We start from the raw sequence: 72,089 nt of genomic DNA, 5'->3' as shown, positions 1-72,089 counted from the left end.
TATTGTTCTTTATTAATCATAGTGATTTTGATCTGTTGCTTTCATTTTCTTACCTAGTTATGAAGAATTTCCATGTGTTTTCTACTATTAATAATTTGATATTTTTATAGGTTCTAAAGATTTTCAAAATATTAGTTTGCAATTCTTTTTCCCCTAGAATTTACTCAATCAGTGTAAGTTTTCCCTGATTCCAAAAGACTTGCTATCAGTGACTTACTTCACTGTAACGTCTATGTATAAACAAGCGTATACTGGAGGCCAAATTCCAAAAGACCTGCTCTCAGTTTGTGGCCACTTACACTGAGAGAAAGTCTTTTGGAAATAGGCCCTTTATTTTGCTTTTCATTTGTATACTGGTGTATATTGTGTGTGTGTGTGTGTGTGTGTGTGTGTGTATATATATATATATATATATATATATATATGTATGTATATATTGCCATTTAAAACATACATTGGTGCTATATGTAAGTTCAAAAATTTGACTACCACCATAATGGAGAAGAATTGTGAAGTCATATTATTCATCAATTTTCAACAAATCCTTCTCCTTATTAATCTTGCCATCTGCATAATTCATGGTTTACTCTTACCTATATAGTTGGAGAAATGTTGATACTATTCTGGTCTCACATTAAAGTTGCCTAATATTAATGTTTTCCAGTTGTTTTGTTTTAATGATTTCATTTTATTAAACTGTCCGGGTCTTCCAGTACCTTTAAAGCTGATTCATCTGTAATTCTTTTTAGTAGAACATAAACATTTAACGTATGACAGTGAGCACAGAGGATTAGTCTGGTAGTTAGCACAGAATATTAAGCTTATGTGCTCTTACTAAGCTGCTCCCTGTAATCCATGTTTTAATCCTTTTACCTTCCATTTTTCTACTGTGTGGCTTAACCAGGTTAGAGTCCAAAAAAAGCCCATTTGCATCAGTGCTCCACCTCAGTTAACAAACAGAAATAAAATATATAATAATACAATAAGATAATTTTAACTTTTGGCCAGTGTCTATTAGTTCGATGAAGTTTGAAATTAGGATAGTGATTTATTTTTACTAGTACATCTGACCAAAGCATTTATCTTCCTTTAGTAGAATCTCATAATTTCCAAAAAAATTGAATTGCTAACCCTGCTTTTTTCTGCTACACAAGTTTCTTGAAAGCTAAGAATATCAAATTTCTTAATGTATTGTTAAATTTTAATTCAGCAATACTCCATGATAATGTTTGCATTGTTCGATCCTGTTCTAAATTATGTTCCAATATTTGCTAAACTTGTTTTAAATTTTACTGGCAATGCTTTGCTCAAGCTGTAACTGCACCATATATCTATTTGCTTAGCATCTTGTGCTATTTTCATCAAAAGTATTCATTTTTGTGTCTAATAGAATTGTAAAGAGAAACTTCAATGAGTTTTGCAACTTTCAGTGAGTTTCTGTAAACATTTTAGGTACATTCTACACAGAAATAGCTTTTATGCATACCATAATTTTTTTGTGCATGACATATTGCTAGCTTCTGCTTCCTTTCTATTTTTTATTAATGCAAACATTCATTATTTGCGACTTCTGATGTTTAACTTTCAGCCTTTCTTTATCTCTTCATTCCCTTTCATTATCTTTTTTGAAATATGTTATGTTTCTCTTCCTTCAATTTGTTAAAGTTTTCATATTCTTCTAAAACTCTAGCTGTCTCAAACTTAACACATTATATTTCTCATGTATTCTAAGTTGCTCATATATAAGCTTATTTGCTTTTGCTCTATCTCTTATAGTCATTATTATGTTTCTGACCAGGTCTCTCCTGGTTTTCCTTTTTGTTTTTTCTTTTATTTCATTGAAATTATTTTCACTTTTACCAACCCTTAAGGTATCACAACTATTTTTGATTCAAGTTTGACACCATGTATGGTTAGTATTACTTAAATTAAACCTTAGCTACTGTTTCATAAATAACTGCAATTTAAATTTTCCAGGGGGTTTTGGGGGATTCAAGATGATGACTAACCTGTAAGCACCATTTCCACACATCTCCATGCTTCTAAATAGTGCAAATACTTCAGTGCTAGAAAAGGAGCTCATTAAATTATAAAATTCAAATTCTAAGCCTTTTCCTTACTTTAAAATCATGAATCTATCATCTAAATATTTTGAATAGTGATTAAGGCTTGTTTATAGTCAATACACTTACCCCCGAGAAGCTGCCTGATTTGTATGGATCCAAGCTTGGATTTGGGGCTGAAGAGGTGAAAAAAGACCAAACGAGTTCAGAATACTAGATGACAAAGCTGCAGCCCTCAAGACTGTGCAAATGAAGCAGTTAAAAGGAAAAAATAAACTGAATAAAATTGTATATCATTTTGAAGTTTATCCTTCGATAATAGAAAATATTGGTTGAGGCAGATTGAATGGAGATGCAGACTTCCAAAGCCAAACTGTCAGCAATTTTAATGCCCCAGAAGGAAACTACTTCTAAGCATGCTATAACTTCAAAACAACAAGAGGACAATAGATCTTCCATTAAAACCAAACCAGACTAACTTTTGCTTTTGAGGACTTGACGGAATCACTCCAACCAGTACAACTGGCTGTCCAACAACTTACTGAGCAGGTAAAAACATCTGGTGTTACAATACAACAAATCACCAGTAGACTAGAAATAATGGAAGCAAAAACAATTGAAAAGAAAATTAAGATTGACAATCTTCAAAAAGACTGTCAGTCTAATATCCTTACAATTCAAGATAGTCAAGGTAAGCTGTTGGACCTAGAAGTAAGAAATAGGTGGAATAATATCCTTGTACATGGACTATCAGAGACGCATGAACAATCTAATCTGTTGGAAACCCTACAACAAATCTTTGGAGCCCTTTTGGACAACCAAACAGATGCTAACCAAAGCATTATTGCGAGAGCTCATTGTGCTATACAAACAGCTTCCATCTCAGACAGACCATGACAAATGTATGTGAAATTGTTAAACTATCAGGATGCTTTTAAGATCCTAGCTATAGATAAAAAGAAAACTGTCCTAAACTGGAATAACAATAAAATCACATTTGCTCAGGATCTACCTCCTTAAATCAAACAAGACCACCAGAAGTTGGTGCTATTTTGCTCATATCTAATTTCTAAAATAAATAAATAAATACAATTTCAAATGAAGTATCCAGCAACTCTGATTTTTAATCATAAAGGTACCAAATATGCTATTAGTTCACTTAAAGAAGCCATACAGATTTTTAATGATGATTTCAACTATTCGCCTACATGAGCATTTAAACTATTGAGGTTTAAACATGCTATCTCCACTTTAACAGGTAAATGCTAACCTGCTTTGTTTGATACCTTTCAACTTGAGGGGGAACTCTTGATGAATGTGTATTTGATGGTTTTGTACGTGTGTATCCTCTTGACCATTCTGGTCTGAGCTTGGGAGTCATTGGACTGTATATGGACTGTATTTTTTCTCTGATAGGATATTTTTCCATTTCTTTTTGTGGTGAATCTGGAGCCATTTTGTTCTTGTGCAGATTAGTCCCCTGGCCAGAGGTTTGGTCATGGATCATTCCTTGTTGGTTATCCAGGTTAGGACTCCTTAAGAAACTATGACTGTCAACAAAGGACATAATATATATTTGATTAAACCTTTATTTTGCTCATAAGTTGTGAAACTATATGTGGGTTTTAATACCTTTCATATTGAACTTGAAGGTTAACCATTGTTGCAATATACAGAACCTACTAATACTATGTTTAACAATATTGACATTTGATTATTAAACAAAGGCACTTGCTATTTTAATTTATAATATGAAAGAAATGTAATACAATAGCTGTGTGTTGGGGAAGTTAGTGATTTAGGGGAGTTTGTTCTTATTTATCACAAATATTTTAGTAGCTTTATACTGTATATGCTTTTATACTGTATATATATTCTGATATAAGGAGTACATAACAAAGCATTATTCTAAGCTACTTCTTACTCTGTACTCCTTGCTTGACTTAGCCTTTATCTCTTCCTGGTGTTTGATAGTTGTGGTTAGGTATGGCTTTGTGTCAGGAACAGGAAGTGTTAAATGCCACCTGCCTATACTGTTAAGTCTTATTGCAAAAATATCTTGATGCTATATAACAAATCTATTACAACCTAGGAATTACAAAATCTCTAAATGTGGTTAATTGACTCATGGAATGTTAAAGGTCTCCAAATAACTAAAAAGGTGAAGTTTTTTTTAGATTTATTTTATAAATCAAAAGCTGAAGTTATAATTAGTACAAGAGATACACATGACATCAAGTCAGTGGTCTCAAATTGCAAAGAAAGAATGGATTAATACCATTATAGAGTCAGAATATAAAAAACAAATAGTTCAGGAGTTATTGTAATTAAAAATATTTTAAAGATTCAGTAATTCACTATACTGCTGATTCTGATGGAAGATGGTGTTATTTAATTGTTAAAAACAAGTTTTGGATAAGCCTGTGTTATTATTAAACATTTACATCCCTGTAATGGCCAACAAACCTTTATCATGTGTCTATACAAAATACTAAGCCTTTTTCCCAATCATTATTACATTGTTGGTGGGAATAAGAATGCAGTGGCAGAAAAAAACATAGAACAAATAAGATTAAATCTTACAAATACCATATGGCAAAGTCCATTGCTGATCTAAAATCAGACTTTAATCTATTTGATCCTTTTAATCTTCAAAGTAATAATAGTTTAACTCAAAACTTTACTTATTATTCTTTGTGTCATAAATCTTGGTCCAGGATTGACTTCTTTTTGATATCTGAAGTTTTTTTAAATTTTGATTATAATTTCCATATAGAACCCTGATATTTCCCAGATCACTCAAAAATTTCCATCATTAATAATTTCTCGAGCTTTTCTCAAACCAAAAACAGAGTTAACAATTGGGCATTAAATCCTAACCTACTCCAAAAAGAAGATACCAAAAAGGAAATGTCTTATATTTTAGAGAATTTTTTACATAATGACTTAAATTCTAAAATTCCGCTTGACATTCAGTAGGCCACATTCAAATTACAAATTAGAGGCCTATTTATAAGTAAAGCCACTTATTATAGGAAATTATTTAATCTCAAAGAATCATAAATAAAAGAGGAAATCAATAAACTACCACATGATTTATAAAACTAATTTCACAGATGAAACCGTGAAACATAAAGCTGATGTCCAAAATAAACTTTATATGTTAAATATCATTTAATCCCAGAAATGTTCAAGATTTCTATACCCTTTACTGCCTTTGCTGATCATTTAAATTTCTATTTTACCTTGCTTACTATGGATTTGCCAAAAATTTTACATAATGTTGATATTTTTTTTCTAAATTCTCTAACTATACACTAAATGTACTTAAGTCCTCCATCTTCTCTGTTAATCCTAATTATAACTTGCTTGAGCTTATTCCTGAATCATCAGTTAAGATTAATATTTCACCAAAGTACCTGGGCATAATTTTCTATCATAATACTACTTCTCACTTTAAAAATAATTTGTCAAAAATATCAACAAGTATTAAATTTAAAGACCAGATGGCTTAGTGGTTAAGGTCTTCACCTCCAATGCACAAGGTACAGGGTTTGAGCCTGACCTCCGACTAATGCCTGTTTGGAGTTTGCATGTTCTCTCTGTGTCTCCGTGGGGTTTCTCCCATGTTCAAAAAACATGCTGAGTGTTTCCATCTCAAACTCGCTAATGAATGGAGCTGTGGGCAGCAGCACAGACTCTACATGGTGCCCAATGGGAGGAAGAGTTGTAAAAAGACCAACCGCTTTGGGCATCTATTGTGGTGCACAGTATCCTCAAGATAGGAGAACACAGATCACAAACTGCGCACCATGGCAGGGCTAGCCACTCAATGGTGTAAAATATGGCTCTAGGTGATTCGGTCATGTTGACTGTCGCCAAAAAAATGGGCATGGGTAGTTACCAGTGATAAGTGGGTTGAGGACCCGGCCTACTCTCTGACCCACGCCAGGGACCCATGCTAATGGTGGGAGGGGTATATGTGCCCCTATTGGCCAGTGTGTGCCTGCCATAAAAGCCAGCAGTCCTGGGTCAATAGGCTACTGGCTGGCCGGTGTCTAGTTGCCCAGCCTGGGTTACCTGGGATAGCTCTGTTGAGTGAAAGCTGGACATAAAACCAACCAACCTGCCAAACATGAACTAAGAATTGCTACACTTAATGTAGCTTCACTGACAGGATGCAGCTTAGAAGTGGATGACATGATGATACGGAGGAGGCTGGACATCCTATGTATCCAAGAGACGAGATGGAAGGGCAGTGTAACAAAGCCACTTGGCTTGGGATCCAGACTCTACTACTCAGGTGATGGACAGGCTAGAAATGGTGTAGAAATTGTGGTGAGACAGAGGCTTCAGAAGTCAGTGAGGTATATCATCAGAATTAATGACAGACTCATGACAATCAGACTCCAGTGTAATGATAGGACAGTATTCATAATCTCAGCCTATGCCCCACAGCAGGGTTGTGATAGTGAGGAAAAGAGTGCATTCAGACAGCAGTTGCAGGACCTGCTAGATAAAGCAGGACAACATGAATTGGTGTTGATAATGGGTGACGTAAATGCACATATCGGGACAGACAGAACAGGATATGAGGACTGCCTGGGTCCACATGGGTGGAGCAATAGGAATAAAGAAGGAGAAGCCATTCTAGACTTCTGTTTGGAAAATGGCTTGATAGTAGCCAACACATGGTTCAGAAAGAGAGACAGTCACAAGATCACATACAAGAGTAGCCAACATGCAACTCAGGTAGACTTCCTCCTAGTAAGGAAAAAGCACTGGGGTAGAATCCATGATTGCAAAGTCATCCCCAGTGAAACAGTCGGTTCACAGCATAAACCAGTAGTTGCCACAATCAGCTGCAAGCAGTGGTCAGAGAAGGCTCTAAGGTCAACAGAGACCAGGCTGAAGACCTGGACGTTGACTGGAGAGAAAGTACAGCAGTTCAAGGAATTATTCAGGGCTCTAGCACCCCAAGAAGAGGAGGAAATAGGTGGAGTTGAAGAAGAGTGGCAGCACCTAAAAACAGCATGTGTTAGGACTACAGAAAAGATATGTGGCCAAGCCAGGTATGGAAATAAGGTACATAAGGAAAGCTGGTGGTGGAATGCAGAAGTGCAGGAAGTAATCAAAAGAAAGAAGGAGTGCAGGAAGAAGTGGGAGATTGAAAAGACTGACCAAGCTAAGAAGGACTACTGGTTGGCTAACAAAGTAACTAAGAAAAAAGTTGCAATAGCAAAGAACAGGGCATCACAGGCACTTTATCAGCTTCTGGAAAGTGACTCAGTAAGGGGCACAAAGAAACTATACCAGGTTGCAAGGCAAAGACAGAAAGATAAAGAAGATAGTCAGACACCCTTCATAAGGGATTCCAGCAACAACCTGCTTACCAGCCCACAGGACATCAAAGGCAGATGGAAGGAGTATTTCCAGCAGCTTCTGAATGAAGAAAACCCCACAGAAGCAGTACTGCCCCAAAAGCAGCCTACAATGAGAGTAGAAGAGGAGCCCAGATTAGAAGAAGTAAGAGCAGCACTAAGGAAAATGAAGTCAGGGAAAGCAGCAGGCTCAGATGAGGTCACAGCAGATATGATAAAGATGCCGGGTGAGCTAGGGGAGAAATGGCTCCTGGGGATACTAATTGCAGTGTGGAGAGAAAGGCGTATTCCAGATGACTGGTGAATAAGCATGCCAGTGTACAAGAACAAAGGGGACATCCACAACTGTGGACAGTACAGAGGCATCAAACTCCTACCACATTGCATGAAAGTTCTGGAAAGGGTGATTGATAAATGGATATGCAGAATAGTAGAATGTAAGATGGGAGATGAACAGTTCGGATTCAGATCAGGATGCAGCACAATTGACCCTATGTTTGCACTGAGACAGATTCTTGAGAAGAAACTAGAGAAGAGGAGAGAGTCAAACTGGGCTTTCCTAGACTTGGAGAAAGCATATGACAAGGTCCCAAGAAAGCTGATCTGGGCAGTACTGCAGTGGTTTGAAGTCCCAGAAACATTGGTAGAATTAGTACAGGCTATGTACAAGGGCCCAGTGACTCAAGTACGAACAGTGTTTGGCCTCACTGAGGGGTTCCCAGTGGGAGTGGGTGTACACCAGGGTTCAGCTCTGAGCCCACTGCTGTTCATACTGGTAATGGACTACATCAGCAAACAGGTTGGAGGGGTCAGAGCAACAAAGCTGCTGTATGCAGACGATGTGGCAGTACAGGCAGACTCTGATCTAGAACTTCAGCAAAGGATAGGAGAATGGAATGCAAATCTGTAGGCACATGGGATGAAACTAAGCATGGATAAGACAGTGGTAATGGCAGCAGATTGGGGAAATCAGAAGAAGCTGAGAATAGAGATAGATGGGAAGATAGTGGAACAGGTAAACAGCTTCAAGTATCTGGGAGGGTGGTTGAGGAGAAGGGTAGTCTGAATGAAGAGGTCAAAGCTAGAATCAGAGGGGCTGCAGCCAACTGGCATAGAGTATTAGGTGTAGTATATGACAGAAGAATGCCAAAGAAGCTGAAAAGTAAGGTGTACAAGACAGCGGTGTGACCAGTACTACTGTATGGTACAGAAACCTGGGCAGTAAAGGCAGAACAGTTGAAGAAGCTAGAGGTGATGGAAATGAAGTGCCTCAGAAAGGTGGTAGGATGCACACTGCTGGACAGGCGAAGAAATGAGGACATAAGAGCAGAAGCCAAAGTAGCTCCAATTGCAGAAAAGATCAAAGAAAACAGATTACAATGGTATGGGCACATGTGTAGAAAATCAGAAGACAATCTGGTGAGGGAGATTTGGGACAGACAGGAAGAAGGTAAGAGGAAGTGAGGGTGTCCAGCAAAGAGGTGGATGGATTGTGTGAAAGAAGATCTGCGACAGTCAGGCATGAGTGTTGAAGAAGGCAGGAGAGTGGCACTGAATCAAGAGAGTTGGCAACAGTTAATACGATACCCCGACCCCATGTAAATGGGAAAAAGGGGATGATGATGATGATTGAAAATAATATTATAATTGGAATAAGCTAAATATTTCTTTGCTTTCCAAAGTGGCTATCACGATGATGACTATATTACCAAAACGATTGTTTCAATTTAGTTCGGTCAGTCTAACAATCAATTTTTTTTCATAATATCAGTACTAAACTTTATAAATTCATATGGCCCCCAAAATCGGTTAGGATTGGTTACAAAAGTTAATTTATCTTAAAAGCCTTGGTAGTTTGAGTCTGTTAGCTTTTAGCTCTCTCTCTTACTACTACCTACACATTTTTTCCGTCATATTCCATAGTAGTTAGCTCATGTTACACTTAATTCCCGTAATCCCTTACTACTGTTCTTTAATTTATTTATTAATCAAAGTTCAACACACTTTTGCATATTTATATTTACTTCATGCTTAGTACGTTGGTTCAGCAATGTATTGACCTTAGTCTTACTATATTTCTGCTTAGTTTCTTGCCATACTATGTGAAAATTTCCATATATGTATTGTATTGTATTTCCATCCATTCTATATATTCCTTTATTGCATGTTATGTAATTACTTCAGAAGTATGTATACTTAAAATGTGATATGTGTTTATCTTTGTTTTTGCTATTTGGTTATTTAATCTTTTTTTTGGAAGCTTTTCTCCTCGGGTCTCTGCTGAAAAAGGGCTTCTATGAACCCGGACAGAATAACCCGGTTAACAAATGTAAAAATAAATAAAAAATAAAATTCTAGTAAAGTAATTTAAATATCTGAATATAATCCTAAATAAACTCTGTGGAGCTCTACTTGGGTTAAAATACAGTACAACTTTGTATGTAAATCTGATTATAACCCAAAAGCTTTACGTTTTATTAAAAAAGAAAATTTCAAAAACATGAAACTGCATAATTTCCCAATACATAGAATAAAAACTCTTCAACTGTTCAAAATCTAATGGACTCAGTTGATCTAAAAAAAATTATATTATTACAACCACTTCATTTAAATCCTAACTTAAAGCTCAATCATAGAATCCTAAATCTTTCTAATTATCCTGTTCTCAAGGATAAGTCACTCATGGACTTTTTATAAATAGAAATCTTTCAAATAGTGACTTAAGAAAAAAATAACATTTTCCCAAAATGCTATACCATCATATTGACACAAATAAAAGAACTGATTTCAATATTTCTAAATGAATCTAATATAAATGAAGCTAATATACCATTATGCAATCAATTATGGAAATCCTTCATCTTGAGGAAAAAGTTATCAAATACATACAGACTATTTACATCACTAAAATATCAAACATCCATTATCTTTTCTAAATACTGGACCAATATAAATGCTGCAATCACACATAATCAACCAATTCAGTCTATTAACCTAACTTCTAAATTCTTACCTATGAAAAAAACGGTTCCTATTAATTTAATGAAGCTTTAGCTTGTCAAACTATAAAAGATCGACAGCTAAAGATCGAAAGAGCCAAACCGTGCACAGCCAGCTAAGCAAAATTTTTCTCAGGGAAAGAATTCACTTGGCTGTTAATGGGAATTTGCCCTTTCCCTGATGTGGAGAGATCTGAGTTAGTATATTTAGTTGGGGGGGTGTGGGGGCACAGTCCCCCACATGGGGGGTGTAGGGGGCAAAACCCTGCACTTAATTCAGGTTGAAAAGTTTTTGTTTTGTGTAATGGCCAAGCAAATTCTTTCCATAGGAAAAAGTTTGCTTAGCTGATCATTTGCGGTTTAGACGTTTCGATCTTTAGCTGTCAATCTTTTGTAGTTCAACAAGCTAAAGTTTCGTCAAATTAATAGGGACCCTAAACTCCTCTATACAGAGTTAATGATAATTAACAATGCTTATCTAACCCTAGTTATTCTTAATAAATTTTACACAAATTTGTCAGCAGACTGTTCCTTTTGTAAATTCCAAAAACTGAGTTGTATCACATCTTGTGGAGTTGTAAACTTTCATATAAATTATGGTGTTCTCTAAAAGCTAAACTAGGAAAATGGGTTTTGAGAACTCTGCACTATCTTGGGAATTTGTACTATTGCATATCCATCTGAATGGACTAAGACAAAAAGACATTCATATATTAATCACACTATTTTCACTGATTAAAGTATTTATTACCCAAAATTGGCTTGATAGATCCAAAATGACATGGGATGGTTTCAAACAAACTGCTGTCAAGTATATTATAACCCATAAATTATTTATAACTAATCCATCTAAATGTTCCTATTATGATAATTATTGGAATAGTGACTTAAGAAAAACTTAAAATTTTCCCAAAATGCTATACCGTCATATTGCACAAATAAGAGAATTGATGTCAATATTTCTAAATGGATCTAATATAAATGAAGCTAATATTGCATTATGCAATCAATTTTGGAAATCCTTCATCTTGAAGAAAAAGTTATCAAAAACATATAGACTATTTACATCATTAAATATCAAAAATCTATTATATTTTCTAAATACTGGACCAATATAAATGCTGCAATCATACATGATCAAGAAATTCAGTATATTAACCTAACTTCTAAATTCTTACCTCTGAAGAACTCCTGTATACACAGTTAACAATAATTAACAATGCTTATCTAACCCCAGTTATTCTTAATAAATTTAACACAAATTTGTCAGCGGACTGTTCCTTTTGTAAATTCCAAAAAATGAGTTGTATCACATCTTATGGAGTTGTAAACCGTTCTTAAATATGACTTAATCTTATCTTTTGGGCTTCTGGTATTTTATTGAATATATTGTAGATATACTATTTTGTGTATATAGTTTGTATTATTTTGTAAATATGTTATTGCCTAAACTAGCCTCCTTCTTCTACAAAATAGCTAAGTTTGCAACCCATCAACCTTATAAAATGCACCACTGCCTTGCATTAAAACAATTAAACTGGCTGGAGCTCCAAGACCAGTTGAAATACTCATAACTAATCATTGCTCACAACCTACTGTGCTCTCCAAATAAATGCCCAGCATTACAAAATATTATACTGTACTATTTAGCCACTAGTGATCTTCGCTCTAGCAATACATTTTTTCTATGCATCAGTAAGACATTCAACACTGCTGGAGACGCTTCCCTACTCTCATTATTTTTATTTATTTATTTTACATTTGTTGACTGGGAGTGTCCAACTGAGCCAAAGCCCTTTTTCAGTGGAGTCCCGGGGAGAAAAGCTCCATCAGTAGATACAAATCAGTAAAAAGGTTGAATACAATGGTACTTTAAATTCATACAGTAATCACAAAAACTTTACAAGTATAAAAAGCAAAAGTAGATAACAGGAATGTAATGGTGTTTTTAGAATACAGCTGCTTAGAAATTTACATAAGAAGCATGGTGAGTTTGATATATATATATATATATATATATTAAGTATTACATATTCCTTAGACAGCAGCAGTAAGTCAAATGGTGTTTGTAGATTTAGAAATAGGAAGGGAGGTTTAGAGGTAGTAAGGGGAGAAGGAAAACAGTAGAATGAGAAAGTGAGAGAAGGTAAATTGTGAGGGGAAAGAAAGGAGTAACAGATATAGATGGTTACTATATAAGATGGCTTTGGTCATGGAGGTTGAGGACAGTGGCAAGTCCAATGACTTTTAAAGTATTCTTTGGTGGCAGATTTAAATTGTTTGGGGTATGTGAGGGTCCTGATTTCAAGTGGAAGTTTATACCAAGCGATGGAGGGGTGGTATCTATATGTGTTACACCCATTTTTCGACTTGGGTTTGTAGGCTTTTAATAGGTCTTGGGATGAGCTCCGGAGATGCCTAGTAGGGGTATAGTGGGAGATGAGGGATGATAGTGCTGGACAAAAAGCAAGCTGATAAAGAATGGAGTGTATGATTTGGAGCTGGCATTGGCGAAGCAAGTGAGGTAGTTCAATCCAGTTTAGATATTTTAGGGAGAGACAGTGGTGGGATTTATAGGTTTGTTGTGCTGCAAATCTAGCTATCTTGTGATAGGTCGACTCTAGCTTGGTAAGTAATGTAGACTTGAGATTTGTAAGTATTTGGGAACAATATGTTAAGCAAGGTAGAAGATATGTGTGTGCAAGGGCAATTCTGGCTTTAGCGGTAAGGAAATTTTTATTTCTATATAGGAGTGTTAGTTTCTGATACAATTATTTATGTGTAGATCAAATTTTAGTTGATTGTTGATGGTCCTACCAAGTAGTTTTGTGCTGGATTTGACTATGATTGGAGTATTGTTAAGGGACATTATGGAGAAGGAAGATTTGATGTGGCTTATGTTTTTAGGAAGAAAGAGAAGCAACTTTTTTTAGGGTTAAAGATGAGCTGATTATTGGAGAGCTATGTCTTGATTGAGTTAAAGGATGACTGGGTTGTTGATAGGAGGTCAGAGGTTGAGTTTGCAATAGTGATGACTGTAGAGTCATCTGCATATTGGACAATGGTTGACTGAGGACAAGAGGAGTAGAGTAAGTTGGTGAAGATATTAAAAAGAATTGGACCAAGAATGAATCCCTAGGGGAACACCCATTCTTACTGGAAGGGGAGTAGATAGAGCTGAGTGCCATTTCACTGACTGGAGACAGTCAGTGAGGTAGCTAGAGAACCATGTTACTGTAGTATAGGAGAAATTAAGGTCTGTTAGTTTGTTTAGTAGGAGAGATTGAGAGTGTTGAAAGCCTTCGAGAAGTCTAGGAATAGACAAGAGATACATTTATGATCATCTTTGGCTAGAATATTAGTGTTGAGAAAGGATAGTAGAGCAGTGGTGGTACTGTGCTTAGGTCAGAAACCATGCTGTGTAGGAATGAGCAGTTTGTCCTGTATATGAGATATTGCATAACTTGTTTGTGTATACATTTTTCCAGGACTTTAGAGGGAGGAAAAGATAGCAATAGGTCAGTTGGAAATCTCTGAGAAGTTACCTTCTTTGTGAATAGCTATAGTATAGAATTGTTTCCAGATTGAAGAAACTATCGATTCAGAGATGGAGCGAGTTATTAGGATAGATATTGGTAGAGCAAGGGAATGAGGTGCTATCTGGAGAAAATATGAAGGGATATTGTCAGCAGATACAGAGTATGGTTTTAGCTTAGAGAGTAGAGTTTTGATATATGTTGTGGGAACAGGTTTAAGGAAGAAGGTGTTTTCAGAGTTAGTAGTTGAGGAAGGTTCAGAAAAGTTAGGGGAATTGGAGTATGATAAGATGGGATTAAATAGTTTGGATGTAGATTCTATAAAATAGGTGTTGAAGGTGTTAGCTGTCAGTTCAGGTGAGCTGTCTGGACATGGATTTGGTGAAATCGGGTTGCCAGGATGAAGTATTTGGTTTATAGCATTCCAGAATTTTTTAGGATCAGATTTTAATATTGTTGGGTGCTTATAGTAGAAATCTTTTTTGTTTTTATTGATGAGTATTTTAGTTTGATTTCTAAGTTCTTTATACCTTTGTAAGTTGGCGGGGAGTCTAGATTGTGTCCATTATGTGTCAAAACTCTGGAACAGAATCCCCCACACAGTTAAAACAGAAAATTAAATAGTTTCAAAACTTTACCTAAATGACACCTATGACAAAGATGTCTCTGTTCTTCCTGCTAACCTGGCTAGCTTTACTCAAATTACTATTCCCCAGCTCTTACAGCTACTTTGCTTCCCAATCTTTTTCAGCGTTATCGCTCCTCCTCATACTGCACTTATTTCCTTAACTCCTTCTCTCACAACCTACCACTAACTACAATTCATCCTCTGTCCATTTATCTTCCTGCTCATTTCCATAACTTCTCCTTTCATATCTCTTTTATCATTTTTAAGTTACATTCTACCTGTCTGTCTGTAAATTGTTACTAAACTCATAATCACCCTAGTTCGATCTTTTCCCAGCAGCTTCAACAATTATCCAATTTATGTTAATATTTTGTGTTAAAATGGTATGTTTATGTAAGAAATATTTAAAAATATTTAAAAACTATGTAAATAAGCTCATGTATAGATGTTTTTACCCTGCAATTATAAACGTATATCATGTGTAGCTTAAATGTGGAGCTTTTCTTCTCGGGCCTCTGCTGAAAATGTTTTTTACCCAGTCAGACTTTTCTCGTTCAACAAAGACCAATAAATAAATAAATTTGCATATACACCAAGTTTCCTGTTGCTTCATTTGTGATTTTGTCTTATGCACACTGTTGTCAGTGTTTTAGTCATTTCCTGTTTTCCCTCGAAGCTAAGAAAGTGCATCAGATTTGTCTTTATTGCTACAGCCAGCTTTATTTAAAAAATTGTGACAGAGCCTACTGACCTTGTTCTTTTTACATTTTATTTCCTGATATAGTTTGTATATCTATGTCGTGAGGTTGTTGGTTGCTGCCCTGTTAAATCAGCATTATTTTTCAAGGTCCTCAGTTATCTTTATTCATTTACTAGTTTTGCCAAAGGATGTTTTGATTCATTATCCAATACATTTCAGGGAATAAACATCTGTGATGAACATTACTGAGTTGGTTAACTCTTGAGATAGTAAACCAACAAAATATATATTTGTCTCAGTGAAGTAACTAAATGCCTTGCGATTACAGAAAAAAGTCAAGTTTACTTGCATATCAAATTGCAGTGGTAGGTTAGGGGAAAGACAGCAAATCAACAAAGTATATTTCTAAGTGATGCAATATATTTGCTAACACTTATGTGTAACACTGAACACTGAGCTGTTTAAAGGTTTGCACCACTTTATCTTTAGTTCTGATAGTTCTGATTATTACAAACTTCTGATGGACTGTTTGTTCCCTACACACACACACACACACACACACATTTTATATATATAATATATATATATATATATATATATATATATATATATATATATATATATAGTGTGCCCCAAAAGAGTACTGTATGAGAAGATGGACTGTGTAGGGGGAAGCATATGGTGAAAACAAGGTTCAAGAGGCAGGATAGAGTGCAGCCACATAAAATGCCCTGTCAGTGGGAAAGAAAGAGACCTTCGCAAAGAAAATTGTGAAGATGACTGTTATTTCATTATCAAACTTTTTTTTCACTGCACTTCTTAAGAGAACCTTACTTTCCCTGTACTCCTGTACTAATATTTACATTGTTACTTACTTGGCCAAGTTGAAGCCACAAGTCAGACAGTGGTCTGTAACCCTCACTACTTAATGCTCTGACACTTCTCTTTGAAAATTGTGGAAGTCTCCTTCCTTGAGTCACCACTCTATAACTTGGTGGTCTGCTGTAGGCATAGGCAGAGGAGATGCTTGCTTCAAACAAGCGAAACGAAAAGAAATTTAACAGAATAGTGACCGATGACTGAAGAATTTTTGCCCCAGTGTCAGGATGCAATATAAAGAGTGGTAATGCACACATTTTAAATAAATTAAAAAAAAATGAATTCACTTGGATACCAGTCTGTTCTAAACTCTTCCTCCTCTGCTGAACTCAGCTAGAGGCAGTTAATGCTACTTAGCAGATCAAAGTGATATCAAATGCCATTGGTGTGTCTGCAGTCAATGCAGATTTAGGGAATGCATTTTTTTCTTACTAAATGGGTGCTTCATGGCAAATCTCTCCATGCCAGGTATGCCAAGCACAGCAGTAGATGGAAACGAAAGTAAAAGGTATATGGGGTTACTAATTGTGGGGAACTGGGGAAATGCAAAATAAATGTGGTTGGTATAAACTTAAATGAGTCACGGTAGTATAACACGGCAAACCTTGGGGTACCCTCTAGGTGTTTTCCTGGTATGAACCCAGGCAGTTGTCCTTTTTATGTCCCTGAGATACCAACCATGTATGGAATGGTGGTGACTGCTGTAATTTTGGACACCCCCAGACCTTATGCTCTACTTATTCTTACTTTAAACTCTTCTCAAAACATGTACAATATTCACTCTTATATAATCAGTATAAGTAGGTTAATCAATTTTGCCTTTAGAAATGGGCATCATTGTATTTCCCTTCAGAAAACAAACTGGTGTCCATTGACTGCATGTTCCATCCTACTACCTTCTTCTTTAACCTTTAGGCCATTGTATGTCAATTATTTTGCCTTCTTTAAATCTAAGTTAAGAATCATATCATATGATATGTATATTTCTGTGAGCCACGGACAACAGCACATTCACCTCCCAAAGACCTCCCTCTTGCAGTGCACAGGGGATGGAGTGATGTTTACTAAAATTGTCTCCACAAGCTGACACAATCTGGTTCTCAACTCAGAAAGCTTACAGATTTTATAGCGTTTAGGGACAATTTGGTAGCTTAAACTTAAGCAAACAGTTTGCTGAATCAGGTTTATTAATGAGAGTTAAAACCGTAAAACACAATTAAATATATAAACAGATATGTATCTTACCAGTACTGTGGAAATTATATTTTATCTTTGTCTTCTATAAATATGTGAATAGTACACCAGAACTATAAACAACACTTAACTGCTTATTATGATTTCTGTCGCATGCGCACACCAAAGTTATTCGGTCATCTTGTTCAATAATGATAAGAACGGCAGCAGAAACCAGCATTCAAATTAAAACTGCAACTTGAATTATTCGCAGAATGGCAGCATAGAAAACAGACAGTTAATAGCTTCATTTCACATACCCAGCTCTACAGCACCTGACACACAAGACTCAATGCATTATGGGATTGCTTAGTTCAGATACTGTAGTATATTGTACATCCACAGTGTATGAATGCATAAAGCTGTACACACTTTTCACTATCACGTCTCCCCCAGACAGCACCAATTAACATTCTGGCACCATAAACAACATGTGTCAACACTTGCCCATCCTTCTAGAGTAAAGCAATACCTAGACCATAGTTACTTGCATCAGCACTTACAACTGGTTGTACAACATAATGGTTTTGTAACATAATTTTAGGCGAGCGCTAGAACAGACATCAACAGTTGTATAAATTTGTTGAAAGCTTGACCTTGGATATTTCACCATAAGTAGGCTATATCTTTCTTTAAAAGAGTTATTAGTGGACAAAGCTTTTGTAAATTTGCCCAAGAAATTGCTCATGCCTAGTGTTTGAAATAGCTTAGTTATATAGAGTGGACTTCTTAGCCTTGCTATGCCTTTAACCACGGTTGCATTTGGTTACAACTGTAATATTTGATCTCAGACTTCCCAAAACAACATTTGTCTTTATTCACTTTCAAACCTATGTTTCTAATGGTCTGAAGCACTGCCTTCAGTCTCATGTCATGTGCCTTTTTATCAGGACTAACCACTAGTACAACATCGATGGCAGCAAAAATAACACTTTTTCTCAATTTGTTCAGGATTTCTAGAGATCTGAATTTCCTTTTACAAAGCTAAAGTAATCTAGGTTTAAATGTTGAGACACTTTGGTGTTACCCAGCCCAATCACAATTCTGTGTCTAATTTGTGTATCTTTTCATTTGTTCAAACCCATAATTTTCAGCCAGTTCACATAAACAACTAACAAAACTTCAACTGATTCTCCTTTGGCGTGAGCCCCTCTGTGAAGGCATACCCTCTCATTAATTACATTTATTTAGGTCAGAGAATGTTTGTTGAGCTTAATTATTACTGTTTCATATGCAATGTTCTATTCCTCAGAAATAAAAAGGAACTGTAAAGTGATGCTACTTCATTGCCCATAGCATATCTGGTTTTCATCTTTTTCACTGACCAGTTTAACTGCAGTTTGAAAACATGTAAACCTCGGCCTCCATGATAGCTAGGCAAATGGTTGAATGGTTTTGGTGAGTTAAACTTGACCATTTTCGCAAAAATGTGGTTATTTAGGCTAAAAGGTTGACATTCAGTGAAATTATTATTTTGCAAGGTAAAATTGCTAGTTTTGATAAAACCAGTTTTCTGGTGTGAATGGCATTTTTCGGTTGTTTTATGAGAAAAAAATCCTTGTACTGACACAATATCATAATGTGTACCCACAATTTCTGACTGCTCTTTTTCACTGATGTTAAGAATGGTAGCAAGCACCAGCATTCAAAATTAAACCTGCAACTTTAATTAATCTCACAAAATAGCAGCATAGCAAAAAGAAGGATAAGAACATCATCTTAGATCTCCAGTTCGCTCCCAACTGAGTTACCAGACTCAAAGCATTATGGGATTGCTTAGCTCTTAAAGACATAACTATATATTATATGTGCACAGTATATACAAACAAAAATGCTGTACATGCTTCTTACATTAAAATTACCAACTTATCATAACTGGTAACAGTGCTTTGTGATACTTGCTTAATTTATTTGTGACTAAAACATTTAAAAAGCAGAAATATATATGTCTATGCTTGCATACCTTTATGTGACATGCTATGTTAATTTTTGTGTACGTTATTGCTCAGGTCATGGCTAGAGTCCAAGGAAGTTCAAGTACCAGTTAAAATAAATACATATTTGGTTAGACACTGTAATACTTTAAAAGTTTCTAAATGTACTTATCTGTACAGATAATGCTGAACTCTAAATGTTTAATATCACAAAAGACTGCATGTTTACATGTCATGCTGTATTCTCCAGGTATACCTCTTGTATTACTATCATGTTACGAGTTTTGTATGTTTTACTGATTGCCTCTTACTCCACATCAAGGCTGAAATAGGTTAATTTTTGGGTCAGTTCACTTACATAGCTAATAAATGAATAAGTTCTAACAAAGATTCTGTGGCTGAAAAGTCAGAAAAACAAATAATGATTTCAGGGTGTAGTCTCTGTAGAGAATACAAACAGGTTTCTCATTATCACTGGAAAATACGTGTTATGTTTACAATGGTATTTATGCACGTGTTTGCTTATTTGCTTAAATGTGGCTTTGTGACTCACTGCACCATAACTGACTAGGTTCACTCCTAGAAGCTCAGACTAGAGGAAGTACTACACTGTTAAAAGAAAAAAAAAAAAAAAACAGAAAGGTAGTTATATAGATATATTATGTTGTTGCCTCACAGTAAGATGCTGTCTGGTTCGATTTTCAGCTAGAGCGTCTTCTGCGTGGAGACATGCGTGACTGGGTGTACCTTCGTTGAAGGTTGTGCGTCAGAGCTGGCAACTCGGCACGTAAAAATCTACTGCCAATCATTAGCAGACCGGAGTTCCGCTGTGTCGACCCCTAACCGGGAAAAGCAGAAAGACACAACAACATAGACAGACAGATGGGTGGATAGAACCATTCTATCCATTATTTTTTGGTGAAGATTTAGCCTTCTTGAAGAATGTGACAGGGAGTGTTCTTGATCCAGAAACTAAGGGTCCTTCTTGCTAACAGAGAATCATGGGAACAGCTAATAATGACTATAATTATTAAAGGTATAAGTTGCAAACTCTTGTAGCCAACTGGCAGTGTGTTGTAATGCACGCAAACTGTATGTCTGTTTGTAAAACTGCTCATTGTGTTAAGAATCAGGATTCTACATAATAATGACTGAAATGCAGTATATTGTTTTCTGCAGAGGGATGTCAGGTACTTTTACCATTAGAGAAACTAGTAGCCACACCTATCCAGGTATGATTTTATTGCAGGTGTGTGTGTCCGTGTGTGTATGTACATGTGTGAGCATGTGTGTGTGAGAGACTCTGCAAGCTGTCTGTTTTTTTTTGAAGGTCAAAAATGAGAACGAAGCTTGGAAACAGCAATATTAATTAGGGCTCTATACTGGTTTAAATATAAATCCCCTCAGAAAGGAAATGACCAAAGCTAACTCCACAAAGTGTCAGCTCAGAATATTCTTGTATTGTGCTGGCTGTACTTTGTGACTGCAGTTGTGTGAGCTGTTTTGTTTTTCTTGCCTTTTTTCCCCTGAAGTTTGTGCAGTTTTGGAATTTGTGTGTGTGTATATATATATATATATATATATATATATATATATATATATATATGTGTGGGTCTACTTTGTAACAACGAAAGATCAGAAGAATGAAACGCAGAACACCGAGATGAAAACAACGAAAACCCCAGAACACTGAAAAACATGTAAGTTTACAAAACACACATAACACACAAAAACACACACACAACTGCCCCACAATACTAAACAAAACACCCTACACTAATGATAGCCAGGGGGGCAAGCCCACCTGCACCCCCACAGCCCCGTACTTTAATATTCTAACTCAGAGATCGCACAAACAGACACAGAAGGCAAACTCACACCCACACAGTACAGTCCCTCACACACACACACACACACACACACACACACACACACACACACACACACACACACACACACACTCTTACCTACAGTAGAACACAAAAAGCACTAATTCAAACTCCCGTAACATCGTAATTTTGAATTTCGTGCTTTTTGGTGTTCTGCAGTTTCGTTGTTTTCATCTCGGCGTTCCGGATTTCACTCTTCTGGTGTTTCATCCAACTCAAGTAGATCTATATATATATATATATATATATATATATATATATATATATATATATATATATATATCTGAGGGCAAAGTTTCCAACATGGGGGTGTAAGGCATGTTTTTCTTTTCCCTGACCATTTGGTGGGTGTCCATTCACGGAGTTTGAGTCAGGTGGTATGTGTGTAGGATGCTGGATTTCAGCTTCTTGTAGAGGATAAAAAATAAATCATTTATGTAACATTTATAAATGCAAATTTGTTGAAAAAGCAGGGGTTTAACCAGTTTAACCATTAATTCTTCTTGCCACCCTTGCTTTCATGACGACACTTTTTTTTTTGCCAATAATAGTTCTTGTCAAATATGAAAAGTTATTTTCCAGAAACATCTTTAATAAGAAACAAATTGTGTTGATATAACTGTTAGTAAAAGTATTAAACTTCGACAAATAATTTCTAACAAATTCAATACCTTGAACTTGAATAATAGTGTATAATGAGCTTACAACTAAGGTAAAGATCATAGTTTCATTATAATTAAAGTTATAATTAAAATAAATGTCCAATAATATCCATGAGTCTTTTAGGTAAAACTTAGATTTTTATGCAGTAGGATTTAGTACAGAATCTAAAAAAAAAAAACAGAAATGCATACATTTTTATAGGAATGAGTTAAACCAATTAAACTGGAATGGTATGCATGGAAATAATATAATATGAATCTTCTCTCTCAAAAATGTATATGACCATTTCTTCTTTTACACGTACCTGCTGGCATTTAACTGTAGATCCCCCAAAAAGAAAATGCCCAAGGCCAACTCCCAAAGTGTCAGCTCCTAGAATGTTTTTGTATTGTGTTGGCTATACTGATGACTGCAGATGAGTGAGGTGTTCCTTTCTTGCCCTTAACAAGTGTTTTCTCTTTTTCCCTGATGTTTGTTCAGTGCTGGAATTAGTATATATAAATAATCATAGGAGGTTACTAGGCTATTGACCCGGAGGTCATGTTAAGTTTAGCCGTTTTATCCCAATGTAATACCATAGATACTCTAGTTAATACCTAGGACTGTATTTAGTAATGACTGCCCCTGTCCAGGAGGGTTGTGGGCACTATCCCCAGTAAGAATTTATGGTCCCTCATCCACTCGTATAGGTTTCTTTTGAACAGTGCCATAGAGGTGCTGTGCTTCACATGAACTGGCAGCCTATTCCAAAGATGTGGCAGTCGTTGGGAGACAAATCTGTCTCTCCAGCACATCCTCTTCAAGTTACAGGCCATATTTAGGTCCCTGAAATGGGTAGCTCTAGTCCCATTTGATTTACAGATGTACAGCAAATTCATTAGGTTTGGATTGGAGATTGCTCTGTGAGCCAGGCATAAGTCTCCCCTAAGAAGTCTATACTATACTGACTATAGTGACAGGGACTTTAGTCGATCTGCACAAGGCATGTGCTGGAGTCCCTTGATAGTCTTAGTTAGAAAACTCTGAGGTCTCTCCAATTGCTGCAGGTGCTTTGTATGGTACATGCTGAAAAGGGAATTGTACTCAATTATGGCCCTGATTAGTGATGAGTATAGAGGGGTTATAACCTCCTTTGCTCTAGAGGCGATGCCTTTGCTAATCAAGTGTGCTACACAGAAAGCCTTCCTAACTACAGTAGACACATGGTGGTCAAAGTTAAGGTCGCAGTCTACTTGTGATCCCAGATCTCTTACCACTTCGTAGGTACATAGGGTATTGTTGTTAATTTGATAGTGTGAAGGGACATTGTTTACCAAGGGAATGATGATGCATTTCTTTGCATTCAGTTTGAGATCGTGACTAAGACACCAGCTATTGGTCTGTGCAAGACCCTATACTGACATTATTTGAGGATTCAATAATTGTACCCAGTTTGCAGTCATCCCCAGTCTTAGTCAGCCACAGTCCCTTAGTTTTTGGCCTGATCTGAGAAGTATATACCAAATAGTAGGGGGCCCAGCACTGACTGTTGTGGCACCCCAATGATAACAGGTCTGTTTATCAATGTGGAGTCACTCACTTTGAAAGTGTGTGTCTGGTTTGTGAGCCAGTAAGCAAACCATCTTGCAATGAAGGGGGTTACATTCAGTTTTATACATTTATCCATACTGCCTGAGTGTGGGATTGTGTCAAAAGCCTTTGCCAAGTCAAAGTATGCCTTGTGTACAAATTTGTGCACGTCAATGATCCTGGTCACATTTTCCAAGAAATCCACCAGGTCAAAAAGTCAGGATCTGCCCTTGATGAAGCTGAATTGGGGTTGGATCCAGAGTTTGGAGGTCACCTGTGTATTTATGAGGGCTATGATGACACATTCCATGGCTTTACAGATGAGGCTGAGGAGATATGAGTCTATAATTCCCTGGATCTGTTGCTAAGCTACCTTTGTGGAGGAGAATAACTGTTGCTGGTCTCCATTCTACAGGGACAAAGCCTATGGTTAGGCTGTGATTGAACAGGCTACTTAATGGTGATGCTAGTTCATATTTTAGTTTGTTTAGAAGACAGCCTGGGATGCCATTTGGTCCCATAGAGGCTGTGTTTTTTGCACTAGATAAGGGTTTAATGACCTGCTCTTCAGATACATAGGATGGGGGGAAGTTGAGGGAAAGGTTTTTGATAAGTTTGGGAGGTAAGGGGTTGTGGGGGCAAAGTTTCCCACATGAGGATGTGGGTCATATTTTTCTTTTCCCTGAATATTTGGTGGGTGCTATTCAAGGAGTTTACCTCTGGTAGCATGTGTGTGGGATGCTGGATTTCAGCTTCTTGTAGAGAATCTCTGTCTATCTTGGTGATGGGCAGGTGTGCCTTGTCTTAACAATAAAACTTCTGAAGACTGGCAGGCTGCCTAGAAGTAGGAAAAACCGCCTGCAAAACGAATGTACTTGCAGATGTTGTTTTTGTATGAATAATTAATTTTATTTGCAGTGCGATGTTTTTGTATGAATAATTAATTTTATTTACAGTGCTGCTCTACACAGTGCATACTGGTACAAAGGCTGGCAATGCTGCCTCATTGTATTTATGTATTTATTTTATTTATATTACATTTGTTAACTGGGACACACCGACTGGACCAGGTCCATTTACAGTGGAGGCCCGGGGAGAAAAGCTCCATATATATTAACAGAAATACTAGAATTTAATACATAGTAGTAAAAACCTGATAATAACACATTATAACAACAAACAAATCCAGCTAGTAAGACAGACAGGATACAACTCAACAGTTAGCAATGAGAGTTGTGACATACATCATCTTAAAAATAAGTACCTGTATTAAAGGAATAAAGAATATATTGGAAGTAAACAACTGTAACATTTACATTAGGCATGTAAAAAGCTTTTCAACTTTCCACAGAGCTCCTGAATGTGGATTCTGTGTAAAATTTGACTGATTTTCAGCTTCCTGCCACCTCCCAGAAGCATGCAGGTAGGTGAATATGAGATTCTCCAAATCGGTCATAGCTGCATGTATCATGTACTTATGAGTGTATGCATTCTGTAATGGATCTGCATCCTTCATAGTAGTTGCTGTAAACCTTACAGCCATTACTTGTGTGAATAGATTGCAACTCCCCAAAAATTCAGAATAAGATAAAGCAGCAAGTGATTATCCATTTTTGCTTACAGAAAGTAAAAGTGCTTATGCACACACTCATACGTATACACAGAGACAAACAAACAGACACACGCATACACTCATATACAGTAGACAAACACACGTGTGTGCGCCGCGCATTTACCAAAGAACTTGTATGACAGCAGTAAAAAATGAAACAAAAAGCATTTCACAGCAGCAGAACAATGTTTTAATTGGATTCATGACATCTAGATGATGACAGTTTTAGTAAGTCCCAGTTGTATAAAGCAATATTGCTACAAACCACTTTTGCTGATTCACAGATTTTTTTTTGCAGGAGGGATGTCCTACTCATCCCCCATGTGAGTGAGGGAACAGTATTAAAACCCAATAAGTTACATAATTCCACAGCACAAGGAAAAGGCCAAGTTACTTCGTAGGTTGGTACTAGGCTATCGGCCCTAGGGCCTATACAAGCCTAGCCATAACAATTCCCTGGCTATTTCTTCCCACACTATTTACTTCCCTGGACCCCTGTCTAGCAGGGTGACTGACGTGATCCCTGGGATGAATTTCCTTTCTGCCATCCAGTCATCAAGGTTCCTTTTGAAGAGGGCCAAAGAGGTGCTCTGCTTGACATGTTTGGGCAGTCTATTCCAGAGTCTGGGGAGTCTCTGGGTCAGGAACCTATCCCTCCAGCATGTTTTGCTTATTCTAATGACAATGTTTAGATCCCTGGAGCATGTGGCTCTGAGGGATTGGGATTTCTTTAAGTGTAGCATGTCCAACAGCTCTGGGTTTGATATGGCCTTGTATGTTAAGCAGAGATCACCTCGAAGTAGACAATATGTGACAGAGTATAGCTGGAGTTTTATAAGGTGGTCAGCATAGGGCATCTGCTTTAGGCCTGTGATTCTTTTAGTGAGGTATTTCTGCAGTCTTTCCAGTTGTTGCAGATGTCTTGAGAGGTACATACCAAATGGGGCGTTGTATTCTATAATGGGTCTAATGAGGGATGAGTACAGTGGAACAATGACCTCCTTTTTTCTGGATGAAAAGCCCTTAGTGATGAGGTGTGCCACATAGAAGGATTTCCTGACTGTTGTGGCTCTCTTATCACACTTTCGGTGTTTAGTGCAGTACCACCTATGTGGTAATTCACGGGTACATGTTTTTTTCCCAAAGGGGATAACTATACACTTCTTGGCATTGAGCTTGAGCCCAAGACTCTGGCACCAAGCATCTGTTTCTGTAAGGCCCTTTTGTAGAGTATCAACCTCATTTAGGGATTCAGTAATGGCTCCCAGTTTGCAGTCATCTGTGAACTTTGTTAGCCAGAGTCCCTTAGTGTTGACCTGTACGTAGATGCCAAACAAGAGCGGTCCCAGGACTGAACCCTGAGGTACTCCACTTGTCACTTGTCTGGAGCTGGATTTGGAGTCCACTACTTTCACAGTGTGGGTTCTGTCAATAAGCCAGTTGGCAACCCATCGAGTGAGGTAGGGATTAATGCCCAGCTTAGTAAGTTTAGCTATGATTCCAGAGTGGGGGTGGTGTCAAAGGCCTTGGCAAGGTCCAGATAGGCTGTCTGGACTGCCTTACCCTTGTCCACGGCTTTGGAGACTGATTCAAAGAAATCAATCAGGTTCAGGAGACAAGATCGGCCCTTCACAAACCCAAACTGGGTGGGGTCCAGTGTTTTAAGGTTGCCAATGTCTTTGGTTATAAATCCCATGATAATACGTTCCATGGCCTTGCAGATCAGGCTCGTCAGACTGATGAGGTGGTAGTTCCCGGGATCCAAGGTGGATTCCCCCCCTTGTGGAGTGGGATAACTGTAGATGTGTGCTACTCAGTGGGCATGAAGCCTGAGGTGAGGGTGTGATTAAACATGACACTTAGGTGAGGTGCCAGTTCATTTTGTAGTTCATGTAGTACACAGCCCGGGATGTCATCTGGTCCCATGGATGCTGTATTCTTAGCTTTGGAGAGTGCATTTTTTACCTGTGTGGCCATTATTACCGGAATTTGGCAATCTTCCGGTATTGAGATGGGCCATTTAGGGGGTGAGAGGGGGTGAAGCTGGCACTGAATCGATCTGCCAGGTTATTGGCAATATGCTTGGGATCAGTATATTTAATGCCATTGTGTTGTAGCTCAGAGCAGATCTGAGCATTGCAATTTCAATTCTTGACATGGTTATACAATGGGAGAAAAAGTTTGTTATTAATTCAGTTTATTATCAACATTGTAAAATGTATGTGAGATTTTTGGATGATATTTTTATATTTTGGGATGGACCAAGTGAGATGATTAATGAATTTATAACTCACATGAATAATTCAACAGCTTTTTTAAGGTTCAACCATAATATTGATCCCAATGAAATCTCTTATTTGGATGTTAAACTGACAAAAAATACAGTCTTAAGGAATTTTGAGTCATATATTTAAAGGAAGGAAATGTATTCAAACAGTTTTTTACATTTTGACAGTAGCCATTCCTTCAAACAAAAAAGAGCAGTTGTTAAGGGGCAGTTTGTTAGAGCTGCTCGGATGGTGTCTAGTTTCGACTCTTGGATGAATGTGAACTGTTGAAAGATATGTTTCTTAAAAGAGAATATCCATTGGACTTGATCAACAACTTAATGTTGGAAGTAGTTAATAAGAGAGAGAGAGGATTTTATCATGCTATACAGAATTCGGAGATGGTGCACTCTGCAATGAAGGGAACAGGCATATGATTTTAAATTTGAATGTTGGTTTTGTTAATACGGACAGCAATGTTAATGTGAATGTTATGACACCTGTTGAACAAGTGCAAGCAAATGGAAAGTTTCGTTCAGCTTTTATCACTTCTTATAATCTTGATAGTAAAGAAACTTTTAGGATTTTGGATAAAAATTGGATAATTTTGACCTCAAGTAATGACATTAGACAATGCATAAGTGAGAAGCCTATTGTGGTATATAGAAAGGGACAAACCTTAAAGAACATCTTTGAAAGGAGTTACCTGATTCGGAATGGGGGCCATATGAAGAAGTGTGGGCATGCAATTATTGCCAATATATTAAGGAAGGGTCAACATTTAACATAAATGGTATAAAGGTCTCTTTACAAAAAAAGTGCAGCTATTACACTGAGAAGGTGGTTTATTATGCTTTCTGTTCCAAATGTGCTTGTTTTATATTGGAAAGGCAGAAAGGAAACTTAAAAGCCGTATTTATGAGCATTTGAGGGATATCAGACTACAAAAAAGAAACCAATGCCCTTGCAAAACATTGTATGGAATGGCCCCGACATGACTTTAAATTCACTGTTATTGAAGTTATAGACCCAAGAGGTGGACCTTGGACTTTATATTTGGAGAGAAGTGGGGCCTTATGGCAGTTGAGAATGAATGCAACTCAATGGCCAGGCTTAAATGAATCTGTTGCAATTACTTGCTTTTTAAGATTAAAAGCTTTAGACAGATGATGCTTTTAAGAAATGTTCTTGTAATTCTTAGTAGTTGAAACCTATGCATTATTTTTATGTCTTATATGTATTGGTGAATTTTATACTGTATCTATTATGTATTTATACATGTATTTAAACTATAATACACTGGGGTCATTTGAGGTGGACAACATATAGGAAATGTTGAGTTTTTATTAGATTTTTTAATAATGTATTTTTTAGTTATGTATTTATATGTATTATAGTGGGTAATATTTAGGATGATGAATGTTTTATGCATGGTTATTTGACATTATTAGATGTAAATTGTAGGAATAGTCATTGCCTTTCAATTATTCATGAACCCTGGATGTTGATTGGTTCAGTAATTAACTTTATGCACAAGCCAGTGCATTTCTTTGTGCCGGTCCCAAGCCCGGATAAATGGGGAGGGTTGCGTCAGGAAGGGCATCCGGCATAAAAATTCTGCCACATCACTTATAGTGCAAAAATTTCATATTTCCATACCGGATTGGTCGAGGCCCGGGTTAACAACGACCTCCACCAGTAGTGTTAGCCAACAGGGTGCTGGCGGAATTTGGGCTACTGTTGGCCGAAGGAGAAGAGAAGGGCGAAGGCATGCCCGAAGACAGGAAGAAAGGAGGAAGGTTAGGAGTGTAGCAGTGAGGGTAGGAACTTTGAATGTTGGTAGTATGACTGGTATAGGAAGAGAGCTAGATGATATGATGGAGAGAAGGAAGGTTAATATATTGTGCGTGCAAGAGACCAGATGGAAGGGAAGTAAGGCCAGGTGTTTAGGAAACGGGTTCAAATTGTTCTATCATGGTGTGGGTGGCAGGAGAGATGGGGTAGGGGTTATACTAAAGGAACAATATGCCAAGAGTGTTTTAGATGTGAAGAGAGTGTCTGACAGAGTGATGTTTCTGAAGCTCGAAATTGATGGTGTAATGATGAATGTTGTTAGTGCATATGCTCCTCAAGTTGGGTGTTCGATGGATGAGAAAGAGAAATTTTGGAGTGAGTTGGATGAAGTTCTGGTGAGTGTACCCAAGGGTGAGAGACTAGTGATTGGAGCGGACTTTAATGGGCATGTTGGTGAAGTGAACAGAGGGGATGAGGAAGTGATGGGTAGGTATGGTGTTAAGGAGAGGAATGCAGAAGGTCAGATGATTGTGGATTTTGCAAAAAGGATGGAAGTGGCTGTGGTGAATACGTATTTTAAGAAGAGGGAGGAGCATTGGGTGACGTACAAGAGTGGAGGAAGATGCACACAGGTGGATTACATCCTACTTAGGAGGGCCAGTCTGAAGGAGACTGGAGACTGTAAAGTGGTGGCAAGGAAAGTGTAGTTAAGCAGCATAGAATGGTGGTCTGTAGGATGACGGTGATCAAGAAGAGGAGGAGGAGTGTGAAAGCAGTGCCAAGGATTAAATGGTGGAAGTTAAAAAAGGGTGATTGTGAAGTGGAGTTTAGGGAAGAGTTAAGACAGGCACTGGGAGGCAGTAAAGAGTTATCGAATAGCTGGGTAACTACAGCAGAACTAGTAAGGGAGACTGCTAGAAAGGTGCTTGGTGTGACATCTGGACAGAGGAAGGAGGACAAGGAGACCTGGTGGTGGAATGAGGAAGTACAGGAGAGTATACAGAGGAAGAGGCTGGTGAAGAAGAAGTGGGATTGTCAAAGAGATGCAGAAAGTAGACATGAGTATAAGGAGATGAGGCGCATGAAAGAGAGAGGTGGCAAAAGCTAAGGATAAGGCATATGGAGAGTTGTATGAGAGACTGGACACTAAAGAGGGAGAAAAGGACCTGTACCAATTGGCTAGACAGAGGGACAGAGCTGGGAAAGATGTGCAGCAAGTAAGGGTTATAAAGGATAGTGAGGGAAAGGTACTCACAAGAGAGGAGTGTGTGTTGAGTAGATGGAAAGAGTATTTTGAGAGGCTGATGAATGAAGAGAATGAGAGAGAGAGAAGGATGGATGATGTGGTGATAGTGAATCAGGAAGTGAAACAGATTAGCAAGGAGGAAGTAAGGACAGCTATGAAGAGGATGAAGAATGGAAAGGCTGTTAGCCCAGATGACATACCAAATGAAGCATGGAGGTGCTTAGGAGAAATGGCAGTGGAATTTTTAAGTAGATTGTTTAATGAAATTTTGGAAAGTCAGAGGATGCCTGAGGAGTGGAGAAAAAGTGTTTTGGTACCTATCTTTAAGAATAAGGGTGATGTGCAGAGCTACAGTAACTACAGAGGGATAAAATTGATCAGTCACAGCTTGAAGTTATGGGAAAGAGTAGTAGAAGCTAGGTTAAGAAGGGAGGTGATGATTAGTGATCAGCAGTTTGGTTTCATGCCAGGAAAGAACACTACAGATGCAATGTTTGCTCTGAGAGTGTTATTGCAGAAATACAGAGAAGGTCAGAAGGAGTTGCATTGTGTCTTTGTAGACTTGGAGAAAGCATATGACAGGGTGCCTAGAGAAGAGTTGTGGTATTGTATGAGGAAGTCAGGAGTGGCAGAGAAGTATGTAAGAGTGGTACAGGATATGTACAAGGGTAGTGTGACAGTGGTGAGGACTGCAGTGGGAGTGACAGATCCATTTAAGGTGGAGGTGGGATTACATCAAGGATCAGCTCTGAGTCCTTTCTTATTTGCAGTGGTGATGGACAGGTTGACAGATGAGATCAGACAGGAGGCCCCGTGGACTATGGTGTTTGCAGATGACATTGTGATCTGTAGTGAGAGTAGGAATCAGGTTGAGGAGACTCTGGAGAGGTGGAGATATGCTCTAGAGAGCAGAGGAATGAAGGTCAGCAGGGCTAAGACAGAATATATGTTTGTAAATGAGAGGGAGGGTAGAGGAATGGTGAGGACGCAGGGAGTAGAGTTGGTAAAGGTGGATGAGTTTAAGTACTTGGGATCAACAGTTCAGAGTAATGGTGAATGTGGAAGAGAGGTGAAGAAGAGAGTACAGGCAGGGTGGAATGGGTGGAGAAGAGTGTCAGGAGTGATTTGTGACAGACTGGTACCAGTAAGAGTGAAAGGGAAGGTCTACAAGAGGATAGTGAGACCAGCTATGTTATATGGTTTGGAGACAGTGGCATTGACAAAAAGGCAGGAGTCAGAGCTGGATTTGGCAGAGTTAAAGATGTTAAGATCTGCACTCGGTATGACTAGGATGGATAGGATTAGGAATCAGTATATTAGAAGGTCAGCTCATGTTGGACAGTTTGGAGACAAAGCAAGAGAGATGAGATTGCGTTGGTTTGGACATGTGCTGAGGAGGGATGATGGATATATTGGGAAAAAGATACTAAGGATGGAGCTGCCAGGTAAGAGGAAAAGAGGAAGGTCTAAGATAAGGTTTATGGACGTGGTAAGAGAGGACATGCAGGCGGTTGGTGTGACAGAGCAAGATGCAGAGGATAGGAAGAAATGGAAAGAGATGATCCACTGTGGCAACCCCTAATGGGAAAAGCCGAAAGATGATGACGATGATGATGATGATTATAAATTTACTAGCAGTTGGGGCATGCTCTGTCTTGATAAAGTCTCCAAATGGTTGCAGACGAAAGCACTTGATTTACTGGATGTATCTGATTTTTTTTTATTTTTATTTGTTAAATTAAAGCTCTCTTTTTTTAAGCACTTCTTAGTTGCTTATTTGGAAATTTTTATCTTTCTTCATCTCGTTGCAACCGAGGCCATTTTTTTTGAATTGTGTTTTATTTTTTTGAATAGTTATAGAATGCCTTGTGGTTGTCTTTGGAATCTTTGGCAATTTTATTTTCGTAACTAGCTTTGAAGGATTTTATGAGGGATCTCAGTTTCTTACTGAGGCTGGTAAGGGAGTTTTTTTGCATCCTGGGATTTTCCTCTTTTCTGCAACTGTTTCTTCCTTTTGTTGTAAAGTTTGTTTATGGCAGGAGACCACCAGATTGGCTTCATTTTTTTGGAGGAGAGCATCTTGGTTCTATTTGGGATGGCATGATTCATGCATGAGTGGATGTGCTTGTACAGTGTCTTAGTGTAGGACTCGGCAGTCGAACTTTCAGTTCCCGTCTGCATGGGTGTCATGAAGTTTGTAACTTCTGACTTGAGTAGAATGAAGTTGGCTTTGGAGAAGTTTTTTATGGAGGTTTCCTTACTGGCGTGTGGGGGTGGGATGTGGATGTTAAGGGTGATTAGCTTATGATCTGACCTGACCAACGAGGGGGTGACCATAGGTGTGGAGCATCAATTTCCCATGTTGGTAATGACCAGGTCTAGGATATTGGAGCCCCTGGTGGGACTATGGATTAGTTGATCCAGGACATTGGAATTTATGAATTCCAAGAACCGTTGAGCAAAGGTGTTGGTACATGAGCAGTTGTCCCAGTTAATGGCAGGGTAGTTGAAATCGCCCAGTATTATGGTGTTTGGTTGTATATTAATATTTTCCAGTATGTTTAGAAATGTGTAGTAAGAATCTTGGGGCAAGGTGGGGGATCTGTAGCAAGCTACAATTTGGATTACGGTCTTACCTAGTGTTAGTTGCACCTGGAGAATTTCAGACACATTGTGTTGGGCAACTAACCTGGTAGTGCGAATATCCTTGGTGAATATGGGCACTCCTCCACCTTTAGTGTTTTGATCCTGGTTTGGTGGCCAAAACGTGTGGTAAGAGTTGTAGCCTGGTATTGCAGGGGTGCTCTCTGGAGCCTTGAACCAGGTCTCGGTTACTGCACAGATATCGATGTTCTCCATTTTTAGGAGTGCCTCGAGAGAGTGCATTTTGAGGTTTAGACTTTTAGCATTGAGTAGCATTACCTTCAGATTTTGCATGCTTGTACCTGTTACGGTGGTGGTTTTGTCCATTGAACTTTGCCTAAAAAAGGCACTATAGGGGTGGCAAGAGCCTTTGCCAGTAACCTGAATCCCAGGGGCGACAGGTGAAGACCATCTCTGGCAAAGCATCATGGTCTGTCGATCATGTCGTCCCAGGCAGACAGATACTGGATCCCCTTTGAATGACGCCAGAAGCTTAGCCAATTGTTGAAGTCAATCATTTTGTCCTTATATTGTGGTATCATTCTGGGCAAAGGCAGGATGCTATTCAGGGCTAGGGTCATACCTGCCTGGGCCACATGATCTGAGAGCTCTTCCATGTCTCTTTTCATGTAGTCCAGGGAGGTACGTCTCAAGTCATTCACTCCAACATGGACAATGACTGAGTCATATTTGTACTTGTTGTGGAGTGACTTGAGTGCATGAGTTATGTGGCGGATCCTGCCACCCGACAGGCAGCTCACTGTAATTTTCTCCTTGTTCAGCCTGGTGAGTTGGGACATCAGTGTGCCTGACTATAGAGTCACCTATCACTAAAGTGTTAGATACATTATCTTGCCTTAGGGGCTGTTGCTGGGTGGCACACTGGTGTTGTGAGCTATGTGACATTTTGGTAGTGATTGGTGTTTGTTTGCATTTCAGCTTCGGAGGTCCTTGTTGCTTGTGCAGGTTACAGTTAAGGGCCTCTGCATATGTGGATTTAGTGTTGCTATGTGTGGGTGTTGGTGTGAGTTTAGAAGGGCTATGTGTTGCTTGAGGTGTAGTGTGGGTGTTAACCTTCTCCTTTTGACTGTCTAGCACAATCTTGGGTGGAGAGAGCTTTGCTTACAGTTTGGCTATGTAAGTGCATCTCTCACAGGTTGTAGTGCTGAGTGGTAGGAGGAGAGGGTTGTCTGTGTACATGAGGCAATTGGTGCATTGCCCCAGTATGCCCAGATTCACCAGGTGGACAGGAGAAATCAATGGAAGCTGACCCTAGGACATACCTGGTTTGGTGATTTTTTTTTGAAAAGTACAGGAGCTGTTTTCCCTTACCTTAGCAAGGTACTTTGCAATTATAGGCTGTTTAGTGCCTATGATTCATTTCTCCTTATTAATAAGGAGAGTCGAGTGCTTGTATCAGTTTAAGGCTTCCTAGTGCTTTCCAGCAGGTATTGGAGCAAGAGCTAATCACAGGGATGCTTAAAGGTAAGATGAAAAAAATGGTTTATCCTAAACACTGCAGTGTGCACTAGAGATGTTAAATGTGAAAGTAGGTAACTTAAGTTTTACCTGTCTAAAAAGTTTTAGTGGAGAGTCACTATTTTTAAAACAGTAAGATAGATTGAAAGGAGGTGATCACTTTTGTATTCTGGTACTATGGAATGCAGTAGAATGGCCAATAAATTTAAATAGTTGAAGGCGGGTGAGTGCTTCTAGTGTTTTCAGTGATATTGACTTGCACTACCTACCAGTCCTCCTTTTAATTATACATCAGGGAAACCACAGCAAGCTAGAAAGCAAGCTAATCTATACTCAAAATTACCCATTCAAATTAAAAAGAAAACAGCAACCCAATACTTTCCCATCCAGAAGTTCTAACCTATCCGCATGTGGTGACAAACACCTCAACCCAGGCCCAAACTCAACCACTCCTAACTCCCCACAACTCCTATAAATCCATGCAACTTTACAACCATTAACCTTCATAGAAATACCTGAATTCCATGCCTGAATAGGTTACAACAAACCTGACATCATAGCAGTCACTGAGACATGGCAAAAACCCTATATTAAAGATACCGAATTCCTACCCCTAGGCTTTGCTTGTCTTAGGACAGACAGACCCCATAAAAAAGGTGGAGGAGTCCTCTGATATATCCTAACATCTTCATCATTGTCTCATACACTAAGTCTATCCCAATTCTTCTTCAGCCAAAATACTAATTTCCTTTTTAAAAATGAATAATTGCAAAAGCATCTGTATTTTTGTACTATATATCCCCCCAGGCAAAAACATTCCTATATTAGAAGAAATACTTGCCTAGGAATCAAATAATATAGAAAATGAAACAATTTTAGTTGACATCCATATTAATTGGCTAGATATCTCCCACAAACATCCCACCTCCAATATCGTGTCTGTATCAGAAGATCGAACGATAAAAATAGCGAGCGCTCTTTTATCGAACTTAAAAATGTGAAACCTTAAAATGTCGAAGGAACAGATCAGCGATTTTTTTCCCAGGGGATAACTTTGCAGACCCCCCCCCCCCACAAAAAAAAAAACAATGTACAGGCAAAATAAAGTGGGGGGCTTTGCCCACCCAATGTGGAGGGCTGTGCCCCCCACCCATCCCCAACTTAAATATACCAGATCCAATATTGCACCACAGTGGAGGAAACAGCAAAGTCTGGAGAACGGCCCATCAATTTTTTTCCCTGGGAAAAAAAATTGATGTTCTGTGCCTTCGACATTTTCAGGTTTCACTTTTTAAAGTTTGATATAAGAACGATCGCTAATTTAAGTGTTCGGTCTTCTGATAGGAACCCCCAATATCAACCTCTATACCTTTACCCAACTAAATAATGATATAACTAGACCTAACAAAAAGAAGAACAGTGACTCTGTCTTGGAATGGATTATGATCTCTGACCCAAATAAGTATGCAGCCACAGGAACACTCTCTAATAGCATAAGTGATTACTTACCTGCCTTCATACTTCGAAAAACTACCCCAACACTAAGCAGGTATCATTAAAACTGGAGACCTATCCCACTAATGCCATGCATCACTTAACAAGACTCTAGAATGCATGAATTGGAAGGCATCAAAAATCCTTCCCCTAGACGAGGCTGTTGAGTTCTTTAACTCAACATTTCTTGAGATCCTAAACCACCATGCTCCACTTCGTCTAAAGAGGGTAAAAAGTAAGCATGCCTGCTGGCTAACAAAACCCACACAGCTCATGACTGCCAGAGACAAAACTTGGAAACTGTGGCAAAAAAACAAAACTCCCTCTGACTTCATACAATATAAACAACTCTGCAATCGGGTAAAACGCCTTGTCATAAAAGACAAAAAAGATCACTACCTTATGCTACAAAACCACCATAAGAAAAACCAAAAAAGTTTGGAGCTCCATCAACTCTTTACTAAACCCAGGGTCAAGTAATAATCCTTGACCAAATACAAACAAAACATCCACTGAAATAACCTCATTCTTTAACTCTTATTTCATCAATACTATAGGTAATCTAACTACCACCTTCCTTCTAACCCATCCATTCAACATACCCCTACTCCCCCTTCTACCACCTTTTCTCTCTCACCTGTATCCAAGATCAGATTAAAAAATCTGCTACAAAAACTCAAGCCATGCACCAATGTCCCTGACAACTTACCTCCTGAATTCCTACAAATCTCTGTCAACTCTATAGCCTATCCCATCAGCATACATCTTAACAGATCTATTCAAGAGTACTGTATACCCACTATTTGGAAAAACACATATATTCTGCCCCTTCATAAAGGCGGTGCTAACACAGATATTTCCAACTTTCAACCAATTGTCATCCTCTCACCCATCTCTAAGATTCTGGAAAAGTGCATCCACACCCAACTTCTCCACTATCTACTTCACAACCAAATCCTTTCTCCTACTCAGCATAGATTTAGACCAGGTCATAGCACTACTACAGCACCCATATCCTTCATGGACATAATTAACCAGAGATGCCTGAAAAATAGTCTCCTCTTTCTTGATCTCTCAAGGCCTTTGATACAGTCTTCCACTCCCTTCTTCTTACTAAACTGTCTGAGATAGGCATCTCACCCCAACGCTAGACTGGTTTTCAAACTAGCTCGCAAACAAGCAACAATCAACCAAGTGGCAACATTTTTGCTTTCCTTTCCTTAACACACCCACAGGTGTTCCTCAAGGATCCATACCAGGGCCCCTTTTGTTCAGCATTTTATCAACAACTTCCACACTGCTTTTACTTAAGGTAGTGTCATCTAATTTGCAGATGATTCTACCATCATCTTTGTTGCCAACTCTCCATCCAAAATACACCAACTCACCCAAGGCACCCTCACTACTACTGAAACATGAGTGTCCAATAATAATCTTGCCCAAAACCCTGATAAAACTAAACAACTACTTTTTTTGCCCAAAAGATCCACTTCCTTAAACAAGGAGAATTTCACAATCCTGGCACAAAATAATACCATCATTGAGCCTGTGCCATACACAAAACTATTAGGTGTCATCATAGATGAAAATCTGTCATTTGACCTACATATTCAGACCAGTATTAAAAAAACACACCGAAAGCTGGGCACCCTCTATAAACATAAACACTTCCTCAACCACACTACAAAACTATCCCTCACCTCTTCCTTCTACCAGCTCTTCTTTACGGTGCACCTCTACTGACCAATATCAAATCCACTCTAAAATCCAAACTAGCCTATTGCTACAATAAAATCACAAGATTTGTAACAAATGCACAATATTTATCTCATCATTGCTCATCACTACACCTACTAAACTGGTTGGAACTCCCACATTGTCTCACACTTATTCAATTAACCGCAGCACACAAATTTATATATAAGCCATGCAACTGCCCTGCCTTGTCTTCTCTACTCACACAATATCAGCCAACAGACCTGTCTGATCCAATAACCAAAAGCTCCTAAAGGTAGAAAAACCAAACCTTGCAGCAGGTCAAATCTGATACTCCTTTACTCTAGCTAAACTATGGAACACTCTCCCACCATTAATCAGGTCTACTAGCAGTGCACCACTCTTCAGGAGATACCTAAAACAAACACCTCTCCTCTCTATGGCAGTGCACCTGCAAAAGCTGCACTTCTTGTAACCTGAATACCCATACCTCTTCCCTCCACCCTTCCCTAATCTATCCCCTGAATTGCTCTATTTATCTCTGTTTATTGATTTAATTACTTTGCTGGTCTTTCTGCTTTACTTGCTCACTCAAACTTAAGCTTAAGTCTTTATAGTTGCTTAAATCACATGACTGCATGTCTGAATCCTAAGATACTCATATGGTTAACTTTCATCTCATCTTAATATATATTTAACTTGCATCATAACTTATTATATCCCAACTGGCAATTAGTTTAACTGATTTTAACTTGCAACCTAGATAGTTTTAAGTTTCATCTTGCTCAAACTTCACAACTAGCTCTCTATTACCAACTGCAACGTTTGCATAATATATATGATCATCCTGTTCCATTGTATTGTTTAGAGCCTATGATCAAGTTCTCCATTAAATAATATTGTATTACTGTTGTATATTGTATGTATACTGTCTTTTCTATATTATACTATATGTACTGTGTACTTATATATATTGTGTATTTTGAGTGTGGTGCTTTTCTCCCCGGGCCTCCACTAAAAATGGGCTCACTTTGTCCCAGTGGACTATCCCAGTAAACAAACAAATAAATACACACACAAATAAATAAATAAATAAATAAAAAATGTCTCTTGAATCTTATTTTACTCACATCAATGTTTGTTTTTTTTTTCTGAACAGAATAGGTAGTCTATAACTACACTGCTTTCAATAACATTGTTCTTATAAAATAATTACTAGTGTGCTGTACATATACCCTTCTTTTTGGTAGTTATCAGTTTTATGTATTAATAAACTCTTCTAGATACTGTAATGTATTGGCTGGACTCCAAAAAAAAAAAAAAAAGTTGCAGACAGTGTAGCATGCCAAAGGAAGACTTCAGCACAACAGTGGTACACAAGATTTTATAATGTATGCTAAAACATGACTAAGTAATTATATATTCAGTGTAGGATATTTTGGACTCCGCATATGCCCTTTGGATACCAAAACAGTGTATGCACCCAGTGCAACTTAAATGTGGCAAAGTGCTTCATGAGAAACCTTATTGAAGCACATGGTGGAGGTCATATGTGCTGTAATTTTATGCCATGAGAGTAATATGATCATTATGGACTCCTGTGGAATCTGCAGCATTACTTACAAAAGAAGTACAACCAGCATTTAATGAATTACATTAGGTTGGTGTACTGCAAGCCATACAAGAAGATATGTAAACGTGAACTAGAAAGGCAGCCAGCAAGACGTCAAACCAGGCTACATCTAAGCCTGTTGTCTGAGCAGGAAATAATCTACAGGCACTGATCAGACAAACAGCTGGTGCAAGCTGTGTGCAGAATGTGCGGCTGGCACATGTATGCATGTACATTGTGAGGTAACCCCATACCTGTAGAAACCAAATTTTATCTGAGTCTAGGTATTCTGGCCTCTTAGACATTTCAGTGACATATGGGAGATGTTGTAGGAGTGTCTCAGACAGCCACTAGTTGCATCCTCTCACATTTCCTGGTGATGTACAACAAGGTGGATGAGTACATCCACTTCCCATCTACAGACAATGGAGTGGAGAACTGCCATGCAACATTTCTGTGCCATAGCCAACTTCCCCCATGTCCTCAGTGCAACAGACAGCACCCACATTCCTATTAAAACTCCTGCTGTACCTGAAACAGAACAGTGCATAAATAGGAAAGTTGGGCCATCATTCAATTGCCACGTGGTGTGCTCAGCAGATAGCCTCATTATAAATATCATGGGGACACACCCTGGTAGTGTCCATGATGCTGCTATATGTGGGGAAAGCAGTCTGAGGACTGCTTTCCAACATGGTTAAACACCTGAAAGAATACTGCTTGATAAGTACAGGGCCACAGCTATGATGAAATCAGAATCTTCACCTGTCAACAGTAAGCATAAGGACAACATATGTGTTCTCTCCTTCCCACAAACAGGTGACTGCAATTATCCAAGGGAGCCATGGCTAATGATGCTGTACACAGCCCCGTCAAACTCTGCTGAGGATGCATAAACTAAATCACACACACTTCATCATGAAACACCAGTTAGTGTGTATTTGGTGTACTGAAATCCAGATTCAGCTATCTGGTCACATCCGAGGGGGGGGGGGTTAACTGCAATACACCCCAGAAAAGGCAGCACAGAGGATTACTGTGTGTACCATGTAACACAACATGCAGCACAGAGGATTACTGTGTGTACCATGTAACACAACATGTTAACAGCAAAACATGATTGCTTGCCAACTGCAGGTGTATGTGACATACCCCCAAGAACCCCAAATGCCTGTAAATGACATATGACAGCTGTCAGCACATGATCAGTGGACACAAGGGGGAGAATAAATATGCGTGAGTGATGGACGATGTGACCATATGTCCTAGCTCAGGCAGCATGGCTGCATCTGACACACATCTTTGAATCATGATAAGCCACAGGTACATAAGTACACAGAGTATAAACAATGATGTTTATTTTTTGCTCCACAACAGCAGCACAGATCACAAGTAATGAAAATGACTCGATTAGTTATCCACATTGAACATCATACATAACATAAGCTAAAGGTATAACATTAAGAACATGTACAAAACACTGAGAAGAAACAGTGCAAGAAGACTGTCTGCAAGCAACATCACTAGAGAGGAACACACAGCCACATGTGTGGTATGCATGAGGTATTCATGATGGAATTTGTCATTGGACAGTTAGGATATCAGCACACAGATTAATAGCATGGAAAGTTACATGTCAAACAGCCACTATCACATGAATTCTAGGTCCATAACATGTATGGGGATGTATCTGCAAATACATATACAAAAACAGGGGCCATGCACTAACAGTGCTGCATTACTTGCATATGTTATCGCTGCAACATGAGTCATTTCCAGGTAATATATGCACAAATGTACAGAGCAACAATGATAGTGACCACACAATATACATGCAACATACATAAATGTGAAGGATCCAGCAAGATAGCTGTGTGTGTGTGTGTGTGTGTGTGTGTGTGTGTGTGTGTGTGTGTGTGTGTGTGTGTGTGTGTGTGTGTGTGTGTATGTACAGAGTCAGTCAGATATGGGAAATACAAGTAAGCATGCTGACTGAAAATGGAAACAGGTACACCAAAATGCAGTGAGTGCTGAGTGTGAGGCATGTGCAGCACCATCTCAAAATGCCATAAGTGACACAGGTATGCATATAGAGATATAGTTGTGCATGTGGGAATGGCAGACAACAAGGAAAAGTGTAATGTAAACATCATTGCTATCTGTTGACTATCAAATGATTCAAACATGAAACATGACTACACATGTTGCATTCCTGTGTCAATATCATTACTAAGATATGCCAATGTCTAAGAGGTAATACATATCACAAATTGAAGCTAGTCACCTAGGTCAGATAAATGATCAGAAAATCCTGTGGCATCAGACATTTCATCAACCACCTAGAGATTTGTCAGTGGGCAGCACAGTGGTCATCACTGACACAGAGTCAAAATGACACAACAGGGCACACACTGGATCAACTATCAGTGTTACCCTATCAAAGTCCAGGGCACCCACACTGATGGCTCACACAATGGTCCTGGCTGCCCTGCAATATCTAGAAACAGTCAGCCCATGTTGCTGTACAGAGGAGCTGGATGTGGTGACACTAGCATGTTTGGGACATGGTGTTGATAGGAGAATGACATAAATGTGACTGTCTGGACTTGACTGCTGGACTCACAGATGAGTGACCAACAGAAGATATGGATGCATGTTGCACTTCATTGATGTTCAAGGGCTATGTGTGGTTCTAAGGTGAGGGGGTCTGCATTTCCCCCTAATCTAATGATCTAATGTGTTCAGTACAATTAGGGCACATAACACTCAGTTAGTGCTATGGAACTGCTTTAACACTGCTGTAATAAGGCCTTCAACAAAGTGTACAATAGATAACATACTGCCATGCTGTGCAGCCAATGCTGCTATGACCACTCCATGTCTGCACTCCTAACCTTCATCAACCTGATCCTGATGATGATGGAGTCAGCTTCAAGCAGAATATCTTTATCACAAAGTTCTATGTCCAAATGTGGTTGCTGTAAGTGGTGTGGGTATATTCATGAAGGTCCTTATGCAGTGGTTCACAGTTTTGAGAGGACTATCCCTTGTCCAGGAAAAGTCATCTGTAATACTACCCACATTATATATCTGGCTTTGTGTGATTCTTGCAATGCATATTATGTGGGGAAAACTATTAGAAACTTAATAGAGAGTCTGTGAACACTATTATGATATAAACCAAAAGAAAAGTATGAATGCTCTGTATCATCACACATTAACTTGTCCTAATTATAAAAAGTTTACTTTTTTGTGATTGATAGAGTGTTGGTTACTCCACTGGAGGTGATTTGGAGACATTACTTGAATTCAAGGAATTAACCTGGCAACTGAGGCTAAATGCCTCATGCTTGCCTAGTTTAAATGAATTTATTTCTATATCAAGTGTAAGTGTACTTAAGATGAAGGCAGCTATTATTTAGTCATGTTACAACCAGTTTGCTCTTTATTGTATTTATTCCTTTGATGCAAATGCATGTTTATATTTATTAATTTACAATGTTTTGTATACACAATTTGCAGTCCTATATCACACTTTACCAGCATTACTAGCACTGGCAGTGTTGCTATATAACATAATTTTATTAGTTTATATGTACCTATTCTACGCATGGAGTGTGTTGCTTAAATTCAATTCATTAATCATTAATTAGTGTTTAATTGAATGCTGATTTTGTTGTGTTTTCTATTGGTGGGTACGTTTTCTGTTGATGGGTTAGTTTTATATAATGCAACCATTTTTTTTGTGTTTTATACTCTGATGAAGTCTTACTAATGTTTTGACGAAAGCGCTCAGTATATTAAAACTGTTTCAGTTATGGTGGTGGAATCCTAGTGGATTTATTCATTTATCTGTGTGTTATAGTTTTCAGTGGTGGTACTTGGTAAAGGGTACAATATAAGCCCATGCCATAACAGGTGTTAGCATAAACCTACATTAATAGTATCTGGGATATTTCATTAATCTCCACCACCTCCATATGACAATGAAGACAACAGAGTGTCTTGTATGTAAAATAAGAAAAAAAGTACAATGCTATCCAAATACAATACCAGTCGAATCACTGTTGTCTAACTTCTGATTTCTATGTTCAGAAATCATCATTTGCATTGCCACGGGTCATCATATCAATGTCTTAACTGCTCCCCCATTCTGGTAATGTCCATGGCTGAGATCAACATCTTAGCCAGGTCATAGCAGGCATCAGATCTATTGAAGGCACTGTTGTAGGGGGCCTAGTATGTGCTCCCTGAACTGGGCATGAAGGAAGTACCACATGATCTTGCCTTTGTTCATGCACAATGCAGGTGCTCTTCAGCAGACACTATCAGACAGCACCATGGCCTCCTGAATGTCCATTGGAAATGGTGTCACTTTCATGGAGAAGAAAACGTAGCCTTTGAATCATGCTTACAGTGTGATTTCTGAATCATGGGTAGTGCAACACGTAGCTAGAAGGTAGCATGACATGTGCACTAGAGCAGCTCTCCAGCTCCAACTAGTGATCATGGGCTGTCAATGTCAAGTACAGGTAACAAGCTGTCCTTTAAGCCACAGATCCGTGGCAGCAAAATAAAGTGACTTAGACATCCATACAACCTGGCCTACTTTTCCTATGAGTCACTGGAACAGGTATAAATGTAGATTGTTTTAGAGGTGCACTGTTGTTGTTTCAGCTAAGTCACATAGATTTGGAAAGTTATAGTGGATATCTGGCCAGCAGCTGTAGGAAGAATGGCTGCACTTTCTGGACCCATAGATAGCTGTAAGAAGGCACACAGTAGTCTGCAAGTGTGTGTGATGACCTACTTTGTCTACCTTCCTAAGGATGAGAAGCTCTTGAACATAAATTCACATTACATAAGGTTAGCAGTGTGAATATGTGCACTTGCATATGAATATTGTATGTAGATTGCACTAACAACAAGGTAGACTATGATATCAGGATAACTTGTCCCTACTTATGGTGACGGTATGCCCTGTTAAAACTATATGATAGACTGCAGTGTTGAGTATGGCATTTCTTTGCTTGCATTTGTATTTCTGCACTGAGCTAGGGTAGAACTGTGTCATTGGTGTTTCTGAAAGTACTCCGTAATGTTAGCAGCAGAGATGACCTCCTTACCCTGTATATATACTTGTATGTCCTAACAAACCAAACAAGCCCTGTGGACAATGCATATGCATGAGCATGTGACAAGTACACTTACTGCATGTATTCCAATATCTGTCTTTACATCCATTAAGTTACACCCCCCCATAGCTTTTTTCTGTGATGATAGTAAGCTACAACCAGATGAATGTGATCTAGTCGCAGCCTATATGGCTGTGAATGACTTGAGGCATTCAACCCTAAGGGACAATACAGAGAGACATGTTGGATCTCACAAGTCAAATTCAGGTAAGACTGGTCCTAACTGGAATCCTGCCTTCAACCAGAATGATGCCTAAATACAAAGGAAAGACAAGTGGCTTCAGTAGCTGGCTAAGAATGAGATGGTAACCAGGCCTATTAGCTTTTTAAGGGATGGGCTACATCTCTTGTTGCATTGTTTCGTCTTACATGCTAAAGCCCTTGCTGCCACCAACTGCCTTTTTCGATAGTCCTTCTAGTGGACATACAAACAAAGCAGTTAAAATTATAGCAAATGCTAATTCTGTCTGCATCAAGGTTGCTGTTCTCAATGCAAGTCACATTAAAAAAAAAAATCCTGATCTTGAATCTCACTTGCAACTTGAACCATATCTCTCACCTCTCCAGATTTTCACAGAATTTCCAGATATTTGCCTCATATTTTTGGTCTGTTCCTCATAAAATTTGTGGTTTCTGAATTTTTGTGGAAAATCAGTAAGGACTGAAGTCACTAAATGACGACAGACATTTGAGTTTCAGACTTCATATCCCTTGTAAAATGTATGGTAACACAAGACCTTTTATCTAGCAACTTTCTAAGTTTATAAGAGCAATATTTAATTTTTTTCCTATTTTTGAGGCTTTGTCCTTCCTTTATTTTTGGTTTGTCCAGATTTTTTGTGCAAAGAAGTTGCAAGCTATGACTTGAACACATGCATGTTTGAGTCTCCTCTAAGACTTGACTTCATTTTAAAGATAATATTTCCTTTCTGCCTAGAGTTAGCACTTACCATGATTGCGACCTGGGTGAAACTGCAGGGTAATTTTCATGTTTGTCAGGAACCAAAATGAATGAATTTTAATTTACTGTAAACAAAACAAATGATCAATTTATAGCTTGCTAAAGGACACCTATCATCATCATCATCCCCCTTTTCCCCATTTTTCTACATGGGGTCAGGGTATTGTGTTAACTGTCGCTAACTCTCTCGATTCAGTGCCGCACTCCTGACTTCAACACTCATGCCTGACTGTCACAGATCTTCTTTCACACAATCCATCTACCTCTTTGCTGGACGCCCTCGCTTCCTCTTACCTTCTTCCTGTCTGTCCCAAATCTTCTATTTTTCTATACATGTGCCCAAACCACTGTAGTCTGTATTCTTTGATCATTTTTGCAATTGGAGCTTCTTTGGCTTCTGCTCTTATGTCCTTATTTCTTTGTCTGTCCCACAGTGTGCATCCTACCACCCTTCTCAGGCACTTCATTTCCATCACCTCTAGCTTCTTGAACTGTTCTGCCTTTACTGCCCAGGTTTCTGTACCATACAGTAGTACTGGTCGCACAAATGTTTTGTACACCTTACTTTTCAGCTTCTTTGCCATTCTTCTGTCATGGACTACACCTGATTTTGTGGTACACCTGGTACTATATGCCAGTTGGCTGCAGCCCCCCTGATTCTAGCTTTGACCTCTTCATTCAGACTATCCTTCTCCTCAACTACTCCTCCCAGATACTTGAAGCTGTTTACCTGTTCCACTATCTTCCATTCTATCTCTATTCTCAGCTTCTTCTGATTTCCCCAATTTGCTGCTATTACCACTGTTTTATCTGTGCTTAGTTTCATCCCATGTACCTTCAGGCTTGCAATCCAGTCTCCTATCCTTTGCTGAAGTTCTAGATCAGAGTCTGCCTGCACTGCCACATCGTCTGCATACAGCAGCTTTGTTGATCCCGCCCCTCCAACCTGTTTGCTAATGTTGTCCATCGCCAGTATGAACAGCAGTGGGCTCAGAGCTGAACCCTGATGTACACCCACACCCACTGGGAAAACCCCTCTGTGAGGCGGAACACCTTCTATATCCACAGATAATTGACAGATTCCTAAATGTATTCACTGACTTGCCTGTAACAAAAATAATTTTATGATGGGTGATTTCAATTAACCTTGTGATAACCCACCACTGGAACAGTAATCAAGGAGCCTCAATCCTTACCACTGGCACTGGTGGGGGACGTTCATTGGGAGGATAACAGATGCACACAATATTTCCAGATGCAGCTCCCTGCAACAAGTGCAATTTTTCTTAAGAGCACACAGAGACCACAGTCAGTCTGGGACTTCTTTCTCCCTATTTCTCCAGATTGTGGTCTTTAGTGTAGAGTTTAACCTCTCCACAAAACCATTAGTCTGGGGATGGTAGAGGGTGGTCTTTAGGTGTTCAAATCCACAGTACTTCCACAGACAAACCAGCAGGTCTGACATGAAATTGCACCTCTGTCAGTCAGTATTTCTTCTGGGAAACCTACCCTGCTGAAAATCTCTAACAAAGCATTTGCCACCTTCTCTGTCTCTATGGAGGACAGAGTCACCACCTCAGGGTATCTGGTAGCATAATCTACTACCACTAGGATATACTTCTCTCCTGTGGAGCTTGGGGTACTCAGAGGTCCCACAATATCCATAGCTACCCTCTGAAATGGCTACTCAATCACAAGCAAAGGCATCAAAGGAGCCTTGACCTTGTCTCCTGCCTTGCCTACCTTTTGGCACTGCTCACAGGTCCTGCAGTTCCCTGTTACATCCCTGGAAATCCTAAGCCAATACAAGTTTTGCATAATACATCTCTTTGTATGCTTTATGCCCATATGACCTACAAAGAGAAAGTCATGGGATATGGTTAGAAGTGCCAGATGGTAGGCTCTGGGCACTATCAACTGCTGTATTCTCTCACCCTCTAGCCCTCCTTTAGGGGTCCACTCTCTATACAGTAACCCTTTGTCCCAGTATACAGATTCCCCCTTTCATTGAGAATCAGGTGCCTCCCTAGCTACCTCCCTTAAGTCTTATTATGTAGAGTCTGAGAGCTGAGCCTGTCTCAACTCTCTCTCTCTTTGCAACCCTTTCCATCTCCCCTTCCACAGGAAGTCTGGTATTCTCTAGTCTCACTGCTACAGGGTAGCTCCCTCCCTCAAGTAGCCACCTTACCAGTCCTGGCTTCAATTCTGTGGTCTGTCTGGGTCCCCCCACAGGCTACCAGACCCACAAGCCTGACTGCATGGCACTGCATGCACACAAGGTACTGCATTATCAAAATCATTCCCTATCAAGACATCTGCAGGGATATCCTCAAACACACCTACTTGCTTGCTTTCTCTTCCACCCTTTCAGTCAAGGTGAACCCTAACCAAAGATATTTGGAATGGGATCCCTCTTAAACCTCTAACTGGAGTAGACTGTCCAAGCAAGTAGTGCTCCTCTGTAACCATTACAGGCTTCACAATGGTTAGGCCAGAGGCTGTGTCTCTCCGAGCAGGAGCCTGTTTTCCATCTACTAAGATAGAATACAACCTGTTGTGGTAGTTTTGTACCTTTGTTGTCTCCAGACAACTTGCCACTGGCGTTCTGTTATTCCCACTTGCTGGCCCCGCCTACCTTTTGTTCCCCACCTTGCCTCAGTGGACGTCTATATGCTACATGGCCCCAGTGGTTACATTTAAAACATTTATATCTTGATTCTGGCCATGTACCTGAACTAGTGGCTTCCCCTGTTACCGACGGACTCTGTTGGGATGGTTTCAGCTGCCCACTGGATATCCCTTTCCTGTACAATGATGCCCTGCTTAATAGGTATTGGTCTCCCTTTTTCCCCAGCTCATTTGCAATGTTACATTCTCTATCTGCCAACCAGATTCTCATGTCCTCAGGCAAAATGCTAAGGCTTGTTACCTCACCAAAAGGTCTGCCAGCCCTTTAAAAGTGGTGACTTGACTCTCCCTCACCCACCAATGAAAATGTGTTTAACACAGCAACATAATCACACACACTTTCATCTGTCTTGCGTCTATTCTTACAACTTTTTTCTATAAACTTCAGATGTTAACTTAAAACACTCTAATAAACAATTTTTGACTGTAGTATAATTTAAACAGTCAGTGTCAGACAATTTAAAAATAGCAGTTACAGCTTTACCATGGAGTAAGGGGGTCAGGAACTGTACCCAGAGCTCTTGGTCAACTTTATATTGTTTACATACCATTTCAAACATATGAATAAAACTATCACCCTCTGTAAATTGTGGAAGAAATTTCCTGACGTTTATTGCTTCCGGGGTTCGGTTACTCCCTTCCCCGTTACCTCCATGACCCTGTCAAACAGTCAGCATTTCCTTTTCATGTTGCCTCTGCTTGTCATTTTCTGCAGCTTCCAGATGTCTCAGTTTCTCTGCTGATTCTAATTCCAAATGTTTGGCCTCCAATTCAAGTGTCTTTAACTCCAGATGGATTTTTACGTCCTCTGAGGAAAAACTGAACTGTCTTTTTTCTGAGAGTTGTACATCCCCAAGGCCAGTCTGATTGTATTCCTGTTTACAGGTTTGTGCTGCAGCTCTGGTTAAGGCTGCAATCATTTCCACTTTAGTCAGGTTGGCATGCACCAGTCCTTTGGCTTGGCACATCTCAGCCAACTGGCTCCTTGTCAGCTTGCCAAAATCCTTTGCTGACATCCTTGTCTGCTTTCACTGACTAACTAAGCTAACAAAAAATAAAAGTATTGTGATATGAAGCTCTGAATGTCTACCATGTGGCTGCTTGAGAGTTCAGACACCTTCTTTAGTGATCACTGTTTACAGGCTACAGGAGTTCAATAGCCACCCACTGAATTCCAGTATGTGATGAGGATATCCCACCACTGCCAACCAATTAATATGTGATGACCCACCACTGGACCAGTAATCAAGGAGCCTCAGTCCTCACCACTGGCACCAGTGGAGAACGTTCACTGGAAGGATAACAGATACACACACAATATTTCCAGGTGCAGCTCCCTGCATCAAGTGCAATTTCCCTTAAGAGCACACAGAGATCACAGTCAGTCTGGGTCTGTTTTTTCTCTCTTTCTCCAGATCCCCAATAAAACTTCCCACTGTCACAGCTATACAGTTGAGATCTTAGCGGCGTGACCAAGCTAAGACCTCCAGCACCCTACCTGTCCAACCAGTGCTTCGTCTCCCTGTCCAAGTAGCTGACACACACACACTCTTTGATGTTTGATTACACACACACACACACACACACACACACACACACACACACACACACACACACACACACACACACACACACACCTGGGAAAGGCTAGCACAGGTTTACTAGCTATGCCACCTTCTGCCCAGACTATAAGGCAGTTACCACTGCCACCAGTCAATCCTTGGCAGTTACTTTAAGGCCCTTAACAAAGGGTGCCCAATCTTACTGTGTAATATTAATATTAATACAAATGGTAGTTTGACCAACAGCAAGGCTGTTAGGATTGGCCCACACAATGTCACCAAATAAATATGCAAATATCTCTACACACCTCAGCCACAATGAAAGGTTTAAATATATTTAATAATAAATAATAAAAGAACAAGACAATACTAAATATCAATTCACAGTGATGTCAGAGTTTAGAATAACAGTAAGTATTTAAAACAACGTTGCAAGACAGGCTCAGACAAATAAAGAAAAATATCTAAACTAAGCTTCAGTATATTCCTGACTGAATCTAAAAGAATTATACTGTTCCCTAGAAAGTTACATCATAGAGCAAGGCAGATGTGGTGAATGGCTATTCTTATTGTCAGGTCCAAGACAAAATGCAGAATGCTGTCTCACTGAGAGACTTCTCGAAATAATATCTAAAATATTACTGCTGAGATAGCTTGCAGAATTGCATCATTTCTGGTCATCTGACATCTAGTTCACAGGCGAAACCCCCATTGTTAGCAGCTGGCAGCATTTAGCATCTACCTGTAAAAATATACAGACAAGGGCTTTTGCTCAGATCTTTGGCAGGTGCTGGAAGTCATAAAACAATTGCATTCCTTCATGCTTCCAGAGTAGCAATTACTTTACCCCAAAGACAATACAAAAGGCTTCCTAGTACAGACATTGTGTCTCTGGCTGCATTGAAAACGGTATCTTTATGTCCTAGCTTATAAAGTGATTTAATTTCAAATATTTTTCTAAAGTTTGCTGGACTGAACTTAACCCTCCAGTTTCCTCTGTTAAGACATATACATTTAAACAGTTACAATAGTGCATTTACATTTCTGTCCTCTTCCACTAGGGCACACTGTGGATACATTTTAAACACAAGCACTTTAAAAATACCTTTTCAACACAAACATCTGTACAGAGCAGCTTGATATACATATGACATAAAGTTCTAATACATTTGTAACACAATCATCTTGTATAAAATCATTTCGATATTCACCAATGACATATAATTATTTACAAAATTCTGGCAGCACCTCCTTTCAACACACACCTATACCTAAATAACTGGTTATGTCCCAAGATTCCTGGATTCCTTTGCTTAATAAATGATATTTCCTGAGAACAAATGAGAAATTAGACCTCATCTTCACTAACATAGCCTTCCACATGTATCACTGCTATAGTACCACCACCTCTGGTTAAATATGACCACAAATTGGTGACCTTCTCTTTTAAAGTATAAAATACTCCCACACCGAACAATTGTAAACTTGATGACTTGAGATGGACAAACCTACTCAAACTCTATGATGAACTCAACATTTACTTGCGATATCACAATTTCCCATGCAGACTGTGCTGTAAATTATACAACAAAGTTCTACTTCCACCTAACAAATGTATGCATCTGGCATGCCCTACTAGAATCAAATATAATGGCAAATTTAAAAACAAAAATTTTGGTGGTCCACTAGTACAAATAAGTTCTATAATAAAAGAAAAACAACTTTAAAGTTCTATAATAAACCTAAATCTACCCATATTAAAGACTTTATCAAAAATATCAATAAAGAACTAGAAGTTACCATCAGGAATTGTAAAGCAAAAAAAAAAAAAAAAATGAAACTGACATCTGAAGTCAAGGATAAATTTAAATCCTGCTTTAATTACATCAGAAAATTAAGAAGTATCACAAAGCATTGTTCTGAACTAATCCAAAATTGCATCACCCAGAGCTAGCTCATCTGCACTACGTAGTTCCCCTGAGTGGCGCCTTCTCAATGAAAGAATGCTGGTTCTGCACTTATGCATCATTGACACATGCTAATTGCACCTCCTAACAGCTTGCATACATGGCAGTCACCCAATTTGCTTTGCCTTAGTTAGGGTACTGGCATCAGCTACTCTGACCCCAAAGGCATAGCTAATATACTTGCAGATACATTTAGCCCACACTTTACCCTAAAGGCAGTCACCAAAATTCTGAAAAGCCCTGAGTCTCTTCCACCCTTTAAGATCATTAAGGAATGCATCCTAACTGTGCTCTCAAAAGCAAAACATACCACTTTGATTGGTTCAGACAATTTACTTGGATACCTCATAAATAGCATCAAATATGCCCTTTTGGAAATCCTTCAGAACATGCCCAACTTACGCTTAGTCACAAGGATTTCCCTGAATTATGGAGAATGGCTGTTGTGATGTCCCTTTACAATGAGGCCTTGCCACAGAAGCTAGGAATTGTAGGCTTACCAGCTTGACCAGTCTAATCTACAAGAACCATGAATGCATCACATCTGACTTCCATATAGTGCAGTGCATGGAGTGCTGTGATTACATTTCAATGTCAGTAAAAAAACATCCTGGTTCAGCGCTACTTTAGCACAAGATCCAATCTTAAGAATGCTTAGAAGGGTTCATAACAATTGCTTAGCACCTACATCCTGTTAAGATCCCACCTGGCACTAGGCGCTAAAAGCCAAGAGTGCAGGCCTGTAAACAAAAGCAACAGAACATAAAACAGCTTAATTTCAACTCTGTTTCTGCCTACTGTCTACAACATAATAGCCACTAAAGTTAGAAACCAACTTCTTCCCTTAGACAGGGAATAAATGCGAATGTCTCCTGCTGTCTTGGCAGTCCCTCCCAATGGCTTTAGCATCTTTCAAAGTTGGCACAACACTTAATTTTTTTTCTTTTATTTTTCTGTAACTACTGCTACCAGGAATGGATAAATCCCCATGCATTACAAAGAATTATGAGTAGCTCTCCAGTCGTAACTTAATATTATGTGTTCTCAACATAGGTCCCAAGATTCACCGAGGTGAATTCTTGGCATCTGTGTCTCAAACACATAATAATCGAGCTGTGATAGGAGACCTGATCATAATCCTCTATATTAAAAAATTCAAACAGCTAGATGCTCAACAGATTGGTTTTGCAAATGGAAGGTCATATCTGTTTAATTTATTAAACGTTTTCAAGAAGGTCCTAGAGGGAGTGGATACTAGTCATTCAGTCCACACAGCCTGTCTTGATCTGGCCAGAGCATTCAACACTTATGTGGTAAGGTGAATAGCAAACTGGATGAAAGATAAAAGCCACATAGTTAAGGTGGAAGGTGCCAACTCAGAAGGTAAAACAATAACTCATGGTTTACCTCAGGGCCCAGTATTGGAGCCCCTCTTTTTTTGTCATATACGTCTTCATCCTCAGACTATAAACACAGACCTATGGCTAACTAAGTTTGCTTGTAATTTAAGCTGGGTGTTGTTGTCCATTCACATTTTATAGATTCCCTACAGCAATATCTAATGTTTACAAACCAATGGTGCACTGAAAAATGACTAAAGTTAGATGCAAAAAGGTGCAGTATTGTCACATTTGGAAAACAACTGCCATCTAAAGCTTACAGTGTAGTCATCAACCCACTCCAAAGTGAAACAGAAATCAGTGATCTTGACACCTTAGTCGACAAACTCCTCTTCCTTTGACCACTGCATCAGTAGTCGGGAAATCTTTCTATCTTCTACAAATAATATCTGAAGACATTCATCCAGGTCAAAAGTTATCATCTTGGTACTTATCTTTAATTAGGCCAATTATAGAGTACAATGCCTCCTTCTGTGTGTACTTATCCAGACATATCACACTCTTAGAAAGACCCCAAAGGTTCCTAACCAAAAAGATTTTTAGTCTAAAGACCACTGACTGCCAAGGCAGGCTAGAAGCTCTTGTCCTATAGCTAGTCTCATACAGGCTCTTACAGAGAGTACCTGTCACTGTAAAGCTCTCCCCATTTCATTTCATGTGACTTGCTCTTCCCACAAGGTGTTTGTGTTGTCAGACACATTATTGTGTCACTAGCCACACATGCACATGATATCTGTGACCTATTCCATTTTTCCTCCAGTGTGTTATATGCGGTGATTTTCTTATTTGCAATGGTGATGGACAAGTTTACAGATGAGATCAGACAGGAGTCCCCGTGGACTATAAAGTTTGCAGATGGCATTGTGACCTGTAGTGAGAGAAGGGAGCAGGTTGAGGAGACCCTGGAGAGGTGGAGATATGTTCTAGAGAGGAGAGGAATGAAGGTCAGGAGGACTAAGACAGAATATATGTGTGTGAATGAGAGGGAGGCTAGAGGAATGGTGAGGATGCAGGGAGTAGAGTTGGTGAAGGTGGATGAGTTTAAATACTTGGGATCAACAGTTCAGAGTAATGGTAAGTATGGAAGAGAGGTGAAGAAGAGAGAGTACAGGCAGGGTGGAATGGGTGGAGAAGAGTGTCAGGAGTGATTTGTGACAGACAAGTAGCAGTAAGAGTGAAAGGGAAGGTTTACAAAAGGGTAGTAAGACTAGCTATGTTATATGGGTTGGAGACAGTAGCATTGACAAAAAAGGCAAGAGTCAGAGCTGGATGTAGCAGAGTTAAAAATGTTAAGATTTGCACTGGGTGTGACAAGGATGGACAGGATTAGGAATGAGTATATTAGAGGGTCAGCCCAGGTTGGACGGTTTGGAGACAAAGCCAGAGAAGCGGGATTACATTGGTTTGGACATGCTGAGGAGGGATGCTGGGTATACTGAGAAAAAGATGCTAAGGATGAAGCTGCCAGGTAACAGGAAAAGAGGAAGGCCTAAGATAAGGTTTATGGATGTGGTGAGAGAAAACATGCAGGTGGTTGGTGTGACAGAGAAAGATGCAGAGGACAGGAAGAAATGGAAACAGGTGATTCGCTGTGGCGACCCCTAATGGGAACAGCCAAAAGATAAAGAAGAAGAAGAAAAAGAAGAAGTTATATGCTGTGATGCACAGTGTGGCCTCACTATGCACCAGTCAGCATGGCCTGATACTAACACTGCATGAATCATGCGAATTTGCATGACACTAAGCTGTCACCTTGTATTTGTCATGGCTCATTGTTCTGAACTACACTTGGCTGTTTTACCTGTACTGCCATGTACTGTACCTGCCAATGTCGGAGGTTTATGCCATTGCCACTTCCTGTTCTCCCTCCTCACTCTATTGAGAATGGTTTTGATAGGTCTTCCCTGCTGGTCATGTGTGTGTGTGTGTGTGTGTGTGTTTGTGAGTCAGCTGAGGTCTGACTATACTGGTATCCTGGGGCTACCCAGCTTGTTACCTCACAGCATATTACATACCCTTCAACATGTTAGGAATATCTTGCAGGCTTTAGAGGGGTCATGCTGAAGTGATTCCCAAACAGATCAAGCCAGCAAAAGTGGGTTTTGAGAAGGTTGAGCATATGAACTATGATATTACTAGTTTGTGAGTGTGATATTATACTGAAGGTTGTCCATACTCTATGGGTTCCATATGGGTGTTATAAGCCACGATTATAGCTGGTATCCAGCATGACCTGCAATATAGTAGCAGCATGTGTGTGGTTAATATATATACCTTAATGTTAGCCAGAGTTCATGCATTTACCAACTAGATGGCCCTGTGATATGCCACTGTGTAGGAAGCAGTAATATAGCTGAGATGAGTGCCACACATGTGAATCATGTGAAGTACCTGTGTGTTGTGTGGACGCATTGGATATGATCCCAAGGGCATCAGACACTACCTGGCAGACAGTTCATGGAGTGGTACCCTTCTTGTTCACAAATCGTTTAAAATGTGGGAAAGTTGGGGTCTTTATTACTACATATGTCCAAACTATGGCACCCAGTTACTCAGGGAAATGGGTGATGTTATCTCTCTTCTGGTGTGCTAGGAAGCCATATATGCTCCTCCACATACAGAAGTATTATGTCAAGGAACTTGCTGAATATTCTAGAGCAGATGCCTCTGAAACACTCATTGGCTCTCCTGTTGCTCTCTGAAAGGTCCCTGTAACTAGGAAAGAAATAGCTATACATTCCTTGGTGTCACAGGTATATGTAGGTAATACATTCCTATAGATTTTTATGTGTGGGTGATACATATCAACCAAAGCCCATACAATGTCCTGATCTATTCTGAAGCTGTCAAAAATTTCCTAATCAGGAAAACTATGGTATGTCACCTACTGGTGGTACCACTTCCTTTGGCAGCACATGTTACCTGGTATACAGGCAGGAAGTGACAGTACTAATCTGTAACATGTGCTGCTCTCTGAATGATGCTGATACCCCTAGCATTTGCATTGTCTGCAACTCCAGTATTTTCAGCATGCTTTATCATAGTCAGGTGCATACTGATGCAGCAGTCCCCCTCTCATATGATTAGTACATTCACTTTGCACATATTTGCTTATTATTAGGACATCATTTTCCTACCCAGCTTCATCTGCACATCATTATGTGCTCACTGCATATCTCTTCTGCAGTGCATTTGTACTTCCTGCACTGTAACGCTACATGGGACTATGATTATGGCAGAGTCTCTCAAACATTCACACTGTCTAATACATAACTTGTCTATGAATCCTAGTTAAACTCACTCTCTCCAGTGGAGTTCTGGAAGTTTGCATTGTAATTTCCAATGGGCAAAGCCTAAGCTTTTTTAATAGAATCAAATTATGTTCTCACATTTTGAACAAATTCACATATCTATGGAACCATTAAGGTTACTAAAGAGATGTAAATTGTAAGCTGTTCAGCACTGTTTTTGCAGTACTAGTATTCTTTAGGTTCTTGGTTTTAAAATGGATTTTATGTCACAGTAAACAGAGTAACTATTAAGTCTGTAGTATTTTGTAAACCACTTACAATGTCTCAGCAACCACTCAAGTTATATACATACTATCCGTAGCATTTTGGTCATCCAACTGAGAACTTTCATATGAGGCTAAGGAGTTCTCTCTGGGCTACTGGGTTGTTGAGATATTTGAAAAAAATGAAATGTATGACAATATAATTAAACATATCAACAACAATTAAGATCTCTTTATCTGTACTAGAGAGAGGCCAGATAGCAATACAGGTGTGTTTGCCATTGTATAGTCTTTAAGATAAAATATTTTAATATTCTGTATATAGGATGATTTTGGAATTATTAATGGAAATATGAAGAAGAAATATTTGCTACCTAGAGGTGTTATTATGATGTGACTGCGGAAACACCTGGTGGCATCACTCGGCTGTAATGAGATAAATGCCAAAATGTGATAAAACCCTTGGCTAACGTGGGAATTAATAAATATCTTTCCTTCTGAGACTGGGGGATGAAGGGTAAGCATTCATATTTTTTATAATGTCATGAAATTGGCATTTACAGTTCACAACCAACTTATATAAGTTCATAGGTTCATAGAAGGTTACTAGGCTAATGGCCCTAGATCTCTTACAAGCCTAGCCATATTTATCATGAGCTGCCCTAATTAATGGTAGTTAGGTGAGTGAAGTTTGCAGAGGTAAGGGTCTATGGTAGTTGAGAACAGCTGGGTCATAGATTCCACTCCAGGAGTGAATTTGCAGTCGCCCATCCATTGATCTAGGTTGCATTTAAAGAGGGTCAAGGAGGGAGGGGCTCTGTTTTACACACAGTTCTATTTATTTTATTTGCACTAGACCAATGGCCTCTTTCTTGGGAAGATCCAAGATGGTATTTATACTTACAACGGAAATTTGGACAGAGCTCTGGAAAACTTCTCCTATTCATTTTGATAAGTGCCATGAGATGTTTTACATCCACCTGAGCTACCACCAGTTCAGAATTTCCTCCTATAATGGTCTCCCACCACCATAAAAACAGATTATGTCTTTATTGGGAGTTCTTTCATACTATTTTGTTTACTTTTTAGCCTTTTCTTCCAAGCCTTTCAGCATTCAATAACTGGTCAGGAATGCATTGTAATACCTATAGCAGAAATAACCGAATTAAGCTTGGGGTCTGAATGGCATAGCCATAGAACTCTAGCTGCCCTGTGGTGCATTTTAGAGTTTTTTTTCTAACCTTCAGAGCCAATGAAGACTTGAACAAAAACCACGAATAAGGAATGACATTCAATCTTACATTTTTGAAATAAGTCTCGTCTAAATTAATGCTCAAAGTTGACAAAATAATAGTTCCACATACAGAGAAAAGGCAGATGGTTATGAGGATACTTAAATCACATCTGGGAATATTGCCAGCCTCCCTACCTTCCAAAATGTGTGTACTGTTCTAGTACAAGACTGGAATCAAAGTGAGAAACAAATGGCCTCAATAATATATTTCAGTCGGTGCTCTCATACATATATACACACCATTCTACCTTACCCCTACTCCCAAAGGTAGGCACCTGTATGCATTCCTCATATTAGTTGTAAAGAAAATGAAAACACAATCTCAGTAATGTAATCCTTCTTTTGTCCTAGAGATATACTGCCCTAAACAAGCTATAGCAACCTACTGTGCACACGTCTGAGGTACGGTTGTGAGTAAATATAAAGAAATAATGATCTTACTCTCCTCAGTCAGTCCCTCCAACACACACACAAGGTAAGGTGACTTTCTCTGTATACTTCTGAGTAGGGCCAGTTTTATATTAGGCTGAAACCAGTACAGAGGTTGGCTATGGGCTCTTTTACTAAGTCTTAGTCAAAATCCCCTTATACAGGGGTCTGCATGTTCTGTGCTGCATCATTTAAACCATAGTTTTAAGGATAACTAGTTAAGTATTTTGTATTACTATCTAGAAGATTTATGTATGCGTTCCTAGCATTATATGTGACTGCAGATTAATTCAGGATATTATGTTTTCATGCATAGACACATCCTGACATTGCCTCAACAAGTCAGGTCTGTCACAAGACACACACACACACACACACACACACACACACACACACACACACACACACACACACACACACACACACACACACACACACTCTATACTTACCGCCGGGAAAACTGGAAGAACACCAATTCACCTATATCATGTTTTTAGGCTACTGGAGAAAATCAGATTACTGGGATAAAACCCAAACAAAGAGAGAATAACATTTGCACTCATTGCATCACTGTGCCAATAATCAGTTACATTAACACACATCCTGCCCAGACTGATAAAAACAGAAACTTATTGTGTGCAAAGTTGAAGTGTGATTGCAATGGAAAATGAAATACATTATTAACAATCTGTTGCTTATAGATACACTGCAACCCCCACACACATGAATAAGTCATAGCAATTATCCTATTACACTGATTTCAGCAAATACAGTACATTGTTTGACACTGCAAAGCCAGATCAATGACTGTTTAATTGTGATCAAATAACAGCGGGGGTATGTCACTTTTATCCATAGGAAGCCTCAATACCCATTAATTACAGTCACTTTATTGGCTGTGCACAAATCATATATCTGGTTGTGATTTAATAAAATGGACACAAAATATTCCATCTTGTTTCACACAAATATATACTAGTCCTACAATTTCAGATTAATGGTTGTATAATGTGATCACTATAGCAGGGCCATTCATTTTTATCCACAAACAGCTCCCACATCCAACAATAATCGACACTTCATTAACTGTGCACACCTATGATATTTAATTGTGGCAAAAATAATGGCCACAGTAATGTATTTCAGGTTTTCTTGACACAAATACACAGTAGCCACAGTAAGTTATTACAGCTTACTTTATAGAAATATACACTAGTCCTACAAAGCCAGATTTAATGACTGTTTAAGTTGAGCAAAGGACAGCAGGGTCTGTCAATTTCATCTGCAAACAGCTGCTATACTAAACAGTTATAACCACTTTATTGACTGTACCGCAGATGTACGATTCTGATCAAAATATAATAGCCACAGTAATGTATTTAATAAAAGAAATATTACCCACAGTAAAATACTTCTACTTGATTCAGAGAAATGCTCAGTCCTACAAAACCAGAATAATTACTGTTTAACGCAAATTGGAGCAGGGCCCATCATTCTCATCTACAAACAACCCCTGAACTCAGCAATTATAACCAGTTTATTGACAATGTACACCCCAGATGTCTGCATTGGAAAGTAATAATAATAGAAATATGGACAATAATAATAATAACCACAACAGTTTATTTCAACTTTGTTTCACACAAACACATAGCAGACAGATACAGTAAGATGTTCCAGCTTACAGTCATACAAAGCTAGAATAATGATCATTACCTTAACTAAACAACAGCAGGTATAGTCATTTTCATCCAAAGACAGCTTCTGTATCTGTATCCAGAAATGGTAACCTCTTTCTTAACTGTGTGCATCTAAATAAGTTTAATTATAAGAATGAAAATGGGCACAGTAATTTATTTCAACTCTGCTTCATACAATTAGACATTAGTCCTAGTAGTCCTGCAAAGCCAGAACAATGACTGTTTAAATTAAAAAAGCAGCAAAGTCAACCATGCTTACCCACAGACAGCTTGTGTACCAAGTAATTATAATCATGTGGCTGGTTCCATGCCTCTCAGATGACCAACTGTAATAACATGTAAACAAAATTAAGGTCACAGTAATTAATTTCAACTCTGCTTCACACAAAGCAACTACAGAAAAGTATTTCAGTTTGATCAACACAAGTAAACATTATCCAGATTTTCCACAATTCTCTACTGTCCATAATATTTGGTCATTTGCTATGATACAAAAAAACTTACCTGCTTATTGCACTGTTCTTGTTTCCTTTATTCAAAATTTGCTGTCTGTCTGATTCATTGTGCAGATCATCAGTGGGATGCAGAGGAGAACCTGGAAAGTGAATGGTATGCAGCACCTCTTCCATAGACTGCTTTGAACAAGGGTGCCACAATATTTTGCTTAGGAAGATAAATACATAAAAATAAATACATAAACACCAGAAGAGTATCTTTTGACAAATGGCACCCTAGGCAGACACCTAGTTTTTCAATGCCTAAGGCTGCCCATGTACCTCTGTATTGGGAAGAAGTTCAATGTTTGCAAAAATTAAAAAAAATTGTCTTCATAGTCCCAAAAAGTCCTAGACACTACCAGTTTAAAACAATTTTGGTATTTTGCTTTCCTATCTGTCAGGTGCTAGTGGAAACTTATGAATGAAGTAATTAAGTCTCTATGTAGTATGCAGAATACAAGGCAGACTTGAGAAGAGATAATTTTGTCTGAAAGATAAGCCCACTCAACTGAGTCTATATATATTACTATACAATCAAAACAGACACTGTGAAAAACCTGGCTGCACATGCCAAGGAACACTAACTTATGATTCTTGAAAATATCTGTTTTAATGAGCTGAAATCCGGGAATTTACCCATGATTTTAAATGCAATTTCCAGTCAATAACATAATTCTGTTATGATATTTATTGCATCTAAAAGAGATTATAAGTACAGTACACTGAAATTAGTAAGCTGACAGTATATGCAGTAAATATAAGAAATAATGCAAGTAAGTGCTCTTGGCTAAAACGTGAAATTTCTTTTGCCCTTTAGAGAACATTTAACTGTTAATGAACTTTCTGACAAGGTTAGCTATATGAACATTGTAGGATAGCTCTTGGTTAAAAATGAGTCTCATTTATTTAGCTTTGTCCACAGCAGAAACAGGCATGCCAGCCTTAGAGGCAATAGAATGTAGTGGACATCTTTCCTTAGGGAGGAACCTAGGACCAAAAACATTATTTTGAAGGATAGTATAACAGACCATTGCCTTATACCCAGTTTTACAAGAAATTGTGGTGGTACTACAGAACAAGCTTGGCTTTATCTGCAGTAGAGACAACAGTTATTAATTTAGAGTAGATCTCATTCTATCTAGCAAAAATGAATTTCCATCTCCATCTCTGTCAAGGGATGGCATGAAGTTGAAGAATATAGTCTTGACAAAGCTGTCTTTGTCAAGCGAGATTGCAGTATTTATTTAATTCTTGCTTTTGTTTTCAGCACAGTCTGACTGGACACAAGTCCTATTTTCAGTGGGGGTCCAGAGAAAAAAAGCTTTATTTTATATAATTAGTAGAAGGCAGTTAGACTAAATTTACATAATAAATGTACATACATAGAATACTAATGATATAACAGTTAATCAAAATATGACCGTTAATTAAAACAAGAATACAGTACAATATTTCCTAGTATTGAACTTATAAGAGTCTAGTCATTTTCAAAAGGGATTTTATGTAATTAAATATCATATGAATATGGTTACAAATTATGGAAGGAATGTTGAGGAAGTCCAGACAATAGACGTGGGATAGGGGATAGTCAAATAGCTAGGGGCTGTGAAAAAGCAGTTGTATTATGGTCAGTTAGGTAATAGAGTGGTAAGAGTTACTAAAGGTTTGGAGAAGTAGAAATGGAGATTAACTGGAAACATCACATATACAGAGCCAAAAACTAATTGTTATTGAGCTTTGAATGATTTTAGGGAGTATGTCATATTGCTAGTGGGTTGGAATTCCAGAATTTAATGAGGTGTTGGGAGAGCAGTGATTTGCCAGCAGAATTGTTGGGTTTGGATATATGTAACAGGTATTTTTCTGATGAGTGTGGTGGCATGGAAGGGATATATATTTGTACGAGGGTGGAGATGGATGTACAGTTAAGTTTTATACATGATGTTATGGATATGACAATGTTGTGAGTAGGTTAGATAATGTGGGAATTCTAGCCACTGTAATTCTCTTAAGGCAGTACAATGGTGGATTCTGTTTGGGAGGTTGGGTGTTAATTATGCTATTTTGTAGTTGGTCACTTAAGGTTGCTTAGCAAGGTCACTTGGATGTTGTTAAGGATGCGTGCAGAATACATTAAAATGTTGGCAAGAGGAAAGAGCAGACAAGGCATTTTCTTGCGGTGTCTGAGATGAAGGGTTTGGTTCTATAGATAGAATGTACTCAGTACATGGCAAGCGGCTTCCATGCACACAGGTCCTTTTAATTCCATTGAAAAACTTGTTAAAACTTTATTTGGGATTGTGGATTTGTATTCGGTACCTGGGTTTGGTTCTTCTTATAAACAGAACGTAGTTTTTGGTGTAATTTTTTTCATTGTATTTTGTATGTGTGTGTGTGTGTGTGTGTGTGTCAATTTTTTTCTACAAAGATGCCTAGTAACGCAATATATGTGCCACATTCAATTTTTGTTTTGATGAAGTAACTCGGAAAAAAGTTTTGCTGATTCTAAGCTGTTTGGAAGTAAATAGGATTAGTTTGAATGTGTTTTTTTAGGGATAGCTGCACAGATGTCAGCCAGGTTTTTATACAGGAGAAGGACTCCTGGGTAAGTTCTTGCAATGTGATGATGTTTTTGCAATACAGATAACTGTGGAGTCTTTTACATATTCCACTAGGTATGCAGATTTACAAGCTTTATGAATGTCATTGCTGAAGATGTTAAAGAGAATAGGTCCCAAGACTGACCCTTGTGGTAGAACGACTGGGGCAGAGAGGCCACTTGACTGCTTGAGTTATATTTTTGAGGTAGCAACAACATCATGATATAGCAGTGATATCCTAGGTTATAGAGTTCATGTAGGAGAATGGAGCAAGAGAAAATGTCAAAGGACTTGGATACATCAAGGACGATGGCAGACACTAGGTTTCCATCATTCCTATTTGTGTTACCTGTATTGGTGAATCTAAGAAGAGGTACTGTGGTAGGGGTGGAAGCTATACTGAGATGAAAAGAGGAAGTTATTTTGTGTGAGGTAATGTAGGAGCTGGGACTGGATATATTTCTTAAGTATTTTTGATATGGGGAGAGGATAACAAATGGGCCTGTAGTCTGAGGCTGTATGGCCAGATTTGCCTTCATCTATGGCTCTGGTAACATTTTTGAAGAAGTCTAACAAGTTTATGAGGCTTGACCTGCCTTTGACAAAATCAAACTGTGTCAGTTCAAGGGTTTGGAGATCACCTATTTCCTTGTTTATACAGTCCATGATGATTCGTTCCATGGCCTTACAGATAAGGCTGGTTAAGCTTATGTGTCTGCAGTTCCCAGGGTCTGTTGCTGTATCCCCTTTATGAAGTGGTATGATAGTTGTTTTTTTTCATTCAGCAGGGACAAAACCAGTACTGAGGCTGTGGTTGAAGAGAGTACTTAATGGAGTTGCTAACTTGTGTTTTAGACCATTTAAAATGCAACCTGAGATGCCATCCATTCCCATAGACCTGTGTTTTTGGCCTTGGAGAGAGCATGAATGACTTGCTCTTTGGAGATGCAAGGTGGGGGAGATGTAGAGGGAATGCTTTGTGGAATGTTTGGAGGGGACAGGGTGGTGAAATTTTTGCCAAACCTGCAAGCTAAGAGGTTAACTATTTTCTCAGGATCAGTGTTTGTGATGTTGGTGTTTCTATCCTAGCACAAAACGTAAAACTGTAAAGAATACTTGGTTTCAGAACCCAACAGTTCTTCATTGTCTACTTTCCAAATTCTAACTCCATGCTTCTTGCCCAGACATACACAGAGATACTTCCATCAGCGTTTTGATGCCATCAGTTTAGCTATAAATGTACATACCGTACTAAACATGCCACTCTGTAGGTACATGCTATTCCTAGTTACAGTGCATTTGGTTTATTTGTATGTTGTGGGACATTGGATTTGCCTGTGTTGCCTGACAGTGATGTGGTAAACACACAAGGCAGGATTCATTGTATATGTGTATTCATTCAGACGAAGGGTGCTGTAAAGCAGAGTGGAGAAGCCTTGGTGCCCTGCAACTGCAGCTTTATCAGTTTACAGCTTATGCTGTTTAGAACATAGAAAATGACTATATTTATCTGCAGTCAAATAATAAAATGTTTGCTTGCTATCTGCTTAATGTTGGAGCATATCAACTTCAGTTACTGTCTCCCCCTTGATTATACTTTATTTATGCAAAGCTCCCCCTTCACTTGGGCAAAGCATGATCTTCACTTGGGCAAAACACTCTTCATGTTTGCAAAATGTAACCTTCATGTGTGCAAAATGCACCCTTCACATTTGCAAAACACAGCCTTCATGTGTGCAAACTGCACCCTTCAAATCTACAAAGCACACCCTTCACATGTGCAAAACACACCCTTCACTTATGCAAAACACAACCTTCTTGCTTGTAAACCTCCCTGTCGTACAAGGTTTGATACCCTCCGCTCTCATTTGTGTCCTTCGCAACCTTGAGCAAGTCACTTAACCAGACAATGTTTGGGAGGCAACTAGGAATTTGGTCTAGGCTCCTCAATGGTCCCCTGGTCTGCAAACCTAGTTACTACTTATGAACCTATGAAAATTAAGAAAAAATAATGGTTTAACCATACATTTAGGATGACTGAGGCTAAAGCATTTGTCCAAAAATTCACAGGTGGTCTATTAAAGTAACAACCGTTTCCAGCCAGCTCTTACATCCTGCTTGTTTTTTAACCCAGATGTCATAATCTTCTCAGCTGTTGTTTTATATGTTTGACCCTAATGTTAGTCTAGGATATTGAAACTGACACCACTACCTGCAGTAATGTGTGTAGCATGACCATGAATCCACAGAACAGGGGAAAACAACAGATGATGCACATCTGACAGCCCATTATTGAAACTTAGGCCTAGTGTTTAGCAAATGTCCCAGGCTCCTACTACTCTTTGGAAATATCTGCTGTGGTACTGCGTTCACTGTGGTTGGATAACAGAAAAGATCAATGGGCTAACAAGTGCATTGGCCGATGAATTAAATGTGCTGTCTACCACAGGACAATAGAAACAATTATGCCTCTTCAAACTTTTTGATAATAGACTGCTTCTCTACCATACCAATCAGAGAATTTTAGAGTACATTTAAAATTCAAATTAAATTCAGATTTTTGGTGCCTTCATTCTAAGCCTGAACAATTTAAACCCTGATGTTGGTTTGTGGACTTGAGCATCCTTTTCCAGCAATCCTTTATCTGATGCCCAAGTCACTATTCAGACTGATTTACTGGGTCACAGCCAAGGTTTTATCCATCTGTGTTGCCACAGCTGGTTTGTGACTCTACCTATTTGTTCCCTACAGGGTGAGAGCTGGTTGTGCTGCAACCATCATCTAGACAGCCATCAGAGAATTATGTATTGCTTGCTCTGATGTCCCAATTTGCATGCTGCACAAGTACCAGGTGGAGGGACATGTAATGGGTGGAGCAGGGAGCCATCACCTGCTTTTAGAAGTGGTATAACCCTCCATGAAGCCCTGTCCTCTCATCTCAGATGGCTGGTGATGAGTATACCTCCAGTTTCCACCAAAGATTTATTAGTAAGACATGTCACACAATATACCCCTCAACCTGCCTCCAGAGAATGAGGAGAGCAGGCAATGCCTCCTCATTGTCCTCCCTTCCCAGCTGTTTCCTCCATTGGTTGGGTCTCTTCCCAAACCTAATAACCAAATTGTCTTGGTTAAGCAGTAGAGATGCATAGTGGTATGACTACATCCCATTAATGTACTAATACAGCTCAAGATGAGACATAGACTTACTACCCTGCTTACTTATCTGTTGACAATAACTTTCAAACTTCTTGCAAACCACTGTTATTCTCCAGTCTGCCATCAATAAAATTTGCACATTTATCTTTTTCTTTGAACCCTAGGCACACTGATACTTTTTCCTACAACAGGCCACATGGTATCACATGAGTCATAGAGACACCTTGTTAACGGCTTGTCTTACATTTAAACAATTTCATTCAAAATATTGTTTTCTATTAGCTAATAGATTATAAAGCTTTTTCTAGCATTGTCAACTGAGAATTATAAACCAAGGCTGGCCTGTGATCTAGTGGTAGATAATTAGAAAGATTATCCTGATACATGGTATCGGTTGTCTCAAGAGTTTGCAAATGAACAAAATTATGTTATTCAAAACAAGTTACCACAACAGCTGTTTTCTGTCTAATAATTTATGTGTTGTGAAGAAATCAACTGACCCTCTTATGTGCCAAGAGATTAGAATGAACTGTTTGTTAATTGGATACTACCTTTTCCTAAACTCCCTGAAGCATCAGTACCAAGGAGATTTGGAAGCACTAAAATTACCAGTATCAATTAGAATTGAAACATTGAAAATAGAATACATGACCTTCCAATTCAAATCAAAGCTGCATATCTCTTCATAATTAACTTGTTAATGCAGTGGAGTGAACGGATTACACATTGCTTTTTCAATGTTTTGAGAACTAAACCTTCAGGCAAAATGTGCTTCATCTGCATACATCAAACGTTTTGTTGCTGATGTGCCATTTGACAAAAAACTTGCTACTTTCAGCATCTCTGCCTAAGTCTTGTATTATTTTTTTACTGTTGCATGTGAATTACATTTCGGGTCCATGGGATATGAATGATATTCATGTGTAAATAGCTTGCTAACCCAATATGAGTGGTTTTTACAGTGATCAAGTGTCTTTGAGCAAATGTGACCCTTTGCCATCACTGGCAAGATGACGGTTAAGTGTACCATTCATCACCATGCATGGAAAATGCAACTTGGTCTGTTTAGCTTCGAGTCTTGCCTAAACACCAGCATATATATGGTGGTTGAGAGGGACTGTGTGATGCTTTGTTGACCCACACCTCTTACACAGTTCAGCAGACTGGCTCCTTCACTACATTTTATCCATTTTGCTATATACAACACAACCCTTACCCCCCCCCCCCCCCAAGGACAGCAGTCATCTCTTCTCAATATTTTCCATAATGGTAATCTCTAGCAATCAAAAGCATTTTAGAACCTGAGTTCCTAGCAGTACAGAAGGAACTACAACGTTTGCAGTAACTCACTGGCCTGTCAAATCAGCTTTGCTGGATCTGGTTTCAATTTAAGAACCATTACGAACTTTAAGTAAACTAGTCAGTCAAGAGTGGCAATAAAATAAGTATTCGTGTGCAATTTAAGTAAGTTAGACATTTACAAGAGGGCAGTTGTAAAACAACAAATTACCTCATTTAAGAGTAGTGAAATGCCCTACTTACATGACTAATTATAGATGTATGTTTCCTCAAAGAAATAAAATGACTTCAATTAAAAATGCAGACAATAGTTCAGGAAAGTTTCCAGCAGTTCCAGCCAAATTGCTAAGAAGTGACTAACAGAATACGTTTCCTGGTGGCCTCCTAGCTGCAGAGCCTAGAATGATTAAATAGCAAGCATAGAAGTGCGCAGCTGTCAGAGACAGGCTATACATAGGTGTTCCAAATGGTCCTAAATATGTTCTGTGCTTGTGATTTGTCCGAAAGTATGGCATACAATTCCACGATGATTCTAGTTCTGCTAGGCCCGAAGTATAAAAGAATTCTAAACTGCTCAAGTGAAAGCTTTCCTTCTCCCTTGTATACTATTTCTGAATACTCACGGGAATGTTTCATAAGCCCACAGTTCTATAACTGTTTACTGGTTGCTGATTTATTTCAAGCAGTAGGTTTGGTAATAGAGTTACGTGCTATGGCATTATTCACATTCATGCTTTATCAGACGACTAAATATGTGAGGACTTACTTAGTATTTCTATAAATAATTGAATCCATACTCACGTTATTCACCTATTATTATTTCTCTGTCCTGCCCTCTATACATCCTCTTATCTATCTGTCTGTTGCCATTATCCCTTTTAAACTATAACATTTATTAACTAGATAAGTGAGGTCATTTTGTTTAATCCTTTTGAACCCCTTTTCAGCCACAATATGAAATATGATAGAAAGGTAAAGATAATATGCAAGGACATTTTTAATGAAGCTAGTTTACCAGTATAGTTTTAAGAGATGAGAGGAAACTAGAGTACAAAGAGAAAATTTAAGACATGAGACAGAAACAGATTTAGCAGGTATGCAGAATGACCAAACATTTAAATGCAGAAAGTCGCAAGCTTGTATTGCAAAATATTAACTTATTTTTCCATGGGTTAGTAAAATGCAGCAGTAAATAAAGCCACAATTATAAATGCACTTAACAAAGTGAAGAGTTAAATATAAATACGATTTATTCACAAAATATCTTTATACTGAACTAATTTCACAAAAGTTTCCTCTAACTGTTGAACTGAATTTTATTGTAGTTTGAAACAAAGAGTAAACTTAACTGATTGGGAAACTATTCTAAAATACGATAATTTTATTTTACTAGAAAGTGTCTGTGTATCATTTGCATCTTCTCCCTTTGTATGCATGGTCTATCTCTGAGTACTTTGGTTTCTCCCACCTCTTGAAAACCTGATTGCTTATTAGTTATCCTAAATATTTTATATCGATATCTACCTATTTGTTTATATACCTATACCTACACATATACATATCTATCTATCTATCTATCTATCTATCTATCTATCTATCTATCTATCTTATATATAATACACATGCGAGTACTACAAATGACCGATCGTGTGTTTGGTCAACAACTGTTTAGTCATCTGTATATTTTTTGACTAACAGATGGATATTTGTGCAAGACCGCACAAGTCTCAGTGTTGGGGAATATACCCTTTCCTCAGTTTTGTGCAATCTTGGAGATAGGAGGGAGTGTGGGTATGTGGGGGGCTTGGCCTCCTGCAAAAAACAATGTATTTTTCATTAGATTTTGCAAGTGCCATGGTTGTTTCTCAGAGCATGTGTACTAGGGCATCAATATTGGCATTTTCAACCTTGTGGTAAATGTTTTTATAGTCAACTTTTCATTTATTCAACTATCTGTAGTACATCTATAAATCTATATAGCAGAGATAGTGCACCTATATATATGTACACACACACACACACACACACACACACACACACACACACACACACACACACACCCTTGCCCTTGTGGTCTGAAGTCATGGCTAGAAATTCAAGAAAGTTCAGTCCATTTATCCAGTTAACCACAGTAATAACATTTTAAGTTGGCTTTCATAAAATGTTTTATGAATAATACATAATTAAAATAAAGAACATACATTATACTTCAAATGCTGAATCTTATTTAAATATCTATAACAATATCTAGCTATGGTTCCCCTGGGCTTTTTTTGAATATATGTTTGTTCGATAAGTGCAAGGGTTGAAAGAGATTGTTGATTGTAGACATCGTCATGCATTCAGAATCTCAAAGGTATATTCTCTTGATACAGGTAAGTGGTGTTTGAAAAAAGTGGGAGCATTTGTGCATGTGTGTTTGGTGTTATGTAAGAGCATAGCTTTAGTGTGTGCGTGTTAGGGTGAGGGTAGGGGAAGTAATGCTGATAGTATGTGCTGGTGTATGTTTGTGTATCTGAGTTTGTCTAGTGTACTGGTAGTGTTAGTGCATTGTTTTTAAAGTAAGATGTAGGGTTATGGCTCGGGGCAAGGATTTAGCAAGCATTACTAAGGTGGTGCAGAGGCAAAGAAAATAAAGGAAAGAAATAAAATACAATAAGTGTGGATGTTCATTTATTTCAATCATTTTCATATTTATCTACTGATAATAGTAATTTAAGCCAAGATGTACAATTTATGACAATCTTTTAGTTTTTTATATAACTATGTTTAAATTATGTTGATTTATATTTATAAATAGAATTAAGAATAATTACACATTATTCAAAAAAACAGACGTTTTCAATTAATTGTCACATTTTCTCCTAGCATATGCTAAAACAGCCCATGATAAATGTTTTTAAAATGGTCTGATTCACGGTGCTAATGGAACATTCAATAATATTACATGCTTTGTGATTACAAACTTATCATAGCTTTGATTTTGACAAAAGTCTTGAATATCTAACCAAAATGGCTTAGGTAGTTAACAGTCAAAAATAATATAAAATGATTATCAAACAATTTGTGTTGAGGATTAATAGAATCTGATCTTAATTGCTAGTTAAAAAAAATATTGGAAATTCAGGAAACAATGAAGAAAAACTGCCAGGAACCACCACGATAAATAAAAATAGAAGTTTTATTTTAAAACAAACAATAAATATGCGCTTCATCAGGTTATAACTTACACAAAATAAACACCCTTTATATAGTAAAACCAACCATCAATTAAGAAAAACAATTGTCAATTTATCAATTAATTAAAACATAATTGCTAAGATGGAAACACCTATCATTTGTATTACTTCAGTCAGCAAGCTAAACGCTTGGTTACAAATGTACTGAAAACATTTTTACTGAAAACATTTTTCATGACTTAAAACAGTTCTATATATACAATAGCAAAGTATCATGACTTATAAAACTAATAGCACTTATCTCAACAACAATCTATAGGCATCTAATGTAGCGCATCAAATTTAAATTGTACAAAACTGCATGTATTAAATAATATGCATTGTACTGTTTTAAATAAAGCAACCTAGACTTATTATCAGGGATGGACCAAAGCAGCTAATAGTTATTCCAGTTTTTCGTTGCACAATTAGTTGATTCCATGGAAAGCAAACAACTTTAGAAACGCCGATATAGCCATAGCATATAAAAAAACGGCATTGCTTATATCTCGGTCATCTCTTGGTGTAACGCTTGCTATAAAAGTCATCAGCAGTCTTAATGCGTTCCCAAGATAATGTTAAATAACAACCTATATATTCTCTAACTAATGTTCATATCAATAAATGCTATTTTAGCATGATAAGGATAATGAAAAATAGACATTTCATAAATTCAGAAAATATAAAAACACATATAGAGAATACTATGTGTCTACACCAAGCACAGTAACGTAATATAGCTGAGCCATAGGAAAACACTCTTAATGTATATATAACATAATTCCTATACTGGATCTTACACTATGCAAGGATGGTGAAGCGCTCTGTCAGCTAATAGAGCATAGATAATATCCTACCATTATACTAAGCAGTATATAAATGAATAAAAGTAAAATATGAATCATATAAATAAAAAGAGGCTACTCTTGCAACGATGTAAAAAATTGTATCTCCAAACAAAGCATAGGGATCAGAAGAGGTTTTTCCAAGATTCTAGGTTAACAATCCAAATATATATTATACAAAATATTATAATAGTCAGAAAACATGATCACAAACGGATCTCAGAGATTCTGTATAAGTACCGACATATGATGTTCCTCCATGTTTTCAGCCACAGTCAATAAAACTCATGCCTACAAAGAACTAATCAAAAAGCGTGCTCACTATATTTATGAGCAAAGCCTTAGCATGAGAATAACAATATATTCCATTGACTATATAGATAGTCACGATCATAATCAGGACGAAGTGCATGTATAAGACAAG

The sequence above is a fragment of the Protopterus annectens genome, chromosome 16.part0 (assembly GCF_019279795.1).
Source record: "Protopterus annectens isolate FY-2018-M chromosome 16.part0, PAN1.0, whole genome shotgun sequence".
Classification (NCBI taxonomy): Eukaryota; Metazoa; Chordata; order Ceratodontiformes; family Protopteridae; genus Protopterus; species Protopterus annectens.
This window is presented reverse-complemented; position numbering follows the sequence as displayed.